Source organism: Vipera ursinii (assembly GCF_947247035.1).
Source record: "Vipera ursinii genome assembly, chromosome: 6".
NCBI lineage: Eukaryota > Metazoa > Chordata > Lepidosauria > Squamata > Viperidae > Vipera > Vipera ursinii.
Genome location: NC_139515.1, coordinates 40,126,161 through 40,198,249, shown reverse-complemented (window position 1 = coordinate 40,198,249; position 72,089 = coordinate 40,126,161). Strand labels below are relative to the sequence as shown.

The following is a 72,089-nucleotide window of genomic DNA, read 5'->3' as shown; positions in this document are numbered from 1 at the left end:
AAAGGGCTAGACAATCTAGTGTCTGGCACAAGCTTTACCTATATATCATCCTTGTAATTTATTTTATGATGACCTGAGCAGTGCCAGTACAATATTTCAGTGGCCCTCTCTAGGCGTCCTTTGATTACAAGTTGTCAGTCAGAATTAATTCAATTACAAGACAGTCCTGGGGTTACATACACTTCATCTATGGCAAATATCTGCAATTGAACCACACATAAACCTATTAGAGCTGCTACTGTTGGGGGCAAAAAAAGGATTTTGCTGCCAAATATCCATGTCAATGGCTTAAGAAAACCAGTGCAAGCTGAGAACTACTTACCAGGCAATTAAACTGCCTAGCAACTGCAGAAAGCTTTTCTGACTGTTTCCCAATATCCACCAATTAGTAGAGGAGTATTTGGTCATAATACAAAACCATTTTCTTAATACCAAGAGCTGTGCTTTTACACAGCTCTCTCTCACACACATGCATAAACAAACAAACACACGCAAAACACAAGCAAACGTGTTGGATTGTTGCCTTTTCCACTGATACCATTTCATATTTTAATACTGAATAAATTAAATTCAGCATCACTATAAAAAGAATTAAGTAACTTTATTTTTCTTGCCCATTTACTGAACACTAAAGGGTGAGATCTGAAGTTTAATTTCAGGAAGAAAAATTTGCTATTGCTAGTTATTTAGCATGCAACTAAACACCATCCACTTGTGCAATCCATAAGCCTCTTTTCTGTAGCTCTGAAATCCTACCTCATAATTGCTAAATGACAGCAACATTTCCTGTTATTTGGGGGAGAGTTGAGAAGTGAAGCATAAAATTTAAATAGATATATTTCAATTAAAAAATAAAGAATCATATTCAAAGCATCCACTTAAAACTCATTTTCTTGTGAGTGATATGGTTCTTCTCACTTTGCTTCTCAGAGCAATGTTGAATGTGCTCTTTTTTATTACAAAATTGTCAGCTCTTGCCTTAACACAGAGATTTGCTCTGTAGAAGTTACCTTTAGCCAATATGCATATATCAGCCTATGATTTTTTCAGTCATATATATGTGTGTGTGTATATATATATATATATGTATGTATGTATGAATGTATGTATGTATGTATGTATGTATGTATGTATGTCTTGGCATATTCGGGTCTTTTCCTGTGTAAGATTGAGAGTGTCTTGGCAACGTTTCAACAAGATCCCACTCGTCATCTTCAGGCTGGTGTCTTCGGCTTTGCGCGCACAAGCACGAAGCCAAAGACACCAGCCTGAAGATGATGAGTGGGACCTCATTGAAACGTCGCCAAGACACTCTCAATTTTACACAGGAAAAGACCCGAATACGCCAAGACCTACATACCTGTACCCGTGAAAATCTACGAAAACAAATATATATATATAAGTGTTTGTTAAGTCTTTGTTAGCAATCCAAAAAATTTACATATATATATATGTATGTATGTATAATTTTGCAGCATATTTCACTCAACAGAAAAGATTACTGAATAAAGCATATTAAGAGATCAAAATGGCATATCTTTGTTACAGCTGTAAATCCTAGATTCAAAGATATCATTTCAATTGCTTTCTCAAGAGGTAAGTGTAAGATTCTAATGGCTTAGATTGTCAACTACATGTCAGAGAGTATTAATGAAGAAAGGAAGATGAAAAGAAGCAACTTCACTCAGGTGAATCAACAAATAAGTACAGAAAAAGAGAGGAAAACTGCAGGAAATATGTAAGGATTAAGAACCACAAACCTACTAAATTTTAAGCAACTCTTCTCTACCACAAAATAAAAAGAGAGATGAAGTTAAAAATGAAGTACAAAGGGAAAACCTTGTTTAGTTTCACCTAGACTCAGTAGAAAAAATTGCTTATTAATATTTTTCATAAAACAACCAAATTACTACCAGAGTACTACCAATTTTAGTTTTAGTTTAGCAAATGACACATTGAGTGTGCAAAATTACTTCCAGAACACGTTTAAATTATGCACAATACTTGTTTTTATTAAAAATGGGTTGGTGTTTTTTAATTTCTTTATTAAAAGTGTAGCTTCTTATTTTAAAAATCTTGAAGGGGTTTTGCAGAAATATATGATAAAAATAAAATAAATACAATAACAAATAATATGTCTTCAGAATAATTGGGTGTGTAGTTTAATAACTAAAGAAGATTAAGATAAAAATACACATTTTTAAAAATATCCAAAAATGTGTTGATTTTGGAAGTTGGTATATTGCAACAAAATTTGGTATGTCCCTTTTTGTTTGTTGCATTTCTTTTTTGCACAACCAATAAGACTGAGGTAATGAATAAGTTTGCATTATACTAATGTCATGGAAATATATAGGCCTTTAGTACAGGAGGGCTCAGACCAACCTGTAAACTGTATATAACAGTTTTATAGCAGTGAAAAGAGAACAGATTCTATGAATACTGGCCCACAAAGCTTTTGCCAAAATCATTTTGTTAATCTTTAACTTTCATAAGAGAGCTAATTTTGCTAAACAGTAATGATAGGGTATCTAAATGGAATAAAATGTATATATTTTACAAATGATAAAGGAATATAATATTTGCTTGCTTCTGTTGTATTAAGTCTTTCAGGACTAACACTGGTTAAAATGTGTGCAATTAATGTGCATTTCTCAAACACTCTTTGCCTCAAAATTCTTCAAACACAGATGTCCTACTTTTACTTTAGTAATTCAGCCAATTTAGTCAATGAAGCTATGAGTATATTTTCCTGATTGGTAGCATCATGGACCTTCGGTACAGCATCTTTCTGAAAGAATTATTTGAAAAACAAATAATCCGGCTGGCTGCTTAGTATAGAATGACTGACAAATAGAGAATTGGGCTAACAGGATCATGAGAATGCACACTCTTGAAAGATGGATTTAAAAGTAAATGATTTGTGGACTCTAGAGCGAGCAAGATCCTTTCATATTTTAATACTTGTGATTTGACATACTTGTGATTTGGAGCTATGAATATAAATGGAGTTGTCAATTCCCTTTTTCTATAGAACATGTTTTGGACATCAAGGATAAGAGAACTTAACAACTCAACTTGTTATCTATAATATAGTAATTAGATCTCTTTCTTTTGAACATGTCTCATAGTGAGAAATAGACAAGGCTCTTTGTCTTTCTTTTAAGTAAGATTTTTTGTCACTGTCTTATTTTAATTTTATAATGCCATGTATCAGGAATGATACATATCTCAATATGTATCTGCTGATATTTATGATGAGGAAGGATATTATTGCTATTTAAATAATATAGTTTTAATTTATTAATTTTAAAGAAAGCTTTTTATGTTGTAGAAGTATACAAAACTAGTAATCTTCATTTATTTGTTTATTATAATTTAGTGTTTACTGTGGAATAGTGTTTAATTCGAAATAACTTCAAGTAATGTACAGGGGGGAAAAAGATCTTCCTTCTCATAATATACACAAAACTATTCAGGACATTTTATTATTAAACATTTGGTTATTTGTCCAATTTACATAACTGCCCATTAGAAAGATAAACCCTGTTCTGTTTCAACAGATTCCTGGCCTGAGTGCTTTTTCATTCAAACCATTTTTGTTCAGTTGATGGGGAGATTGTAGTAAAAAACGAAGTTGACTTTGCATAATTGTAATTTTTGTCCTTACACTGATTTAAACAGGCCAGATGGGAAGTAAACCACTTATCTTTGCTTAGTGACAACCTGCTTTCCATAGCTTCTGTTCTGAACTGTTACAATTTCAACAATTTCAATAATTTTGTAACTTTAAGAAACATGAAATTTCACTTGTTTCGTCCCTCCCTCCCTTCTTTTCCCTGCCTCGGAAAATGGAACATAGACTGTTTTAAATAATTTGTAATTTGTTTCTAGCTAAAGAGCAAACAACAAATGCTGCACCTAGGTGCATTTGGATGACAACACTTCATAATCAGGGCTTTTTCTCTTATGAAGGTTATAAAGCTCTAAAGAAGATCTTTGTATCTTTTTTATTACTTATATTATTTTTTCTTTCACCCACAAACTTTTAGCCTTCTCTTTGATTTCTTTCTTTACTTTTTCTTACATTATATTAGTTTTTCTCTTCCTTTTAAAATGTTTTTTAAAAATATTTATTTAAAATTTTATTTTTGTTCCTGTTGGTTCCTTCTAAAATTAGAACCAAATAGAAATAGTTGATAGTACTTGAATGTGTATTCCAGTCTTTGGCCAACTGAGCAGAAGTATTTGCAACACCATACCTAAGAAAAGCCATCTTATTACAGACATACCTTAAAACATTTTGGTTTGTATTTCTCAAAACGGCCTTAGGAGAAAGTTCATTTATTTAAAAACAAATTACTTCCATAGATGAAGTAATATGAAGAATCATCTATGCTTAAATTTCATTGATTTCCCTTGAACTAAACATCTGTGAATGTGAAGAGAATTGAAGCTAACAGCTTTAATATTTTAATATGACAAGAATATGTATATGCTGGCAAAAATGTTATGTTGTGAGATGCTTCAGAAATTGAACAGATTATATGAGCTGTTGATTTTCATGTACAATGTCTGTAAGTACACAAAAATCTGGAGTCTGGCAGAACTTTTACTGACAATATTTATTTAAATTAGCTTTGGGGAGCTGCAATTCATTTCATCAGATACATCTGATGAATACATGAAATGTATTTTAATAAAATGTGTTATTTTAATAAATATAAATAAAAATGTTATAGACTTCTTCATTAGCTAAAAAAATCAGTTCTCAATGTGGAGAAACCTGGAGAACATAATTGGCTACAACAGATCTCACTCTCTCACCATGGCGAAGGTCGGAAAGATCGAATAATTTGACGTGACGCACCTGGAGAGATGGTCATCCTACATTTCCCATGTAGAGAACTACTTGCATGCAAATCAAGTCAGCGAAGATGGGCTGAGTGACCCTCCTCTGCATGTGTGGCCCAGCCACCTTCAATATTGCAGAGAACTTAGTCACCCCGGCACCATTGGAAACCATCACCTATGCAGACCTAAAGAAGAGCTGCACGACCATTTCAAACCAAAGCTTTCAGTGATAGCATAGAGGCACACCTTCAAACAACGTGAACAACAACCTGGCGAGTTGGTGACAGAATTAATCACAGTGCTTTGCCAAACATCACAACTCTGCAATTTCTCCAACTTAGAGGAGCGACTAAGAGACTGCTAAGTCTGTGGAGTCAGGAACAGAGAGCTCCAACAAAAACTCTTTGCGAAGTAGATTTTCTCACTTCAAGAAGCCTTAAAGGAAGTTATGGTGGACAAAGCCACCAGAGGGGCCATGAAGGCATTGCAGCCCTCCAAAAGTGTGCCATCTACAGAAACCGTCCACCACAAGGACACCGAACGAGTGGAAGACACCGACTCTGACCACGAAGTCAACAAAATTCAGTGGCACCACGAAAGAGGAATGAGGCTGGCTGACAAGGCAGTTCTGTTCCCAAGGTGTTTGGGCTGCGGAGGCCGCCATCAACGTGCGGATTGCCATTTCAGGACAGCCACGTGCTGGGCATTTGGAAAACCAGGCCACATCGCCACCATCTGTTGAGGTTGCCAGAGGGACTGCCAGCCGTATGAGACATTCAGGAGAGGTCCTGGGGTCCCAGGGCAACACTGAGTAGGGTTCTGCTCCATCCGCTGGAGCACTTTTCGCACGGGTGCCCATCGACCTCTTAAACAGAAGTTGTGACTGCAGGTCAAACTTCAAGGCCTTCCGTGTAAAATGGAACTGGACACAGGCTCCGCTGTGTCCATCATCTCCATTGGAACCTTTTGGCATGTTTGCAGCCGTAGTAACAGACTGGTCAAGCTATGACCAGCTAATATCCTACTTACTGACTTCCCAAATTCCAGAGTGGCAGTCAAGGGAAAGGCCACACTTGTGGTGAAGTACAAGGGATTTTCAGGCCTGTTAGATGTTATTGTGGTAGATGGCCAATGAACGAGCCTCATAGGGCTTGATTGGTTCGATGCATTGGGCATTCAGGTCACCGGCATTCACCAGACTCAAACTACAGATTTGTCTTCTGTCTGCAAGGAATTCACAGATATTTTTGGCCCCAGTGTGGGAGAGTACAAGGGCACTCTGATATCTTTTAAACTTAATCACCAGGTCGCGCCAATTCAGGTTAAGCCCCACCGTGTGCCATTTGCGTTAAAGCATAAAATCGATGCAGAGCTGGACAAACGTGTTAGTCAAGGGTTTTTAGAGCCTGTAGACAGTGGGGAGTGGGAAACCTTCATTGTAACGCCACTCAAGGCTAACGGAAAGGTTCAAATATGTGCTGACTACAAGTGTACCATTAACCAGGCACTACAGCAGCACGTGTACCCCATCCCAGTCATCAGCCATATTCTGGTGTCATTGCAAGGAGGTCGCCTGTTTGCTAAAGTAGATTTAGCACAGGCCTACCAACAGCTGCCAGTGGACGAGGCCATGGCAGCCACACAAACAATTGTTACGCACAGGGGGGCCTTCAAGGTAAAGTGCCTTCAATTCAGGGTAAGTGTAGCCCCAGGGATTTTTCAGGGGATCATGGAGTGCATGCTTAAGGGTATTTCAGGGGTCTGCCCCTACTTCGATGACGTACTCATCACTGGGGAGCCCACAGAAGTTCTGGCTGAGCGGCTTAGAGCCGTCCTTCAGCGGTTCCACGCCATGGGACTTAGATTAAGGAGAGACAAATGCAAGATTGGGGTTCAGTCTACAGAATTCCTGGGGTTTTGAATCGATGCCTAGGGCATCCAGCCTACATAGTCGAAGCTGAAAGCGATTTAGCTGGCACCAAGCCCTAGGTCCAAGGGAGAGCTTCAAGCCTTCTTGGGCCTCCTAAACTTTTATCATTCATTCCTCCATAACAAGGCCGCAGTGGCACAGTTGCTACACTGGCTCTTAGACAAAAATACTCAGTGGCAGTGGACCAAGCTCCACAAAAGGAGTTTCCAGGCAGTCAAGCCGTTGTTGTCCTCAAACTCGGTGCTCATGCACTTTAATGAAAAGCTGCCAGTTTGCATCGCATGTGATGCATCCCCATACAAGGTTGGAGCTGTGCTGAGTCACTTGTTGGTGGATGGGAGACAGTCACCCATCACATATTACTCAAGGACCTTGACCTCAGCAGAGTGCAATTATGCACAAATTGATAAAGAGGCCTTGGCCATCGTGGCCGGAGTTAAGAAGTTCTATGACTATTTATATGGGAGGCAGTTCACAGTCTTTACTGACCACAAGCCCTTGCTAGGCTTGTTCGCAACAGACAAGCAGACACCTCAAATTCTGTCACCATGAATGTTGAGGTGGTCTATCTTCCTTTAGGCCTACGACTACAGGCTGGTTCACAAACCCAGCAAAGAGATGGGCCATGCAGATAGCTTTAGCAGGTTGCCATTGCCACATGTGGAGCCTGATCTGGCTCCAGCTGCACGCATTTTAGCAATTCAAGACATGTGGGAGATGTCACTGCAGAAATTGCAGCTGACAAAATCCTAAGTTGCATGTTGGCTTGGATTCACACAGGGTGGCTGAAAAATAGCGGGGGGCCCAAGTTCCAGAGTTTTTTTCAGTCAAAAAAATTAGCTTTCAGCTCACAAGGGGTGCATCCTTTGGGGCAGCAGGATCATAGTCCCGAGTTCACTCAGGTCCAGAGTTCTCCAGTCTCTGCACGAAAGCCATCTGGGCATCGTCCAGATGAAGGCACTGGCAAGGAGCTACCTCTGGTGGCCAGGGCTAGATAAAGCTATCAAGGCTCAAGTACAGGGGTGTTACACATGTCAACAGTCCAGACCAGAGATGCCGCAGGCCCCTGTCCACCAATGGGAGGAAACGCACACACCGTGGTCAAGGATCCATGTAGATTTTGCTGGGCCCTTTCAGGGACCATTGTTTTTAATAGTGGTCGATAACCACTCTAATTGGTTGGAGGTGGTTCCAATTCCCAATATGACTACTGCAAGGACCATCCAGGTGTTGCGGTCACTGTTGTGATGCATGGGCTTCCGGACATCTTAGTCTCCAGCAACAGAGCCCAGTTCACCGCGTCAGAATTCCAGGCCTTCCTCAGGGCCAATCTCATTAGGCACGCCACGTCAGCTCCCTTTCACCTGTCGTCAAATGGGCAAGCAGAATGGATGGTTCACAGAACCAAAGAGTCCCTCAAATGCATTACTTCAGGGACTGGCACCACAGGCTGGCCAACTTCTTGTTATGCCAGCATATAAAACCTTGTACGGCTACTGGCAAGAGCCCTGCAGAGCTGGACTGGGGCAAGAGACTAACAAAACTGGACAGACTGCACCCAGATAGAGTAGCCTGTGACATGGCACACTCAAAGGCACCTAGGCATTTACAGCTGGGGGACCAGGTTTGGACTCAGAACTATGGGCAAGGGCAGTTGTGAGTACCAGCAAAAGTTGTTAAAGTGTCAGGACCACTCTCCTATGAGGTGGTCCTGGAAGATGGGTGAGTCATTCACCAGCATATCGATCAGAGCAGTTTGGATGCTCTGAGACATTTTGCGTGACAGAGAATGAGGACGGGGCCGTAAAAGCACTTCCCCTGACTGGACCGCAGGGGCTGGGCAGTCACCCAACACCCAGCAGCAGCCATGCTGATTTAGCGGCACCGTTAGACTTTGGACTAGGCCGACCAGGACAGGCCGGCCAAAGGGACTTGAGTTGTTTTGACTCCACTGAACCACAGAGCCCGGGTCTACCAAGCATGGCAGATGAACTGGTAGACCAGGAGATTCCCGCAATCCCTCAACACTCTGAATGAGCCCGAAGACCCCCCAAATATCTTCAAGATTTTGTAACCAAATAATTGTGTGTTCCATCTAGGGGGAAGGGGTGTAATGTACTGACCTTTTGTATATGTTGTGTTTGTTCTTGCTGCACTGCTTGCTAATTGCTTTTTTATGTAGTCATTTAAGACAAGTTTTTCCTCTTCCACAGTTTGTTTCACCTGTAAGAGTCCTCTGCCACCCTAGGATCTAGGCTAGTACAATTGATCAATATCACTTTTTGGGTGCAGAGCATGGTGCATTGTCTTTAGTTTTCTTGTCTTTCTATCCAAGTTATCAAGTTCTAACTCAGTCCCATCAAGTATTCCAGCTGAGTATCATATTACAGGCACTGCCCAGGTGTTAATTGCCTTTATGATATTTCCTTCACTTAGATATTACTACTACTATCACTACTACTGCTACTAATAATATGTCTGTTGCTTTGCATGCACACTGAGAGCTTCTGCACTTGAGACAAATTCCTTGTCTGTCTAATTATACCTACCAAATAAACAATTCAATTCAATTCAGTTTTTGACTGCCATAACCTAAGATGGCTACACTCCGACAATGTCTATAATCTGTGCAACTCTGCGTGTATGTGAAAGGTTGGGGTTAAATGATAGGGCTGTTCATAATTCATAATCATCAAGGAGATTCAGCTTGATCCTGACATAAGCACAACAATTTTATTTATTTCTTTATTCATTGAAATTCACCATGGCCCTGATGGAAAAAAAACCCTGATGTTTTAAGGCAGACATGTCAAACTCGTGATGTCACGTAACATTGCACAATGTATCAGGATGGTTTTGCCATTGCCGGCAATGGGGTGGGTGTGGCTTCTGGATGAAGTGTCCGGCCTGCAGGATGGCAGTTCAAATCAACTTAATGTGATCCTTTAAAGAAACATTGCGGATTCTGATACTTTAGATCAGGGGTGTCAAACTGGTGGCACGCAGACCAGATGTGTCACATGCAGGCCACGCCTACCCTAGGTAAAAAAGGTCACAATATATCACAATATATCACAATATGTCACATGACGTGATTGAGTTTGACACTTGTGCTTTAGACCATTGTTTTTCAAATTGGCAAGTTTAAGATACATGGACTTCAACTCTTCAGTGCTGGCTAGGGAATTCAATCGTGTTATGTGACATATTATGGGAGTTGAAGTCCACACATTTTAAAGTTGCCTAATTGAGAAACACTATTTTAAACTCTCAGATCTAAATCCTGGCTATGCAGTCAGAATTGAACTCTTACGAGAAAAACATTAAATTAGAATGCCTAAAGGAAAGGAATAAATTAGAAAGACAAATTTAAAGTTAAAATTTAAACATGGAAAATGCAAATTTCAACTTAGCATCAATTTTTTTCATCTAAACTTGAGTCTGATGAAATCCCAAATTATGTCTGTTTGCATTTACAGTGCAAATGCAAACATGCATTTACATTAATCAAAGGCAATGATTACAGAATGAATTCCTGCCAAGCATTGTACTCATTACAGTATATATTATGTACAATATTTGTTTTTCTAAAAGTATGACAGTACAGATAGAAAACTAAGCCACAAAATATCCATGAAAGCACGGGGGTGGTGGTGTTCAACCTATTTCTATTTTTGGATGCAGAGATCCTGAAAATGGCTGCTACTACTACTACTACTACTACTACTACTAATAATAATAATAATAATAATAATAATAATAATAATAATAATAATAATAATAATAATAATAATAATAATCATAATAATAATAATAATCATAATAATAATAATAATAATAAGAAGAAGAAGAAGAAGAAGAAGAAGAAGAAGAAGAAGAAGAAGAAGAAGAAGAAGAAGAAGAAGAAGAAGAAGAAGAAGAAGAAGAAGAAGAAGAAAGTTGGAAGGGACCTTAGAGGTCATCTAGTCCAACCCCCTGCTCAGGCAGGAAACCCTATACCATTTCAGGCAAATGGCTGTCCAGTCTCTTCTTAAAAACCTCCAGTGTTGGAGCATTCACCACTTCTGGAGGCAGGTTGTTCCACTGGTTAGTTGTTCTAACTGTCAGGAAGTTTCTCCTTAGTTCTAGGTTGCTTCTCTCCTTGACTAGTTTCCATCTGTTGCTTCTTGTCCTGCTTTCAGGTGCTTTGGAGAATAGCTTGACTCCCTCTTCTTTGTGGCAGCCCCTGAGATATTGGAACACTGCTATCATGTCACCCCTCACCCTTCTCTTCATTAAACTACACATACCCAATTCCAGCAACCGTTCCCTATATGTTTTAGTCTCCAGTACCCCAATCATCTTTGTTGCTCTTCTCTGTACTCTTTCTAGAGTCTCGACATCTTTTTTACATTGTGATGACCAAAACTGGATGCAGTATTCCAGGTGTGGCCTTACCAAGGCATTGTAAAGTGGTATTAGTACTTCATGCGATCTTGATTCTATCCCTCTGTTAATGCAGCCTAGTACTGTGTTGGCTTTTTTGGCAGCTGCAGCACACTGCTGGCTTATATTTAAGTGATTGTCCACTAGGACTCCGAGTTCTCTCTCACAGTTATTACTTTTGAGCAAGGTACCACCTATACTATACCTGTGCTTTTGATTTTTCCTGCCTAAATGTAGAACCTTACTTTTTTCACCATTGAATTTCATTTTGTTAGATAGTGCCCAGTGTTCGGTCTGTCTAAAATCTCCTGTATCTTAAGCCTATCTTCTGGAGTATTGGCTATTCCTGCCAGCTTGGTGTTGTCTGCAAATTTGATGAGTTCCCAATCCAAATCATTGATGAAGATGTTGAAGAGCACTGGGCCCAGAACAGAGCCCTGGGGAACCCCACTACACACTTCCTTCCATGTAGATGCAGTTCCATTAAGGACCACACACTGAGTACGGCCTGTCAGCCAGCTACGAATCCATCTGGTGGTGATGCTATCTAACCCACATTTTTCTATCTTATCAAGTAGTAGGTTGTGATCTACTTTATCAAATGCCTTACTGAAGTCCAAGTAAATTATATCTACAGCATTCCTCTGGTCCACTAGTTTTGTCACTTAGTCAAAGAATGCAATAAGATTTGTCTGGCATGATCTGTTTTTGACAAACCCATGTTGGCTTTTAGTGATAACTTTGTTTGCATCAAGGTGTTTGCTGATTTGTTGTTTGATTATCTTTTCCAGAATTTTCCCAGGTATTGAGGTCAGTCTGATAGGTCTGTAGTTTCCTGGATCTATTTTTTCTACTTTTTTGAATTTGGGAACTACACCAGCTCTCTCACTGGCAACCAGTGATCAGGGAGGGTCTTGCTGGCAGCTCTGAAAAACATCCAATATGAGTTCAGACATTGCCCAGATCAAATTAAAGCAGCAGAGGAACCATATGGCCTGTACAAGTTAGAAGACATTTTTGAAATGGGGCAGGAAAGCATGGTTATAGCCATCCTCTAACCTAGGCTTGTCAAACTGCTGGCCTGTGGGCCAGATGCATCATAAGAAAACCGTGCCCACTCCATTGCCGGCAATGGCAAAAAAAGTCACGATATGTCGTGACACGTCACGAGTTTGACACCCCTGCTCTAACCCCAGTAGTAAAGGATGACAGTGATATCAGCCTCTTAAGTCCTTTCAATGTTACAGCGGAAATGTTGCCTTTTATGGCTAGCATGCTGTAAGAAAATAGTTTTCTGAAGAAAAAATAAATTAGTTTTAATTCTGGTGCAGAAAGTCCTGATAAAGATAGATTTCATCATGAAGGTAAAATATACTGTAGTTTTTTTCTTTATATTTCTCCTATGTTGTGTTAGGATTAAAATATAAACATGCAATTTTTTAACATTTACCCGGGAGCTTAATTATACAAAATTACCTTTAAATTAGAAATATTAACAAATGTGGGAGTAGCATACTTAGAGCGTTTGCATTAAAGCTAGCAAAAACAAAAAGACTTTCTTTATTTCTTGTTATAGTTTCAAGCCATTTAGGGGAGATAACAAATGAAATATGTCTTAAAAAAGAAAGTATGGCCAAGTTGTACTTAAAGGCCACCATACTAAATGGGCTAATACTATTAAGAGTTATTTTCTTATATTGACTTCAGAACATGTGACTGACTTGCTTCAGATCCAGTGCAGATAAGCTCATATTTAATTACAGACCTGAGTAACTGCAGTTGCCATTCTCTGGTCCTTTGCAATCAGTCCACATAAAGGGAGCTTCTTCAGGCAATTGTTCATTATGGAATGGATTTATATGTTTCCCTTCTTAAGCAAATTTGTATTGGTATTGTATTGCAGCAGTCTCCAACCTTTTGAGCGTCAGGGACCAATTCTGCAGACCGGAGGGTACATGATTTCACTTGCTGCCTGCATCCCACACACGCACGGATGGGATTCGCTTGTTTGTGCAGCTCAGTTACTAGTACTTCATGGACCACTGCTGGTCTGCAGCCTGAGAATTGGGGACCTCTGTTTCATTGCATTGCATTGATTTATTGATAATCTCAATAAATTTACATTTCATCTAATCTGCAAACTTGACTCTGGATGGCTGACAAAGTATAAAATCTGCCCACCCAATGATAAAGAAGAAAAACTAAAGGCAAGGACAACAGCATACAAGGACAATCAAGGAAATCAGCAATAACCCCATCTTCAAATAAATGCCCAACCCCCATGCCTGGGAAAAGTGGGGTTGCATATTACATTAAGCTGTGTATATTTGTGTGTGTGTATTGAAATTATCATAATATAAAATACAAATGAAAATAAGGATGATACAGAAATGGGAGAGGGTAAAGAAGGGAAAAGAGAAGTGTGAAGAAAGGAAAGCATTAATTTCCTTTTTTTTAATTTTTCAGTGCAGTAGAATAAATATAAATTTAAGCCATAATTTTTATCTATAGTTTGCTGAATAAACCACAATGACTGGGTATACTTTTTACTCAGTCATAAACAGTGGTTTGATTCCTATGAGTTGTATATAATCTGAGACCTATGGGCTTTATGTAGTCCTGAAGCCCTGTATGTAGACCCCAATGACCTCCATTGATGACCACCAAATGGGAACTTTTTAAAGTGATACAAAGAAGTCATCATTAAACACAGGGGCATAACCCTATTAACTATATTTGATTAATTTAATTTTGGCCTAAATTAAATCAAATGTATTATTTGTCCTGATCACAGCTCTTGGTATAGCATTCAAAAGTCTAGTATTGCTTTCAGATCATAACACATTCTGCATTACTGCTTTAAACCCCCAAACCCCAAATCTAATTTTAGGTTAATCCAATGTGGTAACTCATCCAATGTAGACTATTGAATCAGGGATAACAGATGAATGAATACGAGTGCTTGCTGGCAGCACTGCACTGATGATTCTATCACAGAGAAATAGGAATACAAAAGTAGAGATAGAGGTTCATTGTTAGCTAGTCACGTGTGAAATTCTGTGCCAGATCAAAAATAGCAATAAAAATAATTGTGGCTATTTATGCAGTCACAGCCTTTTCTGATGACAAGGCCATCAATAAAGTGCTTATGTTGGTCCTGGGGCAATAGCCCTGGCATTTGTTGAAATATTAACACTATACAAAAAGCAAAAGACAGAGACTTATGACAACAGACTTAAATTTATGAATGAACATTTCACTCTTGCCCAGTGATTTATCTGTATTATTTATTTATTTATTTATTTTATTTTATTGCATTTATATACCGCCCTTTCCCTGAGGACTCAGGGCGGTTTACAGGGAGTTAAAAATCAAGCATACAAAAGTTAAAAACTAGTATATAGAATATATTTGAGTAGTCAAATATATTCTATATACTATATTATTTCACTACTCATTCAAAACCAGCTACAACTGTAAATATCTCCCTATCTTAAAAAAATAAAACAAAAAGCCAAACATAGATAAACCCAGGATATTCCACCTTAAATAAAGACAACACAACTGCCTACTGGTTGAATTGGAGAAATTTTTTGTTATATGAAAAATATTAGTAATTCTCTAGATTTTTCAGCATTTCAAGGATCAACTGCAGCCCTATTCTGATGTTAGAAATTCTGCTCATGGAATGGAGGTGAATATGAATTTTATCATCTTTATCATCACTAACTTACAAAACATAAAATCTGTAGCAAAACTAATAGAATTTAGCTGAATGGAGTTACTAGGCTTTGTGCCATCACACTCCTTGTTCAATAGGATTCCATGGACATAATTTTTGAACTGAAATAGATACATTTAGCAGTTTTCATGCAAAATATGAGAATAGCAGTAGTGTTGGCAGATGTTAAAGAGAAAAAAAGGCACCCCTACCATAATATAAAAAATGACATCTGTTCTAACATCAAAGATCTTGGAAGAAGAAAGAGTAAGAAGATGAAGGGAATGGAGAGTAGATGATTAGATAGATTTGCAATAGTGGTGAATATCTATAACTCGGATGTAGGATGAGGGTGAAGATTCATTCTCTGAGCTTGTGAGTTGATTTCTGAATGTTTCATTACCAGGCTAGGTAACATCTCCAGTGGAGTTTAGGGGATGTCAGTGTTCTTCTGTTTAGGTGTGGGTATGTCGAGTGAAGGTCTTGTGATTGGTCTTGTGGTGGGTCAGTTGTGAGTCATCAGTGAGTCTTGTGATGGGGATGTTACATCAGGTCAGGGTCATTGGGTCATTGGGAGGTGAACTGCTGGTGCGGGGGCTTACATGGGTAAGTTGAGGGTCAGTGCTGTTTCTGGTTGGCTGTGTGGTTGATTTAGATTCTGAGGGCTTCATGGCTGTGGATTGATGTGTCTCTTGATGGAATTGCTTATGGAGTATCAGGCTTCGACAAACTCATAATATGGTGGGTGGTAACATGGCTGATGGTTTTTGTGTTGCTCCAATTGAACTTGTGCTGTTTGGTGTCAATGTGGGATTTGATATTGTGATATTTGACTGCCAGCCAGTGTTCGTGGATCCTGGTTTTGAATTGATGTGATGTTTGTCCCATGTAGAATTGGTTGCAATGGTTACAGTTGATTTTGTAGATTACATTGTTTCTTTCATCTTTCTGTATCTTGTCTTTGGTTCTGGATAATTCCTGGCAGAGTGTGGCTGTGGGTTTGTGGGCTAGTGCTATTCCTAAGGATTGGAGAATTCTGGCTGTCATTTCTGACACTCCTTTTGTGTATGGTAGGATTAGTTTTTGCATGGCTGTATGGTGTGATGTGGCTCAGGTGCTGCATGTTGGAATACCAAGTTTTTTGGATAGCTGTTATGGAGAAAGATGTCAAGCAGCCATTTCTCTTCTGCTTTTCTTAGTGTTTTGATGCTGCAGTGTGTCCTGGCCCTTCTGAAGAGGGTGTGGACACAGCTTCATTTGTATGTGGAGGGGTGGTTGCTTGTGAAGCTGAAGGTTTGATCTCTGTGTGTGCATTTGTGGTAGATGCGGGTTTCCAGTTCTCCAGTTGTCTAGTCTCCTTATGTCTATATCAAGTAATGGAAATGTGTTGTCTGTTTCCTCTTTGTGTGTGAATTTGATCCCAGGGAATATGTTATTGGGTAGGTAGTGTGTTTCTTCAGTTTGGGAGCATTTGATGATGACAAAGGAGTCATCGATGTAGTGTGTCCAAAATTTTGGTTGGATGGTGGATAGAGTTATGGATTCGAGTTGTTCATGACTGCTTCTGCTATTAGGCCTGATATGGGTCATCCCATCAGGGTACCTTGTACTTGCTTGTAGATTTGTATTGAGGCATAGATCCAGGAGTTTCATGATGGTTCTGCGGACATGAAGTGTTCTGTAGTGGCATCTTCTTTGTGGGTATGGTGGTTAGCGAGTAGGTGGTGCATGATTTGTTTAGCCAGGTCAATGTCAGTCAAGGTGAAGAGAGCGGTGACATCGAAGGAGACCATAATTTCTTCCTTGTTGATCTTGGTGTGTTTGATGCATTGGAGAAATTGTTCTGGGCAGTTTATTGAATGGGTTGAGTCATTGACCAGATGTTTGAGTTTCCTCTGCAGGGTTTTTGCTAGTTTGTAAATCAGTGTTCCAGGTAGAGACACAATTAGGCATAAGAGGATCCCATTTTTGTGTATTTTGGGGAGTCCGTAGAACCTGGGTGTGGAGGAGTCTTGTGGTTGCATATGCTTTCTCTCTACTGGTGTTAGTTCCTTTTCTTTTTTCCATTTTTCTTATTTTGTTTTTCTTATTTTATTCTCTAGCATTTTTGTTGGATCATTGTGGATTATTTGGTAGGTGTTGGTGTCATTGAGATGGTTTTTGGCTTTGCTGATGTAGTCAGTTTTGTCCATTACTACTGTCAGTCTGCCTTTGTCTGTCAGTAGGATGACAATGTTTTTGTCTTGTTTCAGTTTCTTTAATGTTCCTTTTGGCTGAGTGTTTTGTTTTGTCTGTTGCATTGCACATTGGGGATGATTTTTTGTTTTCTTGTGTTTCTTGGTCCAGGTGGTGCATTTTTAGAATGGATTCAAGATTAGCAAAAAAATTCAAGAAATTATATATATATATATATATATATATATATATATATATAAGGGACACGGTGGCTCAGTGGGTTAGGACGCTGAACTTGTCGATTGGAAGGTCGGCAGTTTGGCGGGTCGAATTCCGAGTGCCGCGTAGCAGAGTGAGTGCCTGTTACTCGTCCCAGCTTCTGCCAATCTAGCAGTTCGAAAGCATGTAAAAATGCAAGTAGAAAAATAGGGACCACTACGGTGGGAAGGTAAGAGCGTTCCGTGCGCCTTTGGCGTCTAGTCATGCTGGCCACATGACCACGGAGATGTCCTTGGACAAGCGCTGGCTCTTCGGCTTTGAAACGGAGATGAGCACCGGCCCCTACAGTCGGAAACGACTAGCACACATGTGCGGGGGAACCTTTACCTTTATATATATATATATATATATATATATATATATATATATATATATATATATATATATATATATATATATATATATATATATATATATATATATATATGATAGATAGATAGATAGATAGATAGATAGATAGATAGATAGATAGATAGATAGATAGATAGATAAGAAAGCATGGGTCACAGGAAATAAGATACCAAACAGCTGTGTTAATTAAGCTGTATTTCATTATGAAAATATAGCTTCAAATAAATTTCTTTTATTAAACAATACATCCTTTTAATATTGTGCAAAAATTCAATTTTCATGGTTCAGATAAATTCCCTGTTACCTTATAAATAAAAGATGATGTGGGAAAAAATGATAGTAATAAAAAACAGAAAAAAGATTGTGTTCTTTTAAATTATTCTTTAAATTTCATCCTACAGATGAAAACAAAAAGTGTACAAACTTTCTAAAAGAGATAGGAAAATTGAACACTGCCTTATGAAGACAATTTATTCTTTTAATAAAAGAAACTGTAGGAATCTGATGTCTATTAAGAAGACAATTGGTAGGTGAAATTTGAATCTGTAACCCGGATGCCTATTTTCTTAATCTATTTATAATCATAAAAACAGCACTGCATATTGCAGAGGCACTTTGTCTTGCTATTTCAATAACTTTTTCTCAAGAAATGAAAGCTCCCCTCCCCTGTGGTGCTAATACAATCAACACTTAAATATACAAATGGTTTCAGTTTGGACTATTGGTTAAGACACTGGAATGGGAACAGAAATCTGAGCTCCGTTCTACCCTTAGATTGAAAGCCAGCTGGGTCAATTTGGGGCTAGACTCTTCTTCTCAGCCATAGGAATAAAGCAATGGCAAATCATTTCTGGAAATGCTGATACTCATTTCAAGTAGTTGCAGGCGTCAAGTCTGATTCAAAGACAAATAAAGTTCATGATAATCACATCACATTTTGAGAGGAGAATTTTGGTTCAGCATTAACCTTTGGCCTTGCATATACTGTAACATTCCATTAAAAATATGAATTCCTCTTTCCTTTTATGTTACTCTCTGGCACAAATCTTCTAAAATGATAATGTTGTTTCTAGGGGGTCTTTGATCTGTATTTTTTATATTTTTGAAGCAAGACTAGCATTAGATTTGTTTCCACTGAGAAAATATAGTGCTGATGATCATCCACATTTTGTGCAAATCATTTTCTTTTAACTAGCTACGAGTTTTCAGGGATAATATAAACAGTTATTTTTTTTAATTGCTTTTATTTGTTGATTTTTATTCTGGTGGATTAATGTTTTAAATTATAGCATATTATATATATATATATATATATATATATATATATATATATATATATATATATATGTAGATCTAGAGTCTCGGGATTCTTCCCGCGTTCCTTTCATCTTCAGAAAGTTGTGGCGACGTTTCGACGAAATCCCATCCGTCATCATCAGGCCGGAGTGTTCCTCCTGCTGCTTTCAGGAGCAATGCGTGGTCTGTCTGTATATATATGTAAAGGTAAAGGTTCCCCCGCACATGCGTGCTAGTCGTTTCCGACCCTAGGGGCCGGTGCTCATCTTGGTTTCAAAGCTGAAGAGCCAGCGCTTGTCTGAGGACGTCTCCATGGTCATGTGGCCGGCATGACTAGATGCCAAAGGCGCACGGAACGCTGTTACCTTCCCACCGTAGTGGTCCCTATTTTTCTACTTGCATTTTTACATGCTTTTGAACTGCTAGATTGGCAGAAGCTGGGACGAGTAACAGGCACTCACTCTGTTATGCAGCACTCGGGATTTGACCCGCTAAACTGCCAACCTTCTGATCGACAAGCTCAGCGTCCTAACCCACTGAGCCACCACGTCCCATATGTGTATATATATATACACTTGAATACACTTGCTTAGTCCCAGACACGGGACGAATCTTACTTCCTGTTTCAGCCTAGCCCAAGGCCATCTACAGGCAGTAGCCACAGCAGTGGCAGCTCATATTTGTGTAATTTCTTCTTTTTTTAGCAAGCCAAAAAAAAATCACACACACACACACACACACACACATATTCTTTCTGTTAGCCTTTTACAATAGAAAAACAGTATGAAAGGATAAGAATTGCCTTTAAAAAAGATACAGAATAATATATATATAATATATAATACAGAAAAGCACTAGGCCACTCAGGTATGAATTAAATCATATCCCTGTTGAATATACAGTAGAAGTGACAAATAGATTTAAGGAATTAGATCTGATAGACAGAGTGCCTGAAGAACTATGGACAGAGGTTCGCAACATTGTACAACAGGTAGCAACCAAAACCATCCCAAAGAAAGAGAAATGCAAGAAAGCAAAATGGCTGTCTGAGGAAGCTTTGCAAATAGCTGAGGAAAGGAGGGAAGTGAAAGGCAAGGGAGAAAAAGAAAGATACGCCAAATTGAATGCAGAATTCCAGAGAATAGCTAGAAGAGATAAGAATGCCTTCTTAAATGAACAGTGCAAAGAAATAGAAGAAAACAATAGAATAAGGAGGACCAGAGATCTTTTCAAGAAAATTGGAGAGATGAAGGGAACGTTTAATGCAAAAATGGGCATGATAAAGGACCAAAATGGCAGGGACCTAACAGAGGCAGAAGAGATTAAGAATAGGTGGCAACATTACACAGAAGAACTATAAAAGAATGAGCTTAACGTCCCAGATAATCACAATGAGGTGGTCACTGACCTCAAGCCAGACATCCTAGAATGTGAAGTGAAGTGGGCCTTAGAAAAGCTGAGCAACAACAAAGCTAGTGGAGGTGACAGTATTCCAGCTGAGCTATTCAAAATCTTAAAAGACAATGCAGTAAAAGTGCTACACTCAATTTGCCAGCAAATTTGGAAAACTCAACAGTGGCCACAGGATTGGAAAAGATCAGTTTACATTCCAATTCCAAAGAAAGGCAGTGCCAAAGAATGTTCAAACTATCGCACCATTGCACTCATTTCTCATGCTAGTAAAGTCATGCTTAAAATCCTACAAGCTAGACTTCAGCAGTATGTGGATCGAGAACTACCAGAAGTACAGGCAGGATTTCGAAGAGGTAGAGGAACTAGAGATCAAATTTTAGAGATCGAACTAGAGATCGAACTTTATCTTTCTCTTAAAAATCTTTTGAATGTTCCACCAAATTTTAATCCAAAAAGCTTTTATATTTCTACAAGTCCACCACATGTGAAAATAGGTAGCTTCTAAACTACCACACCTCCAGCATTTAGACTGTACATTAGGATACATATTGGACAGCTTCTTGGGATCCAGATGCCATCTATAAAACATTTTATAAAAATTTTCTCTTAAATTTTGAGCCTGGGTGAATTTAACATTTCTGACCCAAATTATCTCCCAGGTGTCCAGCGAAATTGGTTCCTGAATATTTTGTGCCCACTTTATCATGCAGTCTTTAACCAGTTCCGTTTCCGAATCCAATTCAATTAAAGCATTATATATCCTCTTTATATGTGCACAATTTGAATCTCTAATTTGCTTTACTAAATTTTGATCTGTAGTTGTGATGCCAACCTTTTGATCTGACTTCCACCTAGCTTTCAATTGGGTATATTGAAACCAAGAGTAACTTATGTTTTCTTGTCTTAACTCCTCTACTGGTTTAAGTTGCCAATCATTCCCTTGCAATCTAAGTAGTTCCTTATAAGAAACCATATCCATACTCACTCCCATAGATACGCCCTCTATCGTGTGTCCAGGGATTCCCCAAATCGGTATTTTATAATTTAACTTATAATAATACTTTTTCCAGACACGCAATAAAGTACTTCTAAGAATATGGGATTTAAAAGCCCTGTCTACCTTCTTATCATAAAGCAAGTATGCATGCCATCCATATACCAAATCCCATCCCTCAAGATGAAGTATTCTCTTGTTAGTTAGATTAAGCCAATCACTAACCCAGGTCAAGGCAACCGCATCATAATACAATTTCAAATTCGGCGCCTTGAGTCCCCCTCTTTCCCTGGTATCTTGTAAAATCTTGAATTTTGGTTTTTTCCCCGCCCAGATAAATTCGTTAATACCCTTCTGCCATTGATCAAGGTTGGCATCCTTTTTCAATATAGGTATCATCTGAAACAGAAAGAGAAACTTTGGTAGAACATTCATTTTAACAACTGCAATTCTTCCCAGTAATGATAATTGTAATTTTTTCCAATTATTTAAGTCCCTTTGTACCTTCAACCATAGTGTTTCATAATTATTCTTATACAATTTTACATTTGAGGCTGCAATATATAGATATTTAACCTTCTTCACTATTTCAAAACCTGTTAATTTAGATAACATATCCCTTTCACTCATAGATAAATTCTTGGATAGTATCTTAGTCTTATTCTGCAAGAACAAGTCATTTGTAAATAAATTCTCATTCAGCCTCCAGGATCTCCTACTAGTGTCTTCAGCAAAGAACTCCAACCAAACAGGACTATGGTCAGACATTGTCCTAGGAAAAATCTTAACGTTCTTAACCGAAGAGGAAAGATCAGTAGTAATCAAAATGAAGTCAATCCTTGAAAAAGATTTGTGTCTATCCGAAAAAGTAAAATCTCTGTCTCTCATATTCCTTTCCCACCATACATCTCTTAATTCCAGATCTTCCTTCAAATCAAAAAAAGCGTTAGGCAATTTTGAATTAAAAAAGTTTTTAGAAGATCCCTTCTTATCTTCAGATGGCACCAAAACCCCATTCCAGTCCCCCATCATAATAACAGATTTGTAATCCAGTTCAATTAGTCTCTGATGTAAAAATTTAAAAAAAATTTGCTGTTGCTGATTTGGAGCATATAATCCAATAAGAAGAACTTTCTTTCCTTGTAATGTTAATTCAATACTAACATATCTCCCTTGTTTATCCGATTCAATCAATCTTGCTGAAAAGTCTTTTCTTAAGTAAATAACCACTCCAGCCTTCTTGTCCGGAGCAAAAGATGCAAAATGTGTTCCCAATTGGGAATTAATCAAATATTTTTGATCTTTTAATGCAATATGTGTCTCTTGTAAGCAAACAATGTCATTTTTATGTTGTTTCAGATAAAAAAATACTTTCTTTCTTTTCTGTGGTGAATTTAACCCATCAACATTCCATGTCAGGAACTTCACCATCTCTGGTGACCATGAGCCTTTGGAACAAGGCCTGAAGATCAGCTGTTGCTCTCTTAGGACGTGCTCCTCCCACAGGCTCTGAAACAACCACATCTTGTGTAGCTGGACCAGTTACAGGCTTTTGTTTTTGCTCTTTTTCCATATGCTTATGTGCAGCTCTTGTCATCCTCTGTTCTTTTAGATCTTCCTTTAATGCCAAACTCTGCTCCATGGCCTCCGGCTTCTGCGTCTCCTCAAGGGGCAGTAACATTGCCCCTTCACTCAATTGTTTATCCTCTTGTCTAGCTTCTGTTCTTTTAATTCGGGGAGATGGTGGTAAACCTGCTTTCAGGACCTTAGTGTAGAAATCTTTTGCTTTTAAGATTGTATCCAGTCTGTATCTGGTCCCTGCATGATTTACCACAATTCCCATAGGTATTTCCCATCTGAACTGGATTTGTCGCTTCTTAAGCTCATCAGACAAAAAGGCAAAATCTTTCCTCTTTCTAAGAATTTTTGAAGGTATCTCCTTTAAAATCATAATATCTTGGCCTGCAATCTGAATTTTTTCCCGATAAAAGGCCTGGATAATAGAATTTCTGGTTGATCTCCTGGAAAAATAAATCACTACATCTCTAGGTAGACTTTTTTGCCTAGCAATCCAGGAGTTAACCCTAAATATCTTATCCATTTCCTTAAGTAGTTCTTCAGGTTCCCATTTCAAAACAGGAGCCACTGCTTGTGCTATTTCCCATTCCAGATTTTCTTTAGGATTCTCTTTGAGGCCTCTGATACACAAAGCAAACTCCATGTTCTTATATTCTGATATAATAACCTCATTTTCTGTTCTGTCAATCTTGGCCTCTGTTCTATCAATCTTCTGTTCAGCATCAATAATTTTATTTTCCAAGTTCTCCACATACTCCATAACTGAATCCACACGAACATCCAGGCGTTCTATATGTGCAGCTAAGCCCTGGAGTGCAAACACTATATCTTCCCTCATCTGGTTGTTTTGATTCTTTATTTATTGTTGCAAAACTTGCGTTGACTGCATCACAACTTGCTGGATGTCTGTCAGTGTAAATGCAGGAGGTGGGGGAGAGAGTGGTTGTACTGTAGGTTTCATCGAAGTCTGCCCTGCAGCTTGTGGTATAGGTGAGGAGATAACATTCTTAGAGAGCGGGGGCCCTCCCCCGCGTCTCACAGCCATTTCTTAAGTTTCAATTTCCTCTTTCACCCAGCAGAATCAGAGTTCAAAAGAAAAAAAAAAGGGGGGGAGAAGCAATAACAATTCTCTCAAAGTTCTTAATCTTCAATAATAAGAATAGGGAACAGGCTTTCAAATACACAAAATCCGATACTGGATAAAGTCAGTTGCAAATTGTATCTCTTGCTTTGTAGCAAAATATAACAATTTTCAAACACAGTCTCTTCACACAGGAGAGAAACATTCCAGCGCCATTTTTACTCCATTTCAAACTTGAAACTTGAAGAAGATAATGAAACTGAGTTAAAGTTGAAATCCAATTTATAAATTCAGATCTTCCTGCTTTGCTCTGCCTGCTTTCCAAAGGAACAAAATACTCACAGTCCCCTCTAAGCAGCAGGTGTAGTTGTCGCGTCTTGTTCCACTCCTTTTGGAGCGAAAACGTCCTGGGAGCGGAGAAAGCCTGGGCTCTGAGTGGGCTCACCCTGTTATCCCCCAAACTGCTTTGGAGAATCACAGGGGAGCTCTACCTCTATCCAGGCAGGCTCACCTTTCCCTCTTCTCCCGAGGAAGAAGCTCCAGCGCCACGGAACAGCTGATTTTTGCTGCCTCCGGGCATTTTGACGCTTCCCAGGATCGGGCGGCTTCAGAACGCTGCCATTCAGCATGGCAGCGCTACCGGAAGCCTTCCTTGAATCATTTTTGATGTCTCTGACAGGTGGACTTTAAGCACAGCCAGCGCATGGAGTTTCTATATTTCTGTGTGCAGCCTGGGCTGAAGTCTACCTGGTGTACCTATTCTCCTTATTTCCTCACCTGAAGGTTTCTGGCTAGTGGAGGAAGCCTTTTGAATACCAAGGTCTTCCTACTGCCTTACTGTATGGGCAGGGCTTGCTCATTGTTCACCTTGCCTCTCACCTTTTGTCTCATCTCTGGTTATTATGTGTAGATTTTGTGATTGTGAATGTTAGTGTGAATGCTACTGTTGTTGTTGTTGTTGTTAGCTGCGAAGTCGTGTGCGACACATCGTGACCCTATGGAAAACATTCCTCCAGGCCTTCCTCTGTCCTCTACCATTTTCTGGGGTCCATTTAAGCTCACGCCTACTGCTTCAGTGACTCCATCCAGCCACCTCATTCTCTGTCGTCCCCTTCTTCTATTGCCCTCAACCTTTCCCAGCATTAGGCTCTTCTCCAGTGAGTCCTTCCTTCTCATTAGGTGGCCAAAATATTTGAGTTTTAGCTTCAGGATCTGGCCTTCTAAAGAGCAGTCAGGATTGATCTCCTCTAGGACTGACCAGTTTGATCACCTTACAGTCCAAGGGACTCGCAGGAGTCTTCTCCAGCACCATAGTTCAAAGGCCTCAATTCTTTGGCGCTCAGCCTTTCTTATGGTCCAACTTTCACTGCCATACATTGCAACTGGGAAGACCATAGCCTTGACTATACACACTTTTGTTGACAGGGTGATGTCTCTGCTTTTTAGTGTGCTGTCTAGATTTGCCATGGCTTCCTCCCCAGGAGCAAGCGTCTTTTAATTTCTTGGCTACAGTCCCCATCTGCAGTGATCTTGGAGCCCAGGGAAATAAAATCTGTCACTACCTCCATTTCTTCCCCATCTATTTGCCAGGAATTGAGAGGGCCAGATGCCATGATCTTGGTTTTCTTAATGTTAAGTTTCAACCCAACTTTTGCACTCTCCTTCTTCACCCGCAACAAGAAGCTCTTTAGTTCTTCTTCACTTTCTGCCATTAGAGTGGTATCATCTGCATATCTTAGGTTGTTGATATTTCTTCCGGCAATCTTAATTCCAACTTTTGATTCATCTAGCCCTGCCTTTCTCATGATGTGCTCTGCATATAAGTTAAATAGGCAGGGCGACAGTATACAGCCTTGCCGGACTCCTTTCCCAATTTTGAACCAATCAGTGGTTCCGTGTCCAGTACTCACTGTTGCTTCTTGACCCGCATATTGGTTTCTCAAGAGACAAATAAGATGGTACTCTCATCTCTTTAAGAACTTGCCACAGTTTGTTATGATCCACACAATCAAAGGCTTTAGCATAGTCAATGAAGCAGAAGTAGATGTTTTTCTGGAACTCCCTAGCTTTCTCCATGATCCAGCGTATGTTGGCAATTTGATCTCTAGTTCCTCTGCCTCTTCGAAATCCTGCCTGTACTTCTGGTAGTTCTCGATCCACATACTGCTGAAGTCTAGCTTTAAGCATGACTTTACTAGCATGTGAAATGAGTGCAATGGTGCGATAGTTTGAACATTCTTTGGCACTGCCTTTCTTTGGAATTGGAATGTAAACTGATCTTTTCCAATCCTGTGGCCACTGTTGAGTTTTCCAAATTTGCTGGCAAATTGAGTGTAGCACTTTTACAGCATTGTCTTTTAAGATTTTGAATAGCTGGCGGAGCCAACTGTCAGAGCGGGCGGCTGTGTGAACGGAGCTCTCTCCTCGCACAATCTCTCACCCAGTGTTCGCGGGGGCTTTTCGGAGCTTCAGGAGGTCCTGTAGGGACATCCGAAGTTGCAGGCAGCCCGGAGAACCTTCATGAGCGGCAGTTCGTGTTGAAGATCCGGAGAAAGTCTGATGCGAGCGAACCGGGGAGAAGGAGGCCAGTAATGGCCGACATGAAGATCTGACAGAGGGACGGAGCTAGCACGTAAGCAGCGGGACAACGGTAGAGCGGAGCTGACGGAGAGTGTATCCGAATATTAAATAGGAAGCGCTTGTGAAAGAGGTACTGGTTCGAAGTGGGAGCCTCACGGAGAGGGAATAAGCGGCGATAGAAGTCTTGAGGGAGGCGTTTGGCAAAAACAGCAAGGGAAAGAAAGCCGAAGACTATATGACTGTATTCTAGCTGGAGAAAAGCTACAACAGGTCAAAGTCTGAGCTTTGGAGCCTTAGAGACTGAACTCTGGATTGTCGGGCGTGGAAAGCGATCAGCTTGGTCTAGTCTGGTCTATCCTGGTAAATTTTGAATTTGTGAACTTTTGAAACTTTTGAAATTCTACTCTACTTGTCACGGGCGGCCATTTGATATAGCAATTTAGTAACTGGAGGTTTGTTTAGTGGGACACCTACTGGTCTTTGACAGCAGAGGAAGACGGAAAAGGTGCCAATTTCTGCGCCGGAAACGGGGGGGGGGGAAGAAGAAGAACGTGACTTTGATTATATTCATACTATTGAATTCTATTATATAAATTGCTTAGTTGGTAATAAGTATCTGGTGGTAACTGTTTTATATATCTTTTGTCATAGAGTTAAAAGGTTTATATAAGACTCAGGGTATTATACATTGATAAAATACGCTGTTAAAATTGGGGAAACATGACAAGTATCTCGGGAGCAACTAAGCCTAGCGCTGGAAAAAGGCAGCAGCACAGGGACAGGGGATGGCCTCAAGTCCCTCCAATCAGAAATCTATAGAGGATATGCTGCAAAGGGAAAGATCTAACTCGAATTCCTTTAAAGATTTACATGCCCTTTTGCAAAACCTACACGAGGCAATGGCCAAAAACCACGAGGAGATGAAGAGAGAAATAGGCCAAATAAGAAACGACACTGGTGAATTAAAGGGGAAAATCCAAGCGATAGATGATAAATTTGAAGGGATTCAACAGCAATTAGTCAAAAATGAACAAAGACTTCAAGATATGGAAGCTAGAATGGAAAAAGAGGAAAAGAGAGTAGATGATTTAAATGAAACACTCCTTCAGGCTAATAAGGAATTAGAAACAACAGTCATTTTTCTGGAAGCAGAAAAGGCTGCTCATTATCTACGCTTCCAGAACGTTCAAGAAAAAAGAGGGGAAGATCTGTTGGTCATGATGGCAGAACTGATGGCAAAGGCACTCGGTGTAGGGAAGGAGGAAATGCTGGCGGAAATTGATGAAACATACAGGGTCCAAACTAATTATGCGAGAAGGCACAACCTCCCAAAAGAAGTACATGTAAGGTTAGTTAAAAAATCAATTCGGGATGAGCTTTTGCATAGATCTAGAGAGGAACCATTAGAATTTCGGGGCCAACCAATCACCATCCTTAAACAGATACCTAAAAGGATGAGGGATCTGAGACGCGGCTATCAATTCTTAACATCCAAACTAATAAGAGAAAATGTAAACTTTAGATGGCTAACTCCAGAGGGTATTCTTGTTACGTGGCAGGATAGAAGGCATAGACTGGACACGATAGAGAAGGCAGAAGATTTTTACAAACGCCACTTCCATAGCCAAGAGGAAGTAGATTTAGAAGATCAAGATGGAAGGGAGGTAAGAGAAAGAGATACAATACGTGTGGCAATGGATGGGAAGATCTTAGCTACAGAGGATAGAAGGAACAAATCCGGTGAGTTAACAGAGAAACATGGAACTAGAGACAAGGAAGAGAGAGAGCCCCGAATCACGAGATCCACAAAAACCAGAAATAAGTAAGATGAAGGGAGGTGAGTGTAGTATTATGTCTGTGAATATTAATGGATTGAATTCGCCAGTGAAAAGGCGGAAATTTTTTAATAGGCTTATTCACCAACAATTGGATATCGTGGCAATACAAGAAGTCCATATAAAGGAACAACAAAAATATTTGTTAGTACAACCAAGAATAGGGAACCTATTCGTTTCCTTAGACCGACACAAGAAAAAGAGAGGAGTGGCACTATATGTAAACCCAAAATTGACTGCAAAACAAATTTATAACGATAAAGAGGGTAGAATACTGATAGTCGAGGTTATAATAAATCACAGGAAGGTCATGATGGTAGAGATATATGCCCCAAACCATAACCAAGAACAATTTTTCAAAACACTTCACAATAAGATATGTAGCATTGATTATGAGGAGATTTGTTTAATAGGAGATTTTAATGCTATCCTAGATATAAATTTGGATTATATGGGAAAGACGCTTAGGAAAAAGAAGAGAAGAACTCTACCGAGATCTTTTCTTAACTTGGCTGAGGAACTAAATATCCAAGATGTCTGGAGGGAAAGAAATCGTAAGGCTAGACAATATACATATTACTCCAACCGACATAACTCATGGTCTAGAATAGACATGGTATGGATGACGAAAGAAATTAGTTCAGAAATAGACGAGGTACATATAGCGACAGGTACTTGGGCAGATCACAATCCTATTAAACTTATCTGGAAAGGTTCCAAAAAAATATCCAGATGGACGCTTCAAAGAGCAATTTTAAAAGAAGACGAATTCAAATCTAAGATGGAGAGAGAACTAAGTTTTTTCTTTAAGGAAAATAAAGCTATAGACACCTCAGTACAAAACAATTGGGATACAGCTAAGGCAATGATGAGAGGGGTAGCGAGGGCATATATGGTATATAAAAATAAGGGGAAAAGACAACAACGGGAAAGATTAGAAGAGGAATATAAGAGCTTAGAAGTTACACTCCAACAAGATCCACAAAAAGAGAATATCAAGCAATCTATGGATCTGATTAAACACAAACGTAACATTCTAGACAAAGAGAAATTGGCACAACAATTGAGAAACACGAAACAAAATTTTTTTGAAAATGCAAATAAACCGGGCCGGTGGCTCGCATACAAATTGGGAAAACAAAAGGGGAAAAACTGGATTCACGAACTACGAGATGAGGAAGGGAGAATATTCCACCAGGAGGAAAAAAAAAAATTATAGCCCAGGAATTTTATGAACGTTTATACAAAGAAGATAGCCAGGCAAGTGTGGAGAAAATGGAGGAATATTTTCAAAGAGCCAAACTACCTAAGGTCACAGAAGATACCAGAAATATGTTAAACGAGGAAATTCGACTATCTGAGGTGATAAAAGCTATTAATGCACAAAAGAATAATAAAGCATCGGGACCCGACGGTCTTCCATCAGAGATTTATAAAGAATTACAAAATATCCTAGCTCAACCCCTAGTGGAGGTATTTAACGCAGTATTAGAAGGCGCAAGGACGCCTAAATCTTGGCTAGAGGCAAACATAACCCTTATTCCGAAAGATAACACAGACCATACATTAATCCAAAATTACAGACCCATATCACTTCTTAACTCGGACTACAAGATATTTACATCAATTATAGCGGAACGATTGAAACGATTTCTGAATGATTTCATACACGCAGATCAAAATGGTTTTCTCGCTAAGAGACACACTAAGCACAACATTAGAATAATATTAGATACATTGGAGTACTATGAATTACATAGCGAACAACAGATGGCATTACTTTTCTTAGACGCCCAAAAGGCATTTGACAATGTTAAATGGTCTTTTTTGTGCCAACAGCTTAGCTTTATGAATATGGGAGAAAAATTTATAAATATAATTAGGGCAATTTATGACAATCAGGAAGCAAAAATAATTATTAATGGGGAAGCATCTAGCAAGTTTCAAATCCAAAAGGGAACACGGCAAGGCTGCCCCTTATCACTGTTGCTGTTTATATTGACTCTTGAAGTATTAACGAGAACTATAAGAAACGACCCAAAGATAAAAGGATTAACCATTAAAAAGGAAACCTTTAAATTGCAAGCTTTCGCGGACGATCTAGTTTTTATTATGGAGGATCCATGTCAGACGGGACCAAAGCTATTGGAAGAATTATCTAAATATGGTGAGGTTGCCGGACTGCGAATAAATAGAAATAAGACCAAGATGATTGTTAAAAATATGACCAATAAACAAAAAGGTAATCTGGCCGAAATCACGGATATAGAAATAGTCAAGAAAATAAAATATTTAGGGATTAACATTACGGCTAGATGCACTTCACTCAAAAAGGATAATTATGATAGTGTAGTGAATCAAATAAAAGGTGACCTGGAAAGATGGGGAAACCTAAAACTCTCATTATTGGGAAGAATCGCTGTCATTAAGATGAATATTCTGCCTAAAATCCTGTTTCTGTTTCAGAATATCCCAATTCAACTCGACTCTAAATTTTTTCGAAATTTGGATAAATTATCACTAAATTTTATTTGGCAGGGGAAAAAACCAAGAATTAAATTGAAATATTTACAAGACACGAAGGAAAATGGGGGTTTTGGATTGCCAGACTGGGAATTATATTACCACGCCGCGGCCCTGAGCTGGATTAGAGAATGGGTAATCTTGAGAAATAGAAGACTATTAACTTTAGAGGGTCACGATTTGCAATATGGCTGGCATGCTTTCCTATGGACGGAGAAACAAGGTCTTTTCTCGCATTTTCAAAGACACCGGATCAGGCAAGCGCTACTCAATACTTGGAAAAAAATTAGATCTCACAATTACACCAAAATACCGGTCTGGCTATCCACCCTTGAAGCGATAGTTTACCCAAATCTGTTTGATTTGGGTAACATAATCTCATACAAGGATATTCTGAATGAGGAGGGGGAATTGAAACTTAGGAATGAACTAGAATTACAAGGTATAAAACTCGATTGGTGGGCCTACTTACAAATCCAATCGAGATTTAGGAAGGATAAAAATGAATGGGGGATATATACCTCTGAAACAGCATTGGACAAAATATTATTGGGACCGGACTCTAAACAAATAAGGAATTTTTATAAATTACTTTTGGGATATAAGCTGTTTGAAGAGCAAGTGAAAGACCCCATGTTGATCTGGGCTAACAATTTAGGACATAACATCGACCTAGATACTTGGCAAACAATTTGGGATAGGAATAAAAGGATAACACTGGCCTCATCGTATAAAGAAAATTTATTTAAAATGTTTTACCGATGGCATCTTCCCCCAGCCCGCTTAGCAAAAATGTACACAACAGCATCTCCCAAATGTTGGAAGTGTTCTGAAGAGATAGGCACATACTTCCACACGTGGTGGTCTTGCAGTAAAACACAAAAATTTTGGAGAATGATTTGGATTTGGCTGAAAGAAATATTGAAACAAGATCTGGAGTTTAGTCCAGAACTTTTCTTGTTGGGAATCACGAAAGAGAAATATCCTAAAGATGTGCTATACTTAACGATCCATATTATCACAGCAGCTAGAATATCATTTGCGCAAAAATGGAAAAAGAATGAGATCCCAGGACAAAAAGAGGTTATTAGGAAAATTTGGGATTGCGCTGAAATGGACAAATTAACTTTGGAATTAAAGAATAAAGATCAATCAGACTATTATAGAATTTGGAACAAATTGTATCTTTGGATGGATAAAAAGAAAGGTCTCTATTAGGTTTTACAGACTAGCTCACTGTTTTAAATATTGTGGTATTTCACCGATTTGTAATCTAAGTGTATTTAAGTGTATTTTTGATGTACATATATACATGTATATATATATATTTAAACATTGTAGACAAAAAGGTTTGTCAGCTCGCTGGTACTGTGTCCAATGTTTTTAAATAATAAATTTAATTAAAAAAAAATTAATAAAAAAAAAAAAGATTTTGAATAGCTCAGCTGGAATACTGTCACCTCCACTAGCTTTGTTGTTGCTCAGCTTTTCTAAGGCCCACTTCACTTCACATTCTAGGATGTCTGGCTCGAAGTCAGTGACCACCTCATTGTGATTATCTGAGAAGTTAAGCTCATTCTTGTATAATTCTTCTGTGTAATGTTGCCACCTCTTCTTAATCTCTTCTGCCTCTGTTAGGTCCCTGCCATTTTGGTCCTTTATCATGCCCATTTTTGCATTAAACGTTCCCTTCATCTCTCCAATTTTCTTGAAAAGATCTCTGGTCCTCCCTATTCTATTGTTTTCTTCTATTTCTTTGCACTGTTCATTTAAGAAGGCATTCTTATCTCTTCTAGCTATTCTCTGGAATTCTGCATTCAATTGGGCTTATCTATGTTTTTCTCCCTTGCCTTTCGCTTCCCTCCTTTCCTCAGCTATTTGCAAAGCTTCCTCAGACAGCCATTTTGCTTTCTTGCATTTCTTTTTCTTTGGGATGGTTTTGGTTGCTACCTGTTGTACAATGTTGTGAACCTCTGTCCATAGTTCTTCAGGCACTCTGTCTATCAGATCTAATTCCTTAAATCTATTTGTCACTTCTACTGTATATTCAACAGGGATATGATTTAATTCATACCTGAGTGGCCTAGTGCTTTTCCCTACTTTCTTCAGTTTAAGCCTAAACTTTGCAAGGAGAAGCTCATGGTCTGAGCCACAGTCAGCTCCTGGTCTTGTTTTTACTGACTGTATATAGCTTCTCCATCTTTGGCTGCAGAGCATATAGTCAATCTGATTTCTGTGTTGACCGTCTGGTGATGTCCATGTGTAGAGCCGTCTCTTGGGTTGTTGGAAAAGAGTGTTTGCTATGACCATCATATTCTCTTGACAAAATTCTATCAGCCTGTGCCCTGCTTCATTTTGTACTCCAAGGCCAAACTTGCCTGTTATTCTGGTTATCTTTTGGCTTCCTATTTTAGCATTCCAATCCCCCATGATGATAAGGACATCATTTTTTGGTGCTGTAGGGCTACATAGAACCGGTCAATTTCATCCTCTTCAGCACCAGTGGTTGGGGCATAGACTTGGACTACTGTGATATTGAATGGTTTGCTTGGATTCGAACTGAGATCATTCTGTCATTTTGAGGATTGTATCCCAGTATTGCTTTTCCTACTCTTTTATTGACTATGAAGGCTACTCCATTTCTTCTGATGGATTCTTGCCCGCAGTAGTATACCTGATGGTCATCTGAATTAAATTCACCCATTCCTGTCCATTTTAGTTCGCTGATACCTAAGATGTCGATGTTCAGTCTTGTCATCTCTTGTTTGACCACGTCCAGCTTTCCTTGATTCATGGATCTTACATTCCAGGTTCCTATGGAGAAAAAATCTTTACAGCATCGGACTTTCCTTTCACCAGCAGACACATCCACAGCTGAGCGTCCTTTCGGCTTTGGCCCAGTCGCTTCATTCTTTCTGGCGCTACTAGTACTAGCCCTCTGCTCTTCCCCAGTAGCATATTGGACGCCTTCCGACCTGAGGGGCTCATCTTCCAGCGTCATATTGTTTTGCCTTTTGGTACTGTCCATAGGGTTTTCATGGCAAAGATACTGGAGTGGGTTGCCATTTCCTTCTCCAGTGGATCACGTTTTGTCAGAACTATCGGCTATGATCTGTCCGTGTTGGGTTACCCTGCACAGCATAACTCATAGCTTCATTGAATTACGCAAGCCCCTTCGCCACGACAAGGCAGTAATCCATGAAGGGGATGCTACTGTTACTATCACTGTATTAATTGTTGCTTTGACCATGCCAAGTGTGTTTATTTTAATGGCTCCCTTGATGAAATTTTTGAGAATGTGTTCCTTGATTATTTTGCAACTGCTTCGACTTTTCCTCCTGATGAAGGTTATGCCTCAGTGTAACAAAAGCATGGCTCTTTCAGAGTTATTTTTCCTTGCTTTAATCGTTTATTGCCTTTCTATGGAATTTATACTTTTGTTATTTTTATTTTGGATGCTGCATTCACCACATGCACCTTTTGACCTCTTTTACGTTACCAAAATATTGATTCCTTTGTTTCGAATTGTTTACTTCTTTACACAATGCTCAATCTGTTTTATTGGTTTATTTTTTCCTTCCTTATTGTCATTTAGTGTTCTTTATGATACTGTATGACTTAATTGGAGGAAGCTTAGCCATGCTGCTAGGATTGAATTTTTCCCTTCCTAATGTTGTTTGAATTGCTATTTTCTGCCCATGTTTTTTCTTTCAGCACTATGTTTTTTTTCTTTATTTGTATTGTCTGGCATTGTTTTTCCTTTCTGTCTTTAATTTACTGCTAAGTTTATAAAGCCGCCCTGAGTCTTCGGAGAAGGGCGGGATATAAATGGAATTAAAATAAAAAATAAAAATAAAAATTGCTCTCAGATTATTGTTAGTGTCTTTTAGCCTGCTTTTACACCAGTGTTTATATCCTGACATCAAAATTGTAGCTGCCATGTTGCCCCTTTTTCCCATAAGTAAGGGTCAGCTTGTTTGTTGGGAGGGGGTGTTTATTTTTACCACCTGTGCCTGCTACCTTTCCCATAGATAAGGGTTGGCTCTCTTGCTGAGGTGGCATGTCTTTTTTTGTTTTCTTTTTCTTTTTTTCTTCAGAAGGTGTGGACCTTTTCCATACATAAAAACTGTCTGTGTTGGCTGGGTTCATTTGCTTTCCATTGCCCCGAGATGCCTGGTTCCCTGGGCTGTCTTAGTGGAGGAAAACAAACAGAGATGCAAAAAAGAAAAAGAAAGAAAGGAAGGAAGGAAGGAAGGAAGAAAGAAAGAAAGAAAGAAAGAAAGAAAGAAAGAAAGAAAGAAAGAAAGAAAGAAAGAAGAAAACTAAGTAGGAAACCAAATATGAAGTAATTGACCTCAGATTAGCAAGCGAATACTAACAGAAACTGTTATATATTCAGTGTTATATGTTAGTGTTATGGATAAACTTGACAGCCAGCTGGGCAGCAGCTGAGCCTCTCCTAGCAACAGTATGCTATTGGTCTAACAGCCAGCTGGACATCAGCTGAGCCTCTCCTAGCAACAGTATGCTATTGGTCTGACCGTTTTTGGCGGGATCATTCAAGTATGTGGATTGGCCAGCGACTAGCCGGCAACTGTATATAAGAGCAGAGCTGTGAAGAGTTCCTTGTTCCAACCACAATAAACCTTCGTTCTAACACAGTGTCCTGTCATCTGTGTCTGACGGTCAGCCCACAATACACAACAGAAACACAGAAACACCATGAGATCCAGTCTTGTTTGCATGAATGTATTGCCATTATGACGCAAGAGGAGTGCAATTGGTGCATGCATGAGACGGACCTAAAGGTCTGAAGTGAGTGTTGCAGCCCGGCTTTGCGTTTCCATTCTTCCATGAGGAAAACAGCCAGAGATGGGAGAAGCACTTGGAGAAAAAAAAAACCCTGAGAGATTGGTTGATTGAATGGACTGGATTCATTTTACCACACATTTTATCTCGCGTTTAGCTAGTACTTTTGTGTGTCTGCCTTTGACTTTACTTTTATGTTTGATACCTTTTCCTTTTATTTAGAATTGCCTGTCTGCCTATACAATGGGAACTTCCTCCTTCTAATATGCGGAAGCTACTGAAAAAGTCACTCCTGCCTGGTATATTCACACCTATAAAGGGCCCAGATTTTGTCATGGGATGCCCTTACTGCACAGGATCCCAAACGTCAATTTCCTTTGTCTGGTATCTTTGATTGTGATAAACTCAATTTCTTTCATTTTCAACTGGATGCAGCTGATCCTTCCTTAAAATCTGGCAATTAGTCGGCATTCTTTGTTTGGTATTTGGAAATGGAAAAAATGGCACCATGACTATCATCTTCAGTTCTTTAAGCATACTAGAGAAATGCTGGAAAAATATGTTATGGACCTTAAAAATTCTATATCTGCAATTCATAAGGATGCTGCCGTAGATGCTGCAAAATGTTCTCAGATGCCAATTATTAAAGTTTGCCCTTTAGAACCCATCCCACCTAGTCTCCCTGACAACCATGAACAGGATTTTTTTATAAGAGTTTTTATTAAATTTTATAGGGTTAGGAAGAGGATATGACCAGGGTAAGGATCAGGATTTGGGATGGGGTTAGGATAGGGATTAGGGTAGGAACGGGGTTGGGAACAACATTGGGGTTGCCCCCCAATAACATTTTCAAGCTTTAGCAAACAGGCTATTGTCTGGGTACATATGTTCAATTAAGACTAATTAATATAACCAGGGCTTTTTTGTCATAGAACACTCAGAACAGAGTTCCGGCACCTTTTTTGGATGGAACTTTGTAAGGTAGGCAAGGCACGTTGTATGACATGTGAGAGTTCCGGCACCTTTTTCTTTTACAAAAAAAGCACTGAATATAGCAGTAAATAGCTATAATATATATGCTAAATGATAATCATATACAGTATCAATTAGTCAAAATATATCATTCTCGACTTCCGGTGGCGGCGCGGCGCCGGAGACAGCCTTTTTGGGCTGCCCACGGCTCAGCTGTGTTGTTTTCACCCGAAACAGCGCCAATCAGCTGTTCGGGTGGATGGGAAGCCCCCTCCTCGGGAGAAGAGGAGGGGGTGAGGCCCCAGGTAGGGGTTGAGTTCTCCGGGGCCGCCTGAGCTTAAAGCTTGGGCAGCTGAAGGATTGAACTCCCCCGTAGCCTGGGTTGCTCCCAGCTGTTCAGCGTCTCTGCTCCGTGATTTCTGGAGCGGAGCCAGGCGTTTGCGACCACCCCTGCCAGAAGGAAAGACCATGGAATAAAAGGAGCAGGAAGAGCAGTACAGGAGGATAAGGTGAAGAGGACTTTTATTTTTGCTCTCTAGCTTAATGGACTTTATAAACTTAAAGTGAAAGTGCGTAACAAGTGAAAGTAAAAAGATGGCGGCTAAACCTCCCCCCAAAACTCTTCGGAGTGCTGGAACTTCTCCGGTGCAACAGATATCATTGCAAGCTTTGCTTCCTTCTGCTGCATTGACATCGAAGGATTTACAAGATGCTCTTGAAAAACAAGCCCAGGTAATTTTGGAATCAATGGGTGATAAATTGGCAAAGATGGAGGAGAAATTGGAGAAATTGGAGGAGAGAATAGAAGAGAGGATGGAAGAGAAGTTCAGTGCGATGAGGGTAGACATTTTGTCTACAGTGCATAGTGTGGCTGAATGTGTGCAAGATCTGGATGAAAAAGTGGAAGACCTGACTCAAAAGAATGCCATATTAGAAGTAAAGGTACTGGAGAATGAAGATTTAAGAGACAAAATGGACAGAGAATTGAGTCTTGTTCAATATTATCAGATGCAGTATGCTGTTAGAATCAGAGGCTTAAAAGAAAATATTAAGGAAGACCTAAAGCAGCTGATTTCTGAGGCTCTGGAAGCAGTATTGGGTCAGCCAGCATCTGAAATAAAGGGAGGCATGGATAAAGTGTTTCGTGTAAATTCATGGATTGCTAGACAGAGAAAGCTACCTAGAGATGTGGTGGTTTATTTTGCAAAGAGGGAAACTAGAGATGAAGTTATTCAAGCTGCCTATGATACTAAAGTTGTGATTGCTGACCAAGAAGTTTTGGTTTTAAAAGAAATTCCTCCAAAGATCTTAAGGAGAAGGAAGGATTTTGCATTTCTTGTGCAGGAGCTCAAACAATGTGATATAAGGTTCAGGTGGGAGATTCCAGTTGGATTGGTGGCGATGCATGAAGGCAAAAGGTACCGTCTGGTCACTGTGACACAGGCGCGTGATTTTTATAATAATGTTTTAAAAGCAACCCCACTACCACTTCTGGAAGCTGCAAAGGGATCTGGAGAAGGAAAACTTCAAGAGGCTGAAGCTGGACAGACAGAGGAGAATGGTGCTGGAGGAGATCAAGCTACAACTTCTTTGGCTGATCCTGGAGAGCAGAGGGTGACGCGTGCTGCTTTAAAACGAGCAAAAAAAATAAAAGAACAAGATCAGCAGAAGTCTATGGAACTTTCAAAACGTACTTACAGCCAAGCAGTGGGAGGAGCATGGCCTAAAGGAGATAGTGGGCCTATTAAAGATGTGCTCCAACAGCTTTGGGATGACATGCATGGCGACTAAATTTTTAACTTGGAACGTTAATGGACTAAATTCACCACAGAAGAGGAAGAAAGTTTTTCAATATATAAAACAATTCAAGATAGATGTTATATGTTTGCAAGAAACGCATATTAGGGCTATGGACCAAAAGAATTTATCGAACTTAAGGTTGGGCACGCAATTTGTTGCTTCTGCAATGAATAAGAAAAATGGAGTGGTTGTTTATGTTAAAAGTGCTTTAACAGCGGACTTAATTGAAGCAGATAAGCATGGAAGATACGTTATGATAGAGTTGCTGTTAGAAGGTAAAAAGACGCTTTTAGTTGGATTATATGCTCCTAATCAACAAAAAGCTGATTTTTTTAGTTTACTTCACACAAAGCTTACTCAGTTGGATTATAAATCGTTTATTTTTATGGGGGACTGGAATGGTGTTTTGGATGTACAGATGGATAAGGCTGGTTCTTTTAAGCGCGTTCCAAGTCATGCTAGACTGCCTAAATCCTATTTTGAAATGAAGGATGATTTGGAACTGCGAGATATTTGGCGTGAAATACATTTGCATGAAAAGGATTATACTTTTTTTTCTGACAGACATCAATCCTTTTCCAGGATCGATTTTATTTTGCTGACTAATGACTTTTTTTCAAGGATTAAGAAGGTGAAGATATGTGCAAGAACTATTTCTGATCACAGCCCAGTCTGGCTAGAGATTAATAAGGAGAATAGAGATAGGCGCTCGTGGCGCGTAAATGAGAATTTGTTTAGAAATCAGAGAAATGTGGAAGAATGTAAACAGCGGATGAAGGATTTTTTTGAAATTAATATGAATAAGGATACTTCTATGGACATGGTTTGGGATGCTAGCAAGGCCTATATGAGAGGGGTGTTGATATATATGAACAATAAACACAGACGTTCTTTGGAAGCCAGGAGGAAAGAATTGGAGAATGAAATTAAGGAAAAAGAAAAGGCTTTGATTTTGAATCCAGCGGATGTGAAGACTAAGGAGGTTATTAAGCTATTAAGAGGACAATTTGATAAATTAAAGGCTGACCAAGTGGCAACCAATTTGCGGTTTGCCAGGCACAACACCTTTTGCAATGCTAATAAACCAGGTAGATGGCTAGCTTATAGACTGAGGAAAAAGCAAAGGGCTTCTAATATAGATAAAATTGAGCATAAGGGAAGGGTTGTGTTTCAACAGGATCTTATTAAGGATGCTTTTGTGGATTTTTATTCTAAATTATATGCTAAGGAGAAGATTAATGAAAAAGACATTGATGTATATTTGGAGAATGCTAGCATCCCGGTTCTTACGCAAGCACAAAAAGAGGGGATTAATCAATTGATAACAGAAGAAGAAATTCTTATAGCAATTAAGGAACTTAAGGTGGACAAAGCGCCAGGTACGGATGGTTTGACTGCGGCTTATTACAAAAATCTACAATTAGAGATGATAAAACCGTTAAAGGAACTGTTCCAGACAATTCAGAGGGGGGGAAAGGTGCCTCCATCTTGGAGAACTGCTTTTATTTCTTTGATTCCGAAGGAAGACCAAGATGCTACTCAAGTTAAAAATTATAGACCGATATCGCTTTTAAATACAGACTACAAGATATTTGCTAAGGTGTTGGCTAATAGACTGATGAGGGTTCTGCAACAGATGGCATTTAGATCCTAAAAAGCTGGCAAGTATGTATCCGAACTATCAGCCTAAATGCTGGAGGTGTGGTGAAGAAGATGCAACATATTTTCATATATGGTGGACTTGTAAAAAGGTTAAGGCTTTTTGGATAAAAATTTGGTGGAATATGCAGAAGATTTTTAAGCAAAGGATAAAGTTTTGTCCGCAACTTTTTTTGTTGGGAATAATTACAGATGCTATGGTTGTGGACACTAAGCTGATGTTGAATTTAATTACGACAGCAAGACTCTTAGTAGGTCAATACTGGAAGAAGGAGGAACTGCCGACTATAGAAGAATGGACTTTAAAGGTTTCTGACCTGGCAGAGATGGCAAAGATCTCGGCTTATTTGAAAGATCACTCGCAAGAACGTTATGTTATGGAGTGGAGAAAATGGATTGAGTATATCCGGAACAAATATGGGACTAAGAAGTTTCATGTAGCATTTGAATAAGTCTTCCTTTTTTTTCTCCTTTTTTTTCTTTCCTCTTTTTTATATATATCTTATATTAATAGTGTTTGTAGTTATCCTATATGAGCTAGAGAGAGATAGATCTCAGTGTTTTTTTTTGGTTTTTTTATACCTTGTACTTAGCTCTGGGAAGTCGGGGGGGAGGGGAGGGGGGAGGGGTAGGGAGGGAGGGATAGGGGAGGGGTAGGGGGGATTGCTAAAGATAAAATGTATGATAAAACTTTTCAATAAAAAAAATATATCATTCTCTTTACTAATATATATTCAAAATAAATATCACATTCATTTCTCGCTAGTTCGTTTTTCTAACCATTGGTAAAATTTATCCCATGTTTTAAAATAAATTTAATCCTCTTTCTCTTTAATCTCTAAAGTTAATCTGTCAATTTCTGCACATTCTAAAATTTTCTTGATTAAAATCTCTTCAGTTGGTAGGTTTTCATTTCTCCAGTATTGGGCAAATGCTATTCTCACTGCTGTCAATACATGCAATATTAGATACTCATTCTACTTCTCATACTTAGCTCCTAATATTCCTAACAAAAACAGTTCTGGTTTAAATTCAACCTATATTTTAGTCATCTTTTCCAACCATGTATGTATCTTAAGCCAGAACTTTTTCGCTTTAGGGCATACCCACCAGATATGGTAGTAGATACCTGGCCTTTGTTTACATTTCCAGCAATTATTTGAGATATTTTTAAACATTTTAGCTAATGTTACTGGTTTCATATGCCATCTATAAAACATTTTGTAAAAAATTTCTTTATATGAAACTGCTTTAGTCAATTTAATATTTCTATCCCATAATTTTTGCTAGTCTTCCAAATCTATAGAATATCCAAAGTTTGTTGCCGATGTTATCATTGTATCTTTTACTTGTTCTTCTTCCATCTTCAAGTTTAGCAGAAATCTGTAAAGCTTCTTAATCAGGTTTTCGTTTGTTTTTAATAATATTTGATCAAATTCTGTCTGTTCTTTATAAAATCCCATTGTCTTTGCATCTTTTCTATATCTCGTTTGAATTTGTAAATATGGCCACCATGCTAAATCAATACCTTGTCGATGTAAGTCTTGTCTGTCTTTCAATTTTCCTTCCTTATCTTATCTATTCTATATCTTTGTAGGTAACAACATTGTCATAGTTAATTAAATTTGGGTAAGCAAAAGCTTCCATTGTTGAAAGCCACTCAGGTAATTTAATATAGATTTTCTGCTTTATTTTTTCCCATTCTAAAAGAAGTACATTCGTTATAAAGTGATTTTGGAAGTATCTATGTGTTTTACTTTTCTCGTACCATAGAAAGGCATCCCAACCAATTTGTAGGTAATGCCCCTCTAGGTACAATAGTCTTTTTTTTCTCAACATAATCCATTCTTTAAGCCATGGTAAAATGGCTGCTTGATAATATAGTCTCCAGTCCAGGAGTCCAAATCTTCCACTATTTTTAGCTTCTTGTAACATTTTCACTTTAATTCATGCTTTCTTCCCTTGCCAGATAAATCCCAATATTGTTGCATTTAGGTCATCAAAGAAAACCTTTCCCAGTTTTACAGGGATTGCTTGAAATAGGAAGAGTACTTTTGGTAAAATATTCATTTTAACTGTAGCTATTCTTCCTAACAGTGACAGCTGAAGATTTTTCCACTTTTCCAAGTCCAGTTTTATTTGTTTCAACAATCTTTCATAGTTATCTTCTTTTAATGTTATACATCTTGCTGTTAGGTGAATTCCTAGATACTTAATTTTTTTAGTTGTTTGTAGGTTTGTCTTTTTTTTAAGTTGAGTTTTCTGTTTGTCTGTTAGGTTTTTTGTTAATACTTTATCTCTATTTATTTTCAAACCTGTCAGTTCTTCAAACATTTCTATTTTCTCCAACAGTTTAGTAGCTGTTTCAAGTGGCTCCTCCAAAATAAAAATCAAGTCATCTGCGAAGGCTTGTAATTTATATTTTTGTTCTTTTATCTCCAATCCTTTAATTTCTATGTCTTGTCTAATATTTCTGGTCAATACTTCCAATGTTAATATAAATAGCAGTGGGGATAATGGACACCCCTGCCTTGTACATTTTTTGATATCAAAGTTTTCTGTATAGCCTCCATTTAAGATTATTCTAGCCGTTTGTTTATGGTAAATTGCTTGAATTGCATTTATAAAGTTTTTGCCAAAATCCATTTCCATCAACTGCTGGAACATAAATTGCCAGTTTAACTTGTCAAAAGCTTTTTGCGCATTGAGAAATATTAATGCCATCTGTTTCCCTGGATGATTTTCATAGTACTCTAAGACATCCAAAATCATTCTTAAGTTGTTTTCTATCTGTCTTTTAGGTAAAAAGCCATTTTGATCTGTATGTATGAATTCAGTCAGGAATTTCTTAATTCATTATTGAAGCAAAAATTTTATAGTCCACATTTCATAACGATATTGATCTATAGTTTTTTTTATATGTGTAAGAACAGTATCTTCTTTAGGTATCAAAGTGATGTTAGCTTCAGTCCACGACTTTGGTATTTTAGTCTCCAAAAGGATTTCATTGCACAGTTCTTTCAACCTCGGACCTAGTACATCTTGTAATGCTACATAAAATTCTGCAGGAAGTCCATCTGGCCCCAGAGTCTTATCTTTCTTTTGTCTTTTTATGGCTTCAGTAATCTCCATCATTGATATTTTCCCGTTTAATATATTTCTGATATTTCCTGGGATTTTTGGCAAGTTTAAGTATGACTGTATTATCGCCTTGGGAACTTCCTCTGCCTTATACAGTGCCTCATAGTAGTCTTTAATGATTTTTCTCATTGCAACATTGTGGAACTGTAATTCTCCTTTTGAGTCTTGTAGCTTATTTATCAATCTTTTTTTCTTTTTCTTTCTTCAGTCTACATGCTAACCATTTCCCCAGCTTATTGGCATTTTCAAAAAAGTTCTGTTTAGACTATTTAATCTGTTGTGCCATTATGTCCATCTCAGCCAGGTTTAATTTATGCTTTATTATCTCCATTTGTTTCTTGATGATTTTCTTTTGTGGGTCTATTAGTAATTCTAATTCTAATTTTTAAAGTTCTTTTCTCAGCTTCAACTGTAGTTCCCCCCCTTATTCTTTTTAGAGGTGTAAGTTATGGCCAACCCTCCAAAATATGTTTTAGCCATATCCCATACATTTTGGAGTGATGTTTCGTCTTCTTTATTTTTTTAAAAAAAATCCATTTCCTTTGTTGCTAGTTGTAAAATTTCTTTTCTTTCAATATAGATTTATTCAGAGACCATCTCAATTTTTTCTTAGTTTCTTTCCAAGTCATTTTTATTGGGTTGTGATCTGCCCAAACATTAGTTTCTATCTCCACCTCTTGCATTATCATTTTCAAGTCAAAAGATGTCCATATCATATCAATTCTAGACCATGATTTATGCCTATTTGAATAGAAAGTATATTGTGGTTTTTCTGGATTTCTCTCTCTCCATATGTCTTTTTTTTTTTATTGAAAAGTTTTAAAATACAGTTTTCCTTTAAAAAGCCCCCCTTCCCCCTCCCTCCTCCCTCCCCTCCCTCCCCCCTACCTCCCTCCCTCCCCCCCTCCCTCCTCCCCCCCTACCTCCCCCCCTCCCCCCCGACTTCCCAGAGCTAAATACAAGGTATATATATATAAAAAAGCAATCATAAACAACCATATACTAACAACTATAAATTCTAAAATCCATCACTCTCTAGCTTATATAGGATAAAACAAACCTTAGCAATATTAAATATATATAAAAAACTAAAATAGAAAAAGAAAAAAAAACCGAAAGAAGACTTATTCGAATGCTACATAAAACTTCTTAACCCTATACTTGTTCTGGATAAACTCAATCCATTTTCTCCATTCCATAATATAACGTTCTTGCGAATGATCTTTCAAATAGGCCGAAATCTTCGCCATCTCTGCCAGGTTGGAAACCTTTAAAGTCCACTCTTCTATGGTCGGCAATTCCTCTTTCTTCCAATACTGACCTATCAAAAGTCTTGCTGCCGTAATTAAATGCAACATCAGCTTGGTGTCCACAACTGTAGCATCTGTAATTATTCCCAACAAAAAAAGTTGCGGACAAAACTTTATCCTCTGTTTAAAGATCTTCTGCATGTTCCACCAGACTTTTATCCAAAAAGCCTTGACCTTTTTACATGTCCACCATATGTGAAAATATGTTGCATCTTCATCACCACACCTCCTACATTTAGGCTGGTAATTCGGATACATACTTGCAAGCTTTTTAGGATCTAAATGCCATCTATAAAACATTTTGTAAAAGTTCTCTCTTAGATTTTGAGCTTGAGTAAATTTTACATTCCTCACCCAAATCTTTTCCCACGTGTCCATTGTAATAACTTCCTGAATGTTTTGGGCCCATTTTATCATACAATCCTTAACAAGCTCTGTTTCTGAATCAATCTCTATCAGTGCAAGATATATCCGTTTGATATGTGCTGGTCCCTGATTTCTAATTTGCTTTATCAAATTTTCATCAGTCATTGCAAATCCATTTTTCTGGTCTTCTTTCCACCTGGCCCGTAACTGAATATATTGAAACCAAGTTTGAACAACCTTCTCTTCTCGCAAGAGGCTATATGATTTCAAACACCAAACATTCCTTTCCAAGCTTAAAATTTCCTTGTACATAGTCACATCATGTTTGAAACCAGCATGTATATTTTCTATTGCGTGTTTTGGAATTGCCCACAATGGTATCTTGCTGCTTAACTTATGTCTATACTTCTTCCAAACTCTCAGCAATGCCTGCCTTAAAATATGCATCCTAAACACAGTATCTACCTTCTTATCATACATCAAATATGCATGCCAGCCAAACAACAAATCATGGCCCTCAAGATTTAATAACCTCGGTTGCGTCAAATTAATCCAATCGCTTATTCCTACTAATGCAGCAGCTTCATAATATAGTTTAAAATTAGGCAATTTAAGGCCACCTCTCTCACGAGTATCCTGCATAATCTTAAGTTTAACTCGTGGCTTTTTCCCTGCCCACACAAATTTATTGATACCACGCTGCCATTCCTCCAAGTTAGAATCTTTCTTAAGAATCGGTATCATTTGAAATAAAAATAAAAATTTGGGCAGGACATTCATTTTCACTGCTGCAATCCGTCCCAACAAAGACAATTGCAATTTTTCCCAACTCTCCAGTTCTTTTTGAATTTTCCCCCATAGTTTTTCATAATTATTTTTATATAACTTTGTATTAGAGGGCGACAAAATCACCCCCAAATATTTAACCCTTTCAACAATCTCAAATCCAGTTAATCCTTCTAGGAGAGCCTTCTGTGAAACTGTCATATTTCTAGCCAAAATTTTAGTTTTCTGTGTATTTACTTTAAATCCAGAAACCTTCCCATATTGTGTTATTATCTCCATCAGGTCCACAACAGAGTTCTCTGGCTGGGTCACTGTAACAACCAGATCATCTGCAAATGCTCTCAATCTATAGTCCTGATCTCCAACTTGTATCCCCTTAATTTTTTCCGAATTCCGAATCTTAACCAATAATATCTCTAATGTTAACACAAATAACAAGGGCGATAACGGACACCCTTGCCTTGTGCCCTTCTCAATATTACATGCTGCTGTCAGGCTATTGTTAACTATGATTCGGGCAGTTTGTTTTTGATATAATGCCCTAATCAGTTGTAAAAATTTTTCCCCAAAATCCATTTTGTCTAAAACTTTCAACAAAAATTACCAATTCAATTGATCAAAGGCCTTTTCAGCATCTAAAAAGATTAGCGCTGCAGAGATCTGGTTGTGCCTTTCCAAAAACTCTAACACATCAACTATATGTCTCACATTATTTTTCATTTGCCTACCACTAATAAACCCCGTTTGATCCCCATGAATCACCTGTTGCAGAACCCTCATCAGTCTATTAGCCAAAACCTTAGCAAATATCTTATAATCTGTATTTAAAAGCGATATCGGTCTGTAATTTTTAACTTGAGTAGCATCTTGATCTTCCTTCAGAATCAAAGAGATAAAAGCTGTTCTCCAAGACGGTGGCACCTTTCCCCCCCTCTGGATTGTCTGGAACAGTTCCTTTAACGGTTTTATCATCTGTAATTGTAATTTTTTATAATAGGCCGCAGTCAAGCCATCCGTGCCTGGTGCTTTATCCACCTTCAGTTCCTTAATTGCTGTAAAAATTTCTTCTTCTGTAATCAGTTGATTAATCCCGTCTTTTTGTACTTGCGTAAGAACCGGGATGCTAGCATTCTCCAAGTATATATCAATATCTTTTGCATTAATTTCCTCTTTAGTATATAATTTCGAATAAAAATCCACAAAAGCATCCTTAATAAGATTCTGTTGAAACACAACCCTTCCTTTATACTCAATCTTATCTATATTAGAGGCCCTTTGTTTTTTCCTCAGTCTATAAGCTAACCATCTGCCTGGTTTATTAGCGTTGCAAAAAGTATTATGCCTCGCAAACCACAGATTGGTCGCCACTTGCTCAGCCATTAATTTATCAAATTGTCCTCTTAGCAGTCTAATAGCCTCCTTGATCTTCACATCCTCTGGGTTCAAAATCAAAGCCTTTTCTTTTTCCTTTATTTCATTCTCCAGTTCTTTCCTTCTAGTTTCCACTGCATGTCTATGTCTATTATTCATATATATCAACACCCCTCTCATATAGGCCTTGCTAGCATCCCAAACCATATCCATAGAGGTACCCTTATTCATATTAATCTCAAAAAAATCCTTCATCCGCTGTTTGCATTCTTCCACATTTCTCTGATTTCTAAACAAATTCTCATTTACGCGCCACGAGCGCCTATCCCTTTTCTCCTTATCAATCTCCAACCAAACTGGACTGTGGTCAGAGATAGTTCTTGCACAAATCTTCACCTTTTTAGTTCTCAAAAAAAATCATTAGTCAACAAAATAAAATCAATCCTCGAAAAAGATTGGTGTCTGTCAGAATAAAAAGTATAATCCTTCTCCTGCAAGTGTCTCTCACGCCAAATATCTCGCAATTCCAGGTCGTCCTTCAATTCAAAAAAAGACTTAGGCAATCTAGCATGACTTGGAATGCGCTTAAAAGCTCCAGCCTTATCCAACTGCACATCCAAAACACCATTCCAGTCTCCCATAAAAATAAAAGATTTATAATCCAACTGGGTAAGCTTTGTGTGAAGTAAGCTAAAAAAATCAGCTTGTTGTTGGTTAGGTGCATATAATCCAACTAAAAGCGTCTTTTTACCTTCTAACAACAGCTCAATCATAACATATCTTCCATGTTTATCTGTTTCAATTAAGTCTGCTGTTAAGGCACTTTTAACATAAACAACCACTCCATTTTTCTTATTCTCTGCAGAAGCAACAAATTGCGTACCCAGCCTCGAGTTCAGTAAGTGCTTTTGATCCAAAACTCTAATATGCGTTTCTTGCAGACATATAACATCTATCTTAAATTGTTTTAAATATTGAAAAACTTTCGTCCTCTTCTGCGGTGAATTTAGTCCATTAACATTCCAGTTTAAAAATTTAGTTGCCATGCATATCCTCCACAAGCTCTTGGACCACAGCTTTGATAGGACTAACTTCTTTAGGCCGTGCTCCTCCCACAGCTTGGCTATGAGTACGTTGTGAAGATTCTGAGGACTTTTGCTGATCTTGTTCTTTTATTTTCTTTGCTCGTTTTAAAGCAGCACGCGTTACTCTTTGCTCTCTAGGATCATCCAAAGAAGTTGTAGCTTGATCTCCTCCAGCACCATTTTCCTCTGTTTCATCCTCTTGATGTTCTCCTTCTCCAGGTCCCTTTGCAGCTTCCAGAAGTGTTAATGGGGTTGCTTTTAAGACATTATTGTAGAAATCACGCGCTTGCTTCACAGTAATCAGCCGATACCTTTTACCTTCATGCATCACCATCAGCCCATCTGGAATCTCCCATCTGAACCTTATATCTCTTTGCTTAAGCTCATGCACGAGAAATGTATAGTCTTTCCTTCCCCTTAAAATCCTTGGAGGAATTTCTTTTAAAACCAAGACTTCTTGTTCAGCAATCACAACTTTAGCATCATAGGCAGCTTGTATAACTTGATCTCTAATTTCTCTTTTTGCAAAATAAACCACCACATCTCTAGGCAACTTTCTCTGTCTGGCAATCCATGAATTCACCCGAAACACTTTATCCATAGCTGCTCTTATTTCAGATGCTGGCTGGTTCAATGCCACTTCGAGAGCCTCAGAGATCAACTGCTTTAAATCTTCTTTAATATTCTCTTTTAAACCTCTGATTCTGACAGCAAACTGCATCTGGTAATATTGGGCAAGGCTTAACTCCCTTTCCATTTTGTCTCTTGCATTTTCATTCTCCCGTGCTTTTACTTCTAATATAGCATTCCTTTGAGCCAGATCATCCATTTTTTCATCTAAATCTTCCACACATTCCGCCACTTTATGCACTGAGGACAAAATGTCTACCTTCATCACGCTGAACTTCTGTTCCATCCTCTCTTCCATTCTCTCCTCCAATTTCTCCAATTTCTCCTCCATCTGTGCAAATTTATCAGCAATTGATTGATTAATTGATTCCAAAAGTACCTGGGCATGTTTATCCAAAGCATCTCACAAATCCTTCGATGTCAGCGCTTCAGGAGGGTGCAACGCCTGTAGTGATGATTGTTGCACCGACGAGGATCCACCACTCCGAAGAGTTTTAGGGGGAGGTTTCGCCGCCATCTTTTAGTCCACAATTATGACGCACTTTCACTTAGAGTTTAAAAAGTCCAACAAGCTCAAGAGTATAGTAAAATAATCCTCTTCACCTTTTCCTCTTGTACCGCTCTGCCTGCTCCTTTAAACCATAGTCCTTTCTTCAGGCAGGGATGGTTCGCAGACGCCTGGCTCTGCTCCAAGAAGTTCGGAGCAGAGACGCCGGCCAGCTGGGAGCAACCCAGGCTTTGGGGGAGTTCAATCCTTCAGCCGCCCAAGCTCCAAGCTCAGGTGGCCCCGGAGAACTCTACCCCTACCTGGGGCCTCACCCCCTTCTCTTCTCCCGAGGAGGGGGCTTCAATTTCACCCGAACAGCTGATCGGCGCTGTTTCGGGCGAAAAAACAAACAGCTGAGCCGCGGGCAGCCCGGGAAGGCTGTCTTCGGCGCCGCGCCGCCACCGGAAGTCCTCTCTCTCCATATGTCTTGAATACACAATTCTTCTTTCATTTTTGAAAATGCTTTAGGTAGTATATTTCCTCCTTTTCTTCTTTGTTTATGGCTTTTGTAGTCCAGAGTCGCTATTGCATTAAGATCTCCCATTATGCAAAGATTTGGGTAATTTAACTCCAATATTTTCTTGTGCAGTTGTTGGTAGAATCGCTCTTGCTTAACATTAGGCACATATATTGCTGCCAACAATATCTGTTTTTGATCCATCATGATTTCCACCATTAATATTCTCTTCTCTTCATCTACATAAATTTGTTTGGGATTCATCTTTTCTTTAATATAAAGGGCTATTCCCCTTTTCTTTTGAGTTGCGAGTGTAAAGTAAAGTTTACCCATTTTTGGTTGTTCTAGGATTTTTTAAGTGTTGTCTCTTAATATGTGTCTCTTGGAGGCAAATTACATCCATTTTTAATTTATGTAGTCTTGTAAAAATTTTTCTCCATTTTAAAGGAGAGTTCAGTCCATTTATATTTATTGATAAAATTCTAATCACCTCCATAATTTTCAATTGTATCGGTCTCAGTCTTCTAGTCGATTTAATCTGTCTCTGGCCTCTTGGTCTTGCACCTTCTTCTAAGCATGTGTTTTTATCTTCTTTCTCCTCTATTTGTTTGGCCACTCCTTCAGTTACCATTTTCTCTTGTTTCTTGGGTTCAGAGTCACCTTTTTCAAAGAATGTTCTGTGAGTGTCAAAAAATTCCATTGCTTTAAGCGGGGAGTCCAGTCTCTATCTTTTCGTATCCCAATAGATTAGGATCTCTTCTGGGATCTACCATCTAAAATTGACTCCTTTTTCAACCAGTTTCCTGGTTAAGAACTGATAATCTCTTTGAGCCTCTCTTACCCTTCTAGGAATTTGTTTGAGTACAACTACTTCTTTATGTTTGTATTTTAATGGTTGGTCTCTTACTTTTCTCAAAATCTCGTCTCTTATGGATCTTTTAAGAAATCTAACATGGACTTCTCTAGGCACTTTATTTCTTCTAGCATAGTTTGAGTTAACTCTGTAGACCTGATCCAATTCTCCTTCCATTTGGGTCTTCCCCATTCCTAGAACATCTGCAAGTAACTCAGTTATCAGGTCTAGGAGGTCCTCTTCCTTATCTTCTATTAATTTTTGAAATCTTAAAAAGTATGATGCCCACTCCATCTCTAACACCATGAGAGAATCTTCCAGTTCTCCATTTACTTGGACCAGTTTTTCATTTTCATCTTTTAAGGATTCTAATTTCTGATCAACTTCAACTGACTTATATTCCATTTTTTGAATCCTTTGCTGATTATCTGTAATCATTTGTTTAAAATTTTCAATTTGAGAATCTATGTTAATAATTTTTTTATTCATTTTATCAAGATCATTTTTCAAATCTTCATAGTTTTTTGTTGAGGATGCCGTCTCGGCTGCAATTGCCTGCAAAATGGTCTGAGTGTCTTTTTGTTGGCCAGCAAACTGAATTGGCCAGAGGACATCCTGCTCAGCCATTTCAAAGATGGATTGAGCTACAACCTCTACAATGCCTGCCTCCCTCAGGGAGATCCTCACCGGCTGCAAGACTGGTACATTCTAGCTGAGGAAGCCAAGATTGACCTGGCCAAGAGGCAATGCAGAAGAGGGAGGTTGTGTGGGAAGTTGTCATCAGAGCTGACCTGTGAGCCAGAAAAGCAGTCATCATCCTCCAAAATAACTACCAGGTGTTTCAATTGCAGAAAAGAAGGGCACCATGCCACCGAATGCCGCTCTTGCACCCCAACTGGAAAGTCTGACCAGACCCCAGCAGGGAAGCCTGGAAAACCACCAGTGAAGGCTAAGGAGGTGGCCATGAAGGGCACAGAGGCCGTTGAGTTCACTAACTCAGCTCCACAAGGAAAGGGAACTCTGGCCCACACTGAAGGAACATCCCACTCCTCCGATGACAACTCTGAAGATGAACCCCTGGTAAGTGGACCCATTGCAACCCTCACCAGGACAGTGAAATTGTTAGCCCCTGACATGCCCAAAGCTATAGAAGTCAGGGCATTAATTGACTCTGGTTGCGCCCGCTGCCTCATGAACCCAATGTTAGTGGGAAATTTAGGAATTCTGGTGAGGAGGCTGAATAAACAATATCATTCAGTCAATTAGATGGGTCCATAGCAACGCTACCAGTTCAACTCACCCTGGAGGACCACATAGAGACTATAACATTTGTGGTAACCCCTGGCATGGAATGCCCCATAATCCTGGGCATGCCATGGCTAGACAAGTGGAACCCAAGGGTGGACTGGAGGATGGCAGAGCTTATATTCCCAAAAAGGGAATCGACCAAGGCACCAGCCCAGCTCCCACCAAGGGAGGGCCTGGCTGAAACAGCTGCAGTAGCGGGAGAAAAGGAATTACCTGAAATACCAGAGGAGTACAGAGACTTGGCTGAAGTATTCAGTGAGGAAAGGTCTGATAAATTGCTGCTTCATCGGCCCATGGACTGTGCAATAGAAATCAGACCAGGCGCAAAACTTCCCAAGCCCAGATTGTACTCCATGAGCCTTCAAGAATTGGAGGAAATGCAGAAATTCATAGATAAAAAATTAGAAAGGGGTTTCATTCAGCTGGCAAAGCTGAAAACTGCTGCCCCTGTACTGTTTTGAATGAAGAAGGATGGAACTCTTTGCCTCTGTGTTGATTATAGGGTTTTGAACTCAATAAGCAAAAGCAATCTATACCCTCTCCCTCTCATGAAGGTCATGTTATCCCACCTTTCAAAGGGAAAGATTTTCACCAAACTGGACTTAAGGGAAACTTACTACCCAATCAGAATAAAGGAAGGGGATGAGTGGAAGACAGCCTTCAACTGTCCTTTGGGGTGTTACCAATTCTGGGTTCTACCTTTTGGGCTGCAAGGGGCTCCCGCTGTATTCATGCAGATGATAAATGATGTGCTAAGGGAGCACCTGTACAAAGGGGTACTCATTTACCTGGATGACATCCTTATATTCACTGAGACCATGGATGAACATATCAAACTGGTCAGAGCAGTCCTAAACAAACTATGGGCAGCTCACCTCAATGCAAAACTTTGTAAATGTGAATTTCATAAGGATAAAATTAACTATCTGGGATACCGCATATTCCCAGAGGGCATAGAAATGGACCCCAAGAAAGTCTGAGCAGTGCTAGAATGGGTACCGTCCTGCACCAAAAAACAATTGCAGAACTTCCTGGGGTTCACTAGCTTTTACCGACAATTTATTCTCTCCTTTGCCCAAATAGCCTTACCAATCATGAATTTACTGAAAACCAGGGGGGAGGAAAACCCAAACCAAGCCAGCCATTAAAATGGACAGTAGAATGACAAGCCGCATTCAAGAGACTGAAAAAGCTGTTTTCCATAGAGTCAGTACTAAGGCACCCCGACACCAACAAGCCCTTCGTAATTCAGGCAGATGCCAGTGATGTAGCAGTGGGGGCTATACTTTTGCAAGTGAACGACAAAGGGGCATTACAACCCTGTGCTTATGCATTGAGAAAACTCACTGAAATGGAAGAGAAATGGGCAGTTTGGGAAAAGGAGGTGTACACAGTGCGATGTGCTCTCTTCACTTGGTGGCACTTCTTGGAGAGGAACAAAATTCTTTTCCAAGTGTGGACCAACCACAAGAACCTGGAAGCACTGAAAACACCCAGGAAACTCACCCCTAAGCAAGCATGGTGGTCACAACACTTCCACTATTTGAATTTCACACTGAAGCACCTGCCAGGTGGGGGGAAATGTCATGGCAGGCGCACTATCGAGAATGCCACTTGGGCTAGTATAGCACTTGGGCTAGTATAACAAAGCCACTCATGCTGAAAAAACAACTGGCAGCACAAGTAACTACCTGAGCAAAGCCAAACTCCAAAAGCCTTTAGCAAGTCAGGTAGGAATTGAATTTAGAAAAGCACTAGAAACCGATGAATGGTTCCTAAGCCACAAAAACCTATGCACAATCACAGATGGACTCCCATGGGTTGGAGAGAAGTTATACATACCTAAAATCCAGAGACTTGCATGCATGCAGCTATGCCATGATTCAAAACCTGCAGGTCATTTTGGGTTTTTGAAAACACTACACCTAGTTAAAAGGCAATTTTGGTGGCCATCAATAAAAAAGAACATTGAAAGCTACATGGCTAACTGCCCAATTTGTGCTTCAGCAAAAAGATTTCAAGGAAAGTCACCTGGGTTGCTGCAGCCAGTAGCAACCCCCCTGGCACCTTGGAAAGAGATCTCCATGGACTTTATAGTGGAACTACCATACAGCAATGGAAACACGGTCATTTGGGTCATAACAGATATTTTTCCAAACAAGTGCATTTTATCCCCTGCTCAAAGATTCCTACAGCAAAAACACTTGCAAAAATGTTTGTTTAACACATATATTGATTGCATAGAGCCCCACAGTGCATTATATCTGATAGAGGAGTGCAATTCACATCGGAGTTCTGGAAAGAATTCCTAACTCTGTTAGGGACCACCCAGGGACTGTCATATAGTTATCATCTGCAAATGAATGGTGGGACTGAACGGTCAAACTCAGTGCTAGAACAATATTTAAGATGCTTTATTAATTACCAGCAGAACAACTGGACCAGTCTACTTCCATTCGCCAAAGTCACCTACAATAACACCATTCATTCCAGCACTGGCTACACTCCATTCCAAGTAGCCACAGGACAAAGTTTTAACCCAATGCCAGAACTTTCTTCTGCAGAACATGACATCCCTTCATTAAAGGAGTGGATTGCACAATTAAAGAACACCTGGCCAGTCATCAGAAAAGCCTTAGATGAGGCTAGGCAAGCATATAAAATACAAGTGGATAAAAAGAGGATCAAGCCAAAACCTTTTACTGTAGGGGAAAAGGTTTACCTATCCACCAAATACTTAAAATCCCTACAACCATCGAAGAAACTGGGACCCAAATTTGTAGGACCATTCCCCATTGTTAGAGTTATAAACCCGGTACAGACAAATCCACCCAATTTTCCACTGCAGCCTTTTAAAATGTGAGCAACAGTCACCATTAAAGGCAGGCATTGCTCCACCCCCTCCTCCCATTATGGTAGAAGGGAACAACACTTCAAAATTAAAGAAATCCTAGACTCCAGGAAATACCTTGGCTCCACTCAATATCTAGTGGTGTGGAAACACCTTCCATCCTTCCAAAACAAGTGGGTCCACAAACGCATATTAAAGCCCCTAAACTGCTTAAGAAATTTCACACCGAATACCCGAACAAACCAGATCAACTTATATATGTATCTGTCTCTATTTCTCCACAGGTGAAATCTCTCTTTTTTAAAGGGAGGCAGGATGTCAGAACCCATATTTGTAAGGGGGCTTTTTCTAACTCTAATTCTAACTCTATTCTTTCTACTTGTTCTGTACCAGCCTACTACTGGCCCTGCAGATAAGGCAGGGACATCCCCTTTACAAGAAGGCAAGAGGCTGGAACTAAGCCTGCCAAATTTATGGACACAAAAGCAAACAGAGCAAAACAAGACACGAACCATGAAACAGGAGCTATTCAAACAGTTGCCTTCAGCAAACCAGCCCTCCCACACATTCCTCTTTTAAACAGTTCAGGGCATGGCTCCTCTCTGCCTCCTTCCAAGGTGCCCCATTGCCTTCCTCTTTTTACTCCTGATTGACTGCCTCCTGTGTCGGGCGTCCTTGAACAGGGCCAGCTGTGGGTCATCTTCATCCACGCTGTCAGGCTCACACAGCTGGGTCTGCATCGTAACCAGATGGGAGAGGCCTGGCTGAGGGCTCTCATCAGCAACCTCTCCAACACCCCCCTCCTCCTCCTCTGAATCATCCGACCCAAATGCTGAACCCACAGGCTGACCCTGAATCACAACACTACTCTTCTGGGTTCTGCCATGTTCCTGGAAGGAAGGGGGGAATGCTGTGGGCTGTTTCTTTGTTTTTCTTTGTTTTTCTTTGTTTTTCTCTATTGCTACACTGTAACACCTTTGCTGTCTCCCCATACATGCTCTTTGAACCATCTTTCCCCTTGATGTCAGCTCAATGGGGGGAGGAGAAAGGAATGCACCTCTGGCAACTGGTTTATCTCTGCTTTCAGAAGGGAAGGTGCAAAGATCCAACAAAACATTCCTGCAATACTGAGACAGCCTGACTGGATGAACTATTGGGGTGGGGTTTGCTTGGGACACTTTTAACCTATTGATCTGAGTGGGAAACCCTCATATCCTGTCTATTATGCCTGCTATCAACTTCTCCCAATAAAAGTTCCTTTTGGAAGAAACTGCTTCTATGAGTTCTTCTTTCTCAGGATGAGGTATTGAAGAGGGTCCTGATACTGGCTTTGTCTTCCTCAGGGCTATTGCGAATCACCCTCCATTTTTCCCCAAATTTTAAAACAAGATTTAGCAGACGTTTTATTCCCTATGGAATCTACCCTTATTCAATATGTAGATGACCTTTTGCTAGCTTCTTCTACAATGGATGCTAGTTTAGCTGATTCTCTTGTTTTGCTTCAAAGCCTTGCTGCTAAAGGTTATAAAGCTTTCAGGTCTAAACTCCAGCTTTGCCTTTCTCAAGTCCCTTATTTGGGTGTACTTCTTTCTCATGGTTCTTGCTCTATACTCCCTCCTTGTGTTCTAACTATTCTATAGCACCCTAAACGCATTATCCAGAAGGCTATGTGCTCCTTTCTTGGAATGGCTGGCTTTTGTCAGCAGTGAATGCTCCCTTAGCATATCCCCTTTGTGATCTCACTGTTCATGATACCCCTGAACCCCTTCAATGGTCCCCTGCTGCTGAATTTTCCTTTCAGAAACTAGTCATGTTAGACTATTGCTGCACCCTCATTGTACTCTAAAAGACTGTCATTCACAGGTCATCACTGCACTTCCCAAAGAACCTCTGTCATTCTTTGGCAATTGGCGATTGGGTGCTTATCAAGGTATTTCAATGGAAAAATTGCCTGACTCCTCATTGGAAGGGTCCGTTCCAGATCTTCTTGACCACCAATACTGCTGTGAAGTGTCAAGATCTGGCTTCCTGGGTGCATGCTTCGCACTGTAAGAAAGTACCAGCATCAGACAAGGAAGTCGTCCAGCCCCAATCATCTGGCTGCACCAAGACAAAGACTGAAGCTTTGCTCAACAAAGAAGCAAGTGCTGAAAAACTCTGCTATCCCCCACCATGCAATCTTTGACCAAGACAACATCAGCATCAAATCAACTTATCTCTATCTACAATCAAGGAGTGATACAAGTACAGCATCATGGAAGCTCAGCAATGGCTGCAAGAAACAGACTGCATTAGGAGAGGTCTTATGCCTGCAGTTTGGACCATTGCTGCATTGCTATTATTCAGTACTATGCTTCATTTATATAGGTTTGCACATTCCAATATTCAAGTGGTTCAGCCTACTACAGCAAGCATTCACAGAAGCTCCTTGCCATCATACAGTGCGCTGTCAAAAGGAGTTTATGCTGTGTAAACGCAGAGATGTTTACCCAACTCCAAGCATGGCATCTGATGATCTTTCCATCAATACATATTTGGACCTAGTCAAAGCCTATTATGTTGCACATGTTTTGGCAAAACTGACTGATTGTTGGATATGCAATTACACTGGGGGTACTGACAAAATGGTTTCCATATTTTCTAAAGCCATACTTCATTCCTGGTATTTTCAGGAGGCAGCAAAAAGCCAGCTTATATTTCCACCAGTTAGTTTCAAGCCACCTTCATTTTCTAATGTCAGTAAAACCCAGTCCCCTTCGCAACTGCTTAGATCCTTTCCTTTGCTTGATTCTGAAACGGGGATTTTTGTATTGAATCTCATGGTATTAGTGTTAACTCCCAAAGCATTAGTAAGGTGGGATATAGCAGTTGCAACTTTACCATTGTACTCAGCGCCAGCTGGAGGAAATATTCTGGTTCCACTTTAATCAGGCGATGTAATTTCAGAACAAATCCTAAGCAAAAAATAATTATGTGTGCCCCTGAAGATGGCAACAATTGTAAATATGAACCCTGGCACAAATATCCATGCTATGATTATGAGCTATTCCATACAATAATGGATCAATCTAATATTCCCCAGGTGAAGAAATGAGCATCTCATTCCCCACAGGAACGCTTTCTCTGTTATCCATATGTTCCTGTTTTAAGTGTTTGTTGTCACATATTAAACTCTTCCATGTGCTCATTCTTTAATTGTTCTCAGAAAATTAAGATGAAACAGGCCCCGGAAGGCTCTGCACCCCCATATCTTACATCTGTCAATATAGTGAAAAATGCCTCTGTTGAGGAAATATTTGTCTTTTCTCCCTCAAAATTGGTTTTTGGAGTAACTGCTCCCCCTGGTTTGCATTTTGTTTGTGGAGATCAAGCCTATCACATACCTCCCCCTGGTTGGATGGGCAGATATTATTTGGGCACAATTTTTCCAGGTCTCCTACCCCTGTTGAAACCAGAGGATCTTCATGCTCGTACTCCTTCCTGTCAGAAATGAGAAATACTGCCTAGTGGGTGGAACTGATTTTCTGATACCATTGTTTCCCAATTAGGCATTAATATGTTGTGGGAACAATGCAAATGTTTTTCTATGTTGTTAGAAGCAGTAGCCAATACTACTGCTTCCAACTTGGAGGTTATAGGCTCTGAGCTTACTACCATGTGCACCACTGTTTTACAGAACCGATTGGCCCTCAATTATGATGCAGTTTGCAAATTGATAGGCTTAACATGTTGCATTTACATTCCTGATGGCAACCATAGCCTATTTCACAGCATTATCAAAATACAACAAGATGTACATAATTATAAGGATGGTCCTATTTCTTCCTTTGGGTCTTTTAATGATGGAGGCTTTTGCGATGTATTTTCCAAAATATTTTCTGGTATAGGGGAAAACATTTTGCTGTTTTTATTATCAGTTCTATTCATTCTTCTCCTTCTTTATATAGTAATTGTGGTCATTAAAATGTTTTTGTCTTCTGTGGCCCCTAAAACTTCCTTGGTACCCCTCATGACAATTTATACCCATACCACTACATCTATGCCCACACTAGCCTCTCGCAGTTCTTCCTTGTCAATTAAGACAAGGACTTCTTTCTTAAGATTTGTTATAACACACACCCCTTCCATTAGATCCTTCATGTGTCCCACCATGCAATCAACAGTCAATCTGTCAGCGGGTGATTTGGCATATTGTGGACCTTTCAGCCTGCCTAACACCTTTTATGCATTTGCCTTGCTGAAACACCTTTTTAATCAAGTGGTTGTCCTCCTTGATCTTAAATGAAGGATGCTTGGTTTAATTAAAATTTCTCCACATAATTTAGTATGAGGTTGCTTATGTGCAGAGATTGCTTTTGTGTGATTCATTTGTGTTGTCCTTATGGACAAGAAGTGAGGACTGTGGGAAATGAAAAATATAGCCTATTGATCTATTGGATTTATAAGGCTTAGATGGATTAAAACAAGCCCCAAAGAAAAGACATGAACCAAAGTCTTTAGCTAGGATGATTTCATAATATAAAAGAACTATTTGTAATTTGCTGAGCAGCTGCAATTTGTGTAATATGATTTTGCAAAGTAGACATTTTTATAAGTATATGAAGGATGAAACTGTGGGAAATAAGGAACTGAAAGTAACAGATGGATAAAGGTTTCAGATGTACATAGGTGTATGTGGAAACTGATGGTCAGCAAGAAAGAACAAGGAATAGTTTCTGAATTTTGCAAGAAAGTGTCCATCTGTGTGTGGCCATTAGAAAAAGGGTATAAAAGATAGAGCTCAAGATCAGCTCATGGCCACCGGCCTATAGCTGTCCTTGCTGAAACCTGCTATGTCACTGACCTCATTGCAATGTAATGCTAATGTAAGTGATGTTATGATGTTTGATATATTTCAAATTATTAGTGAAATAAACCTCTGAATCTTAAAGTAAGAATTATTGTTTTGTGTTGCTGTCTCTTGTCTTTTTCATTGGATTTTTCCATGACAGTGCTGGAGAAAAATGAGTGGTTCAGCAGCCATAAAAATCTCTGTTCTGTGCAAGATGGGTTAGCTTGGGTTGGAGGAAAGCTGTATTTGCCTGCAAATCAAAGACTGAGAATTATGCAGGCCTGTCATAATTTAAAAAATGGCAGGACACTTTGGTTTGTAAAGACTCTTCACCTCCTCAAGAGGCAATTTTGGTGGCCTTCCTTGAATAAGGGCATTGAAAGTTATGTGGCTACCTGCCCTATTTGTGCCACTGCTAAATGCAGACAGGGAAAAATGCCTGGCCTCCTGGCCCTTCAGCACCCTGGAGAGAGATCTCTATGGATTTCATTGTTGAGTTGCCCAAAAGCACAGGAAACACTGTCATTTGGGTCATCACCAACCTGTTTTCTGAACAAGCCCATTTTATCCTGTGTCAGAAGATCCTGACCACAAAGACTTTGGCTCAGCTGTTTGTGCAACATATTTATTGCCTTCATGGTGCTCTAAAATGAATAATATCTGATAGCAGTGTCCAATTCACCTCTAAGTTCTGGAAAGTCTTTCTGGACTTTCTGTTTTGGTTCAGGGCCTGTCAACTAGTCATCATCCTGAAACGAATGGGGGGATAGAACGTACAAACTCTGTTCTGGAACAATACCTCAGTTGTTTTATTAATTATCAGCAGGACAATTGGACTGCTCTGCTGCCGTTTGCTGAAGTTGCTTACAACAATGCAGTACACTCCAGCACTGTGTTCACTCCTTTCCAAGTGGCAAATGGCTAGAGTTTCCTTCCCATGCCTGAATTGCCTCCAATTGAACCCGACATTCCTTTTCTTAAGGAGTGGGTTCATCAATTGCAGAACATCTGGCTGGTAGTTAGAAAAGCCCTGGATGAGTCCAGGGAAGCTTATAAAGCACAGGCTGACAAGAAAAGAATGGAATGGAACCTAAAGCTTTCCATATTGAAGATAAAGTTTATCTCTCCACTAGATTCCTATAATCATTGCAGTCATCAAAGAAGCTGGGCCCAAAATTTATTGGCTTGTTTCCTATTAAAAGCATCATTAATCCTGTTACAGTGGAGCTGGAACTCCCTAAGAGTATTCAATTGTAGCCTATTGAAACCTGAGGTCACCTCCAAATTACAACTTGCGACCGCTCTGACTCCTCAACCTATTATGATTGAGGGTGAGCAACACTTTGAAATTAAGGATATTTTAGATTCCCGTAAACATCATGGGTCCACACAGTATTTAGTGGCCTGGAAAGACCTGCCTGATTCAGAGAATGAGTGGGTTTATAAGAAACATGCTAGGAACCTTAGATTTCTCAAATGTTTTCATGCATGCTATATAAATACAGTAAACCTGATTAATGTGGTTTCATTTGTGTCTTTTTCCCCTTCCTGTTTTGTTTTGCACATGGATTTGTATTTCTATTAGGGGGGGTTGAATGTCAGAGCCCCTCAGTTGTATTTGTCTTTCATCCTTCCTTTTTCCCTCTCTTGCTTTTGCCTATGTATTTTAGGGGGTTGCCATACTATTTGGGGAGGGTGCCTGCAGGGGGAATATAATCTTCATTCTACTGTGGGTGAGATGCCCTCCCTCTGGGTGAGAGGAATGTGGCCTGAAAACATCTGTCTTATCTCCAGACAATGCAGCCTTGGACTGTTGAGAAATGAAACCAAGAGAGACCTTGAAAAGTCTGCTAAATCTCCGGCTTCTCATAACACTGTCCAACTGGATGGTTGGACTCTGAGGGGAGGAGTTGTCAATTGCCTTTTTGATGTAATCCTTTATGCGCCAAATCTCAGACCTTGCTTTGCTCTCTTGCCATCACTAACTCTCAATAAAAAGTTACTTTTGAGACAATGCCTGTTTCAAGAGTTCTGCTTTCTTGGGAGATCTAGTTGAGGCAGGTCCTTACAGTCATATTTACAATTCTGGCTTAGGCACTTTTTCCTAATCAAGCCAGTGTATCAATAAAATTGTGACTAAGGTGGAAAGTGGAAAAGTCTCCACCCTAGGGAGCACAGGTAACCTCTAGAAGCAGTAATGGCCATTTCTGAAACAGCACTTTCTTTGCTTTACATACTGAAATTTCCCATTCAAGAATAAAATGGCATGGCACAAGGGTAGGTTGAAAACACAATCATCTAGTGAGGGCATCAAATAATTGGCACTGATATCACCAGTTCTGGGATTGCAGTATGACTGTCTCTTACTGTATTGGATTATTGCTGGCACAACTGGCAAAATCTAAACACAAAAACCAATTCAGATTTGTACCAGAAGCTGTCTGAACTGACAGTGCAATCCAATATGTATCTATTCATAATAGGTCTCAAGTTAAGGTTGTAATACACAAGTTAAAGATATTATATTTGCTAAGTATTTTCAATAAACTATTAGTATGGGCAATGCTGCTAAAAATTAACCAAAGCAATAAGATTTATGTTAAAATTACAGTACATCTTCATCCATATAAATCTCATGTTTATATGAGACCGAGTGGCTTTACATATCGGTATCTCGTGTAGTCCAAGATCTTCCATCTTTGGTTATGGGGGGAGAGGTGTTGCCTCCCATTGATAGGGCATGAAACTTAGGTGTCCTCCTGGATGCACGACTCAGTTTAGAAGATCATATTGGAGTCGTGGCCAGGGGGGCATTTGCACAGGTTCACCTGGTGCACCAGTTGCGACCCTATCTGGACCGAGATGCTTTACGTACGGTCACTCATGCACTCGTCACCTCCCGGGTAGATTACTGCAATGCTCTCTACATGGGGCTGCCCTTGAAGACCACCCGGAGGCTTCAGCTGGTGCAGAATGCGGCTGCGTGGGTTATGATAGGAGCATCCCGATACTCCCATATTACACCCCTCCTGCATGAGCTGCATTGGCTACCAGTTGCCCTCTGGGTGAGATTCAAGGTGCTGGTTCTTACCTATAAAGCCGTACATGGCTTAGGCCCAGGATATTTGCAGGACTGTCTGCTGCCAGGAACGTTTTCCCATCGCCCTGTGCGCTCACACAGAGAGGGCCTCCTCAGGGTGTCGTCGGCCAGACAATGTCAGCTGGCGACCCCCAGGGGGAGGGCCTCCTCTGTTGGGGCACCTGCTTGGTGGAATCAACTCCCCCGGGAGCTCCGGATGGCCCCAGACCTTCAGTCCTTTCACCGTGACCTTAAGACATATCTTTTCCAACAGGCCAACCTGGACTGATGATAATGGGGTTTTTGATTATGATTTTAAACGTTTTTATTGGTTTTAGTGGGACTTTGACACAATTTAATTCTTTTTTAATATTTGTATTTATTTGTATTTTATTGTTGTTAGCCGCCCTGAGTCCTTCGGGAGATAGGGCGGCATACAAGTCTCATTATAAATAAATAAATAAATAAATAAATAAATAAATAAATAAATAAATAAATAAATAAATAAATAAATGTTTACTGTTTTTAATATTGTATATATCCTATTGTATTTTGAACTGTATTCTAACTCTATACACCTGATTTAGGTATTTATTATTAATAGAATAAGAAAGGCAGTGCCAAAGAATGTTCAAACTATCGCACCATTGCACTCATTTCTCATGCTAGCAAAGTCATGCTTAAAATCCTACAAGCTAGACTCCAGCAGTATGTGGATCGAGAACTACCAGAAGTACAGGCAGGATTTCGAAGAGGCAGAGGAACTAGAGATCAAATTGCCAACATACGCTGGATCATGGAGAAAGCTAGAGAGTTCCAGAAAAACATCTACTTCTGCTTCATTGACTATGCTAAAGCCTTTGATTGTGTGGATCATAACAAACTGTGGCAAGTCCTTAAAGAGATGGGAGTACCAGACGATCTTATTTGTCTCTTGAGAAACCTATATGCAGGTCAAGAAGCAACAGTGAGAACTGGACACGGAACCACTGATTGGTTCAAAATTGGGAAAGGAGTCCGGCAAGGCTGTATACTGTCACCCTGCCTATTTAACTTATATGCAGAGCACATCATGAGAAAGGCAGGGCTAGATGAATCAAAAGTTGGAATTAAGATTGCCGGAAGAAACATCAACAACCTAAGATATGCAGATGATACCACTCTAATGGCAGAAAGTGAAGAAGAACTAAAGAGCCTCTTGTTGCGGGTGAAGAAGGAGAGTGCAAAACTTGGGTTGAAACTTAACATTAAGAAAACCAAGATCATGGCATCTGGCCCTCTCAATTCCTGGCAAATAGATGGGGAAGAAATGGAGGTAGTGACAGATTTTATTTTCCTGGGCTCCAAGATCACTGCAGATGGGGACTGTAGCCAAGAAATTAAAAGACGCTTGCTCCTGGGGAGGAAAGCCATGGCAAATCTAGACAGCACACTAAAAAGCAGAGACATCACCCTGTCAACAAAAGTGCGTATAGTCAAGGCTATGGTCTTCCCAGTTGCAATGTATGGCAGTGAAAGTTGGACCATAAGAAAGGCTGAGCGCCAAAGAATTGAGGCCTTTGAACTATGGTGCTGGAGAAGACTCCTGCGAGTCCCTTGGACTGCAAGGCGATCAAACCGGTCAGTCCTAGAGGAGATCAATCCTGACTGCTCTTTAGAAGGCCAGATCCTGAAGCTAAAACTCAAATACTTTGGCCACCTAATGAGAAGGAAGGACTCACTGGAGAAGAGCCTAATGCTGGGAAAGATCGAGGGCAATAGAAGAAGGGGACGACAGAGAATGAGGTGGCTGGATGGAGTCACTGAAGCAGTAGGCGTGAGCTTAAATGGACTCCAGAAGATGGTAGAGGACAGGAAGGCCTGGAGGAATGTTGTCCATAGGGTCGCGATGGGTCGGACACGACTTCGCAGCTAACAACAACAATTAATAGAATACATTAATTTTATTAAACACTACAATTGAAAATAAAAATAATGCAAATCAGAAATAGAAAAGAAAAGAACAAATAGAAGATGCAGAAAGAAAAATAGAAAAGCCAATTAGCGGTTATCAGAAATAACAATACATACTGCTAAGCTTGTAAGCCGCCCTGAGTCTTCGGAGAAGGGCGGGATATAAATGGAATTAAAATAAATAAATAAATAAATAAATAAATAAATAAATAAATAAATAAATAAGTACATACATACATACATACATGCATGCATACTTATATATTTGATCAAATAATCCAACTTTACATTGCTTTCTTTTATTTTTAAAACACTTGATCATCACTCTGTTCCAATTGAACTTCTTTCAAACTTTAGCAAAAGAAAATACAAGTTTAAGAACTAAAAAATGTCTTTTTTTTGGAATAAACAGAAAAAGGGTGATTAGAATGCTAATTTTGGAAAGCTACAAACAAGCCAACAGTCTAGATAGATTTGAAATAAAATGTTGAAATTAATTATGAGAATCCTGTGAGAAAATGCTGGTATTTTGAATTCTTAAAAAATGATAGGATGAGATTTTGAAGGTTGGACACCAGAAGAAACCAGAAGAATTAAAGATTGCAATTAATGTAGAATAAAACTTAAATTTGACTTACTAATACTGAATGGAGCAAAATATTTCAACAATGGACATATTGAGGGATATCTTTGTACAATGAACCCAGAAGTTAATTTTTAGAGTGTCTGCTATTATAGATAGGCTGTTTTAAAAGATGTTATGGAAGAGGGAAAAGTTTATTGGACCAGTTGTGGGATTCGTTGTCTAGTTGAAATAAAATTCACAAGCCAAAATTTCCAAGAGAAAACAATGGTAATTTATTTGTACTCCTTTGCAAAGGGGGTGCTCCTTGTGCATACACACCCCAAATCTACAATATTTATTCTTTATATTCTCCATTGCTGTTACAAATTCACCTCCCACCTTTTCTTCATTGTCTTAGTAATCATACTGTAATCATGTCATCACAACCTATCCTAAGCTTCTAAAGTGAATACATTATCTTCGCCCCTGTTTACATCTCCCACCCCACTAATTCTATTGTCCCCAGGCCTTATTTACAAATTACCTTTTATGGTTGTTAGTTCCTAGGGGTTGTCTCTAACGTTGCTATTGTATCAGTAAAACTGGTTAGGAACGGTTTTCAGCATAGCAGAGACCTTCCTAGATACAATTCTCAAGCTTCAAGCTAGGCTCATGAGATTAAAATATATACAGTGTATTTGTTTCACAGGCTAGCATGTCTTCTCACAGTTCTGTAAAAACAATAAACTCTTTTTCCTACAATAAGAGTGTCTGCTATTATAGATAGGCTGTTTTTAAAAGATGTTATGGAAGAGGGACAAGTTTATTGGACAGGTTGAGATAGATCTGAAAGTTGTATTTAAAATGACAGGTTACAAGAATGATATGGAAAAGGATCCTACATTGAATATAAAATGAAACTGGCTGATGTCTTAATAATTAAAAGAGATATATGAATGACAAATCAAAAGAATGACGGGGATAATTTTCTTATATTGGATTCACAAATAGAATAATAATAATAATAATAATAATAATAATAATAATAATAATAATAATAATAATAATAATAATAATAATAACAACAACAACAACAACAACAACTTTATTGTCACTTTGAATGTACACCAATTGGTGTACATCAAAATGAAATTTTGTTGCATACAGCTCTCAAAGGGTCATCACCTCTGATATACACTCCTTGTTTGTAGCCAGCTCAAGTTTCAGATCATCCATTTTAGTCTCTAGGGAGCGAATGATGGCAAACAGGACAGATGGAAATGGAGCTCTATGTGGATTAGCTCTCAAATTAGCTTGTATTCCTGCATGGCAACCTCAAAAATAAAACCACATATACAACAGATGAAAGGCCCTTTGCAATGCCAAAAATGAATGTCTCTAGATCAGGCATGTCAAACTGTTGGCCCGCGGGCCAGATGCATCAAAATAAAACCGTGCCCACCCCATTGCCAGCAATGGGGGAAAAAGTGTGATACATTGTGCAATGTAACATGACATCGCAAGTTTGACATGCCTGCTCTAGATAGTTGGATGCTCCAAAATAAATTCTAGACCAGGCCTGTACATGCAGCCTGCCAAGCACCCTTGGACAGAGCACAGACTTTTTTTTAAAAAAAGTAATAAAATCACCACCACTGCCCTGAAAGTCATGTTGCCTAGTGCCTCCATGGCTTACCATGACCATGAGCTCCATCACTGTAGATGATCCTCTAGTCACCAAATCATTGATTAGCCCACCAGCATTCCTTTGCAGACCACAAAGATTTTTAATTTATCAGTGAGGGCCTTTCCCTTCTACAAGTTGCACAGACCTCTTCTAGATTTTCCTCTTGCCTTTCTGAGTTAACTCCTTGGTCTGTCATTGAGCAAGAATTGACTTTGTAGGGAAGCATATTATCATTTGAGGTATATTTAACAAATGTTCTACCTTTATTTATCGATTATATAATATTTGTATGCAATCCACATGGTGGGGTTTGGGGCAACTTACAATAGATTTTTTTTTAAATCGTAAGATTAAAACATAAAAGCAGGGCTTTTTTCTCATAGAATGTTCAGAATGGTATTCCGGCACCTTTTTTTGCACACACACAAAAAGCTTTTGCACAAGCTATGCTACTCCGTCTATTGGCTTTTGAAAGCCAATAGAAATTGCTGCTGAGCATGTCAAAAGACCCGGCCGGCAAACGTTGCACCAGCAAGTTGTCTGCAGCGAAGGCGAGTTGGCAGGAACTTAGCATCCCTCCCTGCTACCCAACTACACCATCTCAACTAGGTAAGTAAGAGAGGACAAGGAGTGGGCGGTGGGTTCTGCAGAGTCTATGTGCACTCCTTCCTTGTGCTCACAAGTGTAAGCCAGGCTGGTGGCCTACCTGGTGCTGGACCTGTGCCACCGTTGCCTTGCCCTGCACGCCTAAGTGGTTGCCCTGCATCGCCTGGCCCACACCGCCTCTGCCACCCGCCCCGCGCAGCCCCACCATATAGAGCAGGCCCTGCTGCTCCCACAGCACAAGCCACCGGCCCTGGGGACAGTCCGCCGCCAACACCCCTCGCACCTGTGACCGCAGCAGCGCCCCCCCTCCGCCAAGATGAGAGTTCTGGCACCTTTTTTTTTAGAATCTGCTGAATCTGCTATTTCAAATTAGAAAAGTGTTGAAATTTCTGAATGGAAGTTCTGACCAAAACTATAAGGCACAAATCCACAAATATATTAAGGGTGCAGAATTAAACTTTCTCCACTATTTTATTTATATGGTATATTCTTGAATATGGATATTCAACTGTGGTTGTTTGGAATTACTCTTCCTTTTTCTTCACTATTGCTTTAGGAGTCTTTCCACTTGCTCCATCTTCACAGTTCCTCAGAAAACCAGTGAACATGCTGAGGTTTTTTTCTCCCTTCACATTTCTACAAGTTTACTGGCTATCTATCCAAGCATACTCTATAAATCCCGAAGGTCCATTGTCTGAGATGTACTTCCTTATCTAGTGCCCCTGTGGAAGTCAGATATGACCATGGGAAAGGATTGATGTTGCCCCAAAATGAGCATATGTCATATGTCAGGCCCAAGATTCATTGGGAAAAGCCTAGAAGGTTTAAATTTTAATATTTTTTTTTAAAAAACTTACATGTTACTCATTATATAATGTTTTATTTTGCACAAAATTGGTGGATATACTATATATATTAATATAAATTAATGCCCTTAATTTACATACTAATAATATTGTATTATAATAAGTTCAGAGCTGGAGATAATGTATTTATAGACGTGCACACAATTCTAACATTTCTTCATCACCAGAGATAATAATCATGAACTACAGGCTAAAATTCAAGCTATTTTATTTTAAGTGCTAATCAAAGGGACATATTGAAGCAAATATATTAATTCCCTAAAGCACTTGGACCCTGTAAATTTATAAATTATCTTTTGCATTAACTTCACACATTGCATTCTATATTCATTACTGTAGCAGTTTCATTGTATGCATTATCTCTACTGAAACATTTGTTTCTGTCTAGATTTCTCCTTAATAGGCAAAAGTGGCAGTTAGAGATTTTTCCTGAAGTTTATGGCTTATATCCAGGATCATAAAACTTACAAATATTTTTTTTAAAGTTGGCATATTTATTCCATTAATTCATTTTGTTAGAAAAACAAGCATTTGGTTATACCTTAGATAAACCCACTGGAATTAGTTGGAGAAGTTAGTCATGACAAACTAGAATCCATTTTATTTTTGTGAAACTAACTTCAGCATGGTTGAATGTTACAGTTAATAGATATAATCCACAGATGTAAATTTAAAAAAAATCAGAAAATGGTGCTTCTACTGATCTTTCTGTTCTTGAAAGCCATTTAACTGGGGAACTAGTTACCTAGAAAAATTGTGGTGTTTCCTTCATTAGATATATCTTAGGCTGATATCAGTCTCAGATAATTAAGCATGAATTCCTACAGCTGATTGGATTCAGTGACCTGTATAGCACCTTTCAGCATTGTGATTTTTTTTACATTGCATTAATTGATGCTATTCAAGCTCAATTTTTAATTTATTGAATAATTTATTTTTTAAGTCTGCGAGGGAATTCATGTATATTTTTTTCAGGTGCATCCTTTTTTTGCATAAAATCTTGTGTATTATTTATATTTCTCAAGTTTGTTTTCTTTTCTGCAGACTGTAAACTTTACATATGCATTTTTAATTACATTGTGTAATTTAGAGGCTTTCAATGAATATTTCAAAAAAAATCAAACCCAACTGCATTTTGGTTAACATGTTGCTATTGAAAAAAACACAATGGCCAAATATTTAATATCAATATATAAAATGAAGGAAATTGTAAAATAAACAACCCATAATTATTTATTTATTATTTATTTAATAATCATGTTGATATACTTCCTGCTACATAATACATCCCCCCAGGAAATATAAAAATGCATTAAGTTCAATAAATACAAGATATAGTAAGAGAAAAAACATCATCAATGAAATTGCATCATCAAACAATTTAAACTGACTTACTAGTTTATTCATGAATGATAGAAATATTATTCAGAGAAAGGGAGCAAAGGAGCAAAGGAAGAAAGCTGTCTCTTGAACAAAGTGAATGTGCTCTAGCTTTGTAAATGGGTCAGTTCTTTTCCATGTCATATTAAATCTCTTTACAATTCAGGCCATCAGTGAAGTAGTTCCTGTGAATTCTAACAACAGGAAAAGAAAGTTCTTCTTTCTAAACTTTTGTGATGGCTTTTCATCTCCCATCACCATTGACATTATTGCACAATAGGAAAATTGCCTCCTCGGTATCTATCCTCCTCCCTCCACCCAGTAATGTAAATCTCTGCCAAATTTTTTAGGAACAAACTGATATTTCGAAAAATTGAGTTAGCCAGAATATGAAACACATCTAAGCAGGTTGTAACCTTACCTTTCTGCTTTACATTATTCATGAGACTAGTGTGCTTCCCAAGAGAAAGTGTAAATTTCAAGGCCACTGAGCTTCAGATTCTTATGGTCTATCATGCTTACAGAAACATCTGTGCTTCAATACCTTGACCTAACCAACTGTGAAACGTTGACTGTTCAACAGACCTACAAAGCTCTCATTTCAAATTTACAGTAAGATACTCTAATATCTTAATAGTATGCTGTACAGCACACAATATTCCCAGAAAGTGGTCCAAAAATATTAAGTTTCCATTTTCATCTTCCCTGTGACTGGACCTTGAACCATTTCAATGTGGATGAGAAGTAAGTGAAGATGCATTTATATACAAAAGTTCAAAATTTCTTGCTCTCCTCCCATCTCAGCAAATCCCCTTGAACTTCAGAGCAGAAATTAGACTTCTAATTTCCTGCTACAAAGCCCAAGCAGATTTACTCACAAGAAAGTGAGCACAGGATTACAGCCACCAAGCTAAAACCTAGGTTTTCTATGGTGCACTCAGTGTGCCATTTACATTTATTTTAATAAAATAGTGAGGTCTTACTTGTAACCAGGGCTGTGCTATACAAAAGAGTGGTATTTCACACTTCCCTTTCACTGTGATCCAGAGATAAATCTTCTGAGACTCCAAATCATAACAGGGAATAAAAATCCTATTGTTTCCACTGCTTATCTCACCATTTTTAGGTAACTTTCTCAACTCAGAGTAGACATACACATCTGCTTTTCATAAATTTTATAAAAAATGATGGACCATTGTTTCCATAAAATAGGCATGCCATAAGGAAGGGGTCTGCAACCCCCAGGCTCTGAACTGCTACTGGGCCGTGGTCCATTGGGAACTAGGCTGCTGAAGCGGCAGGCAAAAGTTCAAAGCTTCATTTGGGCGTGCGCAGGATTTAGGATGTGTGCATGAAAACATTCCCCCTCCTCCCGCAGCTGAAGCCACCACCGCCACAGCCTGCAGAACCAAAAAGGGACCCCTGCCATATGGGGTGGCCCAATCATCCTTTGTTTTGCAGGGGAAACAGAGATGAATTCAAAGAAAACTTTCTGGTGGCTTTACATTTGTATCAAGGAATAAAGGAAAGGAAAGTGATCAAATAATTGTCTTTCCCCAACATCTATAAACATCTGGTGCTCTTGCGGATCTTAACATGTTGAACGTAGAGGTTTGCAGGGGGCTTTGGGGCACAATTTCTTTCATGCATTTCTTGCATACCCCATTCCTTCTTTTACCATTCAGTGTGGAAAAGGCAGCAAAATGACAGGGATGCTCGGCTACTTTTAATTCTAAGTTTATCCTGATCATACTTTTAGCCCATACATACAGTACAAAATTTGCAGAATGAGCAGTAAATACACAAAAACATAATTGCTTTGACACTCAGAGTCCAACTACACACATAGCTAAAGCAACAACTACATAAAAATTAAAACGTGAATCTTAATTCCCTTAGAAGACATTACTCATAGCATATTTTTTCTCTGATTGTAAATGAAGTCTTTTCATTGCAGATTAACTAAACTTGCCACCCAGAAAAAACTATTCCCATTCTAATAAGAACTTCCTGCAGCCTCAACATTCCTTATGATATGTTTTTCTTTTCTTTTTATATGTACTGTTGAATTCAATTGCACTATTGAACTATGTCATAACCTAAGCCTCCTACAAGTATTTTAAACTGCTGTGGTACTTTGAA

At 39.1% G+C, this 72,089-nt stretch overlaps 1 protein-coding gene across 3 annotated transcripts; it reads left to right on the top strand.

Annotated features, from left to right (window-relative positions):
- The first annotated feature begins 36,095 nt into the window (after positions 1 to 36,095).
- LOC310642608 (uncharacterized protein) lies at positions 36,096 to 57,383 on the top strand. Of its 3 annotated transcripts, none has more exons than XM_083366470.1 (4): positions 36,096 to 36,143; positions 36,777 to 36,825; positions 51,673 to 51,901; positions 56,844 to 57,383. In XM_083366470.1, exons 1-4 carry the CDS (start codon positions 36,110 to 36,112, stop codon positions 57,030 to 57,032), a joined length of 501 nt encoding a protein of 166 aa, XP_083222596.1. In that variant the 5' UTR covers positions 36,096 to 36,109; the 3' UTR covers positions 57,033 to 57,383. The 3 variants fall into 3 exon arrangements, 2 of the variants coding, with proteins under 2 accessions (XP_083222596.1, XP_083222597.1); XM_083366471.1 differs by lacking the exon at positions 56,844 to 57,383 and adding an exon at positions 55,374 to 55,593; XR_014492942.1 differs by lacking the exon at positions 56,844 to 57,383 and adding an exon at positions 56,009 to 56,115 and having other exon boundaries at positions 36,111 to 36,143.
- The last annotated feature ends 14,706 nt before the right edge of the window (positions 57,384 to 72,089 follow it).

Coding starts and splice junctions, on each gene's coding strand:
- LOC310642608 (XM_083366470.1), top strand. CDS start 36,110: ATGCGGAAGCTACTGAAAAAGTCACTCCTGCCTG. Junction 36,144..36,776: donor GAAAAAGTCACTCCTGCCTG/GTATATTCACAC, acceptor TTTTTGTCATAG/AACACTCAGAACAGAGTTCC. Junction 51,902..56,843: donor ACTCTGAAGATGAACCCCTG/GTAAGTGGACCC, acceptor TGTCATTCACAG/GTCATCACTGCACTTCCCAA.